Source organism: Littorina saxatilis, linkage group LG16 (assembly GCF_037325665.1).
Source record: "Littorina saxatilis isolate snail1 linkage group LG16, US_GU_Lsax_2.0, whole genome shotgun sequence".
In the NCBI taxonomy this organism is placed as follows: Eukaryota; Metazoa; Mollusca; class Gastropoda; order Littorinimorpha; family Littorinidae; genus Littorina; species Littorina saxatilis.
The window spans coordinates 31,871,133-31,943,221 of NC_090260.1; the positions used below are offsets into that span (position 1 = coordinate 31,871,133).

Genomic DNA, 72,089 nt, shown 5'->3' on the forward strand with positions numbered 1-72,089 from the left:
GGTTAATCCTTTTTATTACACGTGGGCATGCATTATAGGTGTTCATCTGTTTTGATGGGGCTTCCCGAATGAGCCAGCCAGAGCTTATAGCCTTGTGCATATATTTGTTCCTCCATTCTCTCCAGAGAAGAGAGTCTGTAAGGCTACTGATCTCAGAAGCAGACAATGGCAGGTCTACCTCGGAGGCGCCCATGCCTTGGGCAGCTTCTTTAGCGGCTTTGTCCGCTTTCTCGTTGCCAGGCACGTTCACGTGTGCTGGACACCAGACCAGGTTAATCTCGCTTCCTTTTTTTATAATTTTATTTGCCAGCTCCTTTATGGCAATGACAAGATCATGTCTTTTTGATCTTTTGTTAGATCTCAATGCTTCAATGGCTGCTTTGGAGTCAGAGAATATAGCTATCTTTTGAGGAGGAGTGTTCTTGAGATTGAGATGAACAAGCGACATGCAGATGGCAAGGAGCTCAGCTGAGAAGATCGAGTTTCTGTTGCACAGTTTAAATTTCCCAGTCATGTCATCGCTGGGGATTACAAAAGCTGCGCCAGCCTTCTTGTCATCCAACACTGACCCGTCTGTGTAAACATGAACATGGCCTTTGTATACAGTATCAATGTGCTCAAGGGCTTGTATCCTGAGTAATAACTGATCATCCTTTGTAGCTGTGTCAAAATTCATTTCTTTCATTGTCCATGAGGGATCACGAGATATGGGGTTTTGGGCCACATCATTTGGGTCGACACTGATTTCACTAAAGAGTGAAGCATTGAATTGAGCCAGTGAGGAGAAAGTAGTGCCAAAGTGGGCCTTTTTGTTTTGGACATGATTGTAATGCGGTTGTAGCTCCTCTTTTGTTGAGTTTTGCACTGTGTTGGCTCGAACATTGTAATCTGCGCAGCACTTACGCCGCCACATGTCAAGAGGGAGGAATCCTGCTTGGTGGTATACAATGGCCTGCTTTGAATGCCTTGGGTGTCCGAGGGCAAGCCGAAGGGCACGACATTCCGCTGACTGTAGCTTATCAAGCCATTTTCGAGCCGACGAGAAGTAGGCCTCCTGTCCATATGATAGTCTTGATCTTATAAGAGCTCTGGTGATGTTTGTTAGAATAACTGGGCACTTTGCCCATGTTTGGGCAGCCAGTATTTTAAGAAGGTTGATGGTCTTATTTGCTTTGCTTAAAAGATACTTTAAGTGAGCAGTCCATAGTCCATTTGAGGTGAAAACTACGCCCAGATATTTCACCTGCTGACGGGGTGAGACAACAGATTTATCTAGTGAGAACTGTATCTTTTCTCGATCTTCCAGTTTTCGGTTTGTAAAGACAACGAATACAGTTTTCTCGGCAGAGAGAGTGAAGCCATTCTCCCGCATATAGTTCGCAATGTTATCTATAGCTGTTTGCCACTCTTTAGAGAATTTGTGTTCTGTTTTATAGGTTTTGTTTTGATACTCTTTGCATAGAGCAATATCATCCGCATAAAGCGTCAGTTCGGCTCCATGTGTTTTAATTGTCGATATGTCATGCAGCATAATGCTAAAAAGCAGTGGTGCTATTACTGAGCCCTGTGGCACTCCCATGTCAACTTTGCGAGTGGATGATTTGGCACCTTTATGTGTTATTTAGTATAAATATAATTTAAACTCTCTTTTTACTGTGCCTGTGACTGGTGGGTACCACCAGTCGCAACCCCTCGGTCTGCATGCTTTTATGGTGCATTTGTGTCTTAAATTGTGAGCTGATGTCAGGTATGTTTGACTGACCAGCAGTGGGCCGCTCACTTGGCTTTTTACCTGCGCCCGCGTCGCAGCAGCGCTCTTCACTTGCTCTTACAAGAATGGAATCCAGCGGAGATCCTTTTCGCTTCGACAAATGGTCTGCTCAGCTCCCCAGCACGGTGGCGGAGGAACTTTCTCAAGAGGGCTTTGACAGCAAACTAGCCCTCCTTCACGCCACCAAGGAAGACATTAATTCGCTCAAACTCAAACGCGGCCACCTTGTCGCTACCTGGGCCGCCATACTCGCCCTCCAAAAGGAAAATGGCGGAGCTGTACTGGCAGGGGCAGACGATACGGCGACAGGGGGCACAGTGGCTCAGCAGTCGCTGCATGAACTTTTACGCGGACCCTCGCAATCTGCTTCAATTGACATCGACAACGGGCGATTTCGAACAGGTGAGGGTGCCTTACGCATAATCGAATTTGTGGGGACTTGTGAAATGCAGGAGGAGGTGCACCTCAGCGGGGGCATCTCACTTCGCCTTCCCTCCCAAAAACCCAAACCAGAAAAGGTAACGCCGGCCCAGTGGATTGCGGCTAACAGCCGGATTATGACGAGACTCCTCGAATCGGGCCAACTGACAGGAAGAGGGGCGCTAGAGTACCTAACATATACCGCGAAAGTGGGGGAAATGGCCGCCCGCTACACGTGGTCATCAGTTATGATGTATGACGACCAGTATCGCCAGAACCAGGCAGCAGAAGGATACAAGTGGGGTAGCGACTCCCAGCACCTCGCTCTCGTGGCCTTGCGGGAGCGGGGACCAACACCACCGCAGAGAGGGCAGCCTCCCGCCCCTACGGACACCTCTGGCCATCACCTAGGACCCAGGAGGGTGATGGCCCCCTCAGGCAGGGAGGTGTGTCACCAATGGAACAAGGGGCATTGCAGGTATGCCCCCCGCTGCCAGTTCGAACACGTGTGTTCGGTGTGCCTCCAGCCTGACCACCCTGCAGTCAGCCACAGCTTCACACAACCGCCTGCTCCTGTCGGTGATCAGAACCCAGTCTCCAGATAGGACAAGGCGCAGCCAACAAAAGCTAACAAGGTGGGAGATAGCAAGTTAGAAAGCCCCTTTTTGCCACAAAACCCTTTTAGTTGTGATTGGCTAGGCAACAAGGAAAATATATCATCCATTTCTAGAAAGGTCGAAAAATGGGAGGACGAGTTAAAATGTGATTTTGATAGAAAGTTCCTATTAGAAGGCATAAGGCAGGGGTTCAGAATTACAGATGAACATTGTGTAATACGTACAGCAGAGGGTGATAATCACAGATCAGCCATTCAGCATAACGATGCAGTAGAAAAAGAACTTTTGAAGCAAATTGCGGCAGGGAATTATGTTTTGGCCTCAGAAAAACCTACCATTGTTAGTCCTTTAGCAGCCATTGAAAAAGACGACGGTGACATTCGTCTCATTCACGACGGTAGTCGTCCTATGGGTTGTGCTATGAATGACTATGCCTCAGTGCAACATGAGCATTTTCAGACAATTGAGGACGCATGCTCTTTGGCAAAACCGGGGTACTGGATGGCGAAGTTGGACCTTAAATCTGCCTACAGATCTGTACCAGTGCATAGAGATGATTACAGAGTTACAGGACTGAAGTGGCGCTTTAAAGGAGAAAGAGCACCGACCTATTTATTTGATACAAGGCTCCCCTTTGGGGCCTCAAAAGCACCAAGTCATTTTCATAGACTCTCTCAAGCAATAGGCAGATGTTTACGACGCCGTGGCATAAAGGGTGTGGTTGTTTACATTGATGATTTTCTGCTGATTGCACCGACTCGAGAAGAGTGCAATAACGCTTTGCATTGCCTGATAAATCTCGTTCGGAGATTTGGTTTTCATATCAGCTGGAACAAGGTTGTTGGACCCACTCAGCGCATTACATTCCTAGGTATAGAGATAGACACACGTGATTGCACTCTGTCATTGGGAGAGCAAAAGTTGGCAAAGGTTCATCAGCAGCTCGATGAATTTTCAAAGAAGAGACGTGCAAGTAAGCAGCAATTGCAGCGCTTGGCTGGACTCTTAAACTGGGCTTGCCATGGAATCCGCGGAGGCAAATTTTTCTTGCGGCGCATCCTGGACGCTATAAAGCCCCTGCGGCAGCAGAATCACAAAACAAAACTCAGCAGCGAGTTTCATAAAGATGTGCAGTGGTGGTTGGCTTACCTGTGCACATTTAATGGTGTAATTTATTACAACAGAGGCGAAACTCATCATGTGCATGTCGATGCGTGTGGAAAAGCGTGTGGGGTGTTTTGCAGAGGGGACTGGCAATACTCTGTGTTTCACGTGGACACACCGGCCGCCAGCGAGCTTCACATCAACTATAAAGAGCTATGCGCCGCAATACAAGGCATTGAAAGATGGGCGCAGACTTGGACAAACAGCGTTGTGATAGTGCACACAGACAACAGTGTAACCAAAGCAATCATTAACAAAGGGAGAAGTAGAAACCCATACATGAACTGTTTATTGAGGAAACTGTTCTGGCTCAGTACGAAGCATAACTTTTCAGTCAGAGCCATACATGTACCGGGTTTGGTGAACACTCTTCCAGACACTATCTCCAGGCTTCATGAGGCAGGAAACTGGGAGAAATTGTGTGTGTTGCTAAGAAACTGGTCGCATAGGGCTGAATGTGTTAGTTCCGACTTAAGCAAACATATGTCAAAAGATTCATTTGTGTTTCTTGTGCAGGAGAGGCAAAGACGTTTGAAGAAGAACTAAACGGGGAACTCGCCGGGTTTAGAAGCAGTACTTTTGCTGACAATACTGTGAAGACAATTAAAACCCACTTAAAATCCTATATGGATTTTTGCAATAGGATGAGCATCCCCCCTGTGCCGGTGACTAAGAGAATTGTAGCTCTCTATGCCACGTATTTAACCCGAAGGCTCAAGCCTTCCTCTGTGAAACAGCATATTAACATTATTCGAATAATACACCTTACTTACCTAGACCAGATCCCTCAACTCACCTTAGTTTTTTTACAGAGTAACTTTTTGTAGGGCCTTGCCCAAGTAAACTCCCGTCCACGTTCTTTTGGGTTGGTAGGAGCTCAAAGTTCGCCCCTTTCTATTGGGTGCTAGTTTTAAATTTGTTAAACCCCAAGTGTTCTTAAATAATATGTGATTTTTGTCCCTATGAAATTAAAAAACTTGCCTTCGGTTTTTGACACCCAAAAGGAACTTCTTGTCACATGAATTTTATGGTTGTGGTTGTGATGGTGTGTGTGTGTGTGTGTGTGTGTGTGTGTGGGGGGGTCTGTATGTGTGTATGTGTGTGTGTGTGTGTGTGAGTGTGTGCGTGTGTGTGTGTGGGTGTGAGTTAATGTGTTGTATCCTTCTATGAGTGCGTGTGTGTGAGCGTGCTTGGTTGCGTAAAAGTACTAGTTTAAGTGTTATTTAGTATAAATATAATTTAAACTCTCTTTTTACTGTGCCTGTGACTGGTGGGTACCACCAGTCGCAACCCCTCGGTCTGCATGCTTTTATGGTGCATTTGTGTCTTAAATTGTGAGCTGATGTCAGGTATGTTTGACTGACCAGCAGTGGGCCGCTCACTTGGCTTTTTACCTGCGCCCGCGTCGCAGCAGCGCTCTTCACTTGCTCTGTTTGAAAGGATCTGTTCAGTAGAAAGCTTTTTATGTATTGAAACATATTACCACTGATGCCTAATTGCTTCAATTTGAACAACAATCGTTGGTGCCATACTGTATCGTAGGCTTTTTTGATGTCAAAAAAGACAGCAAAGAGAGACTTCTTGCGTGAGAGAGCTTTCTTAATTTTAGAGGACAGTTTTACAATGTGATCCGAGACACCCCTGCCTCGACGGAAACCAGCTTGGCACAGGGGTATTACCTTTTTTCTTTCCATTTCATCTTCTAGTCTGGATTTTAGTATTCTTTCATAGATTTTGCTCAGATGGGAGGTCAGAGATATAGGGCGCCAGTTGGAAGGGTTAGCTCTTGGTTTTCCAGGCTTTAAAATGGGGATCACAACAGCCTCTTTCCAAGCTGTGGGAATCAGGCCAGACTTCCAGCATGTTGAATAAAAATCCAGTAAAAGATTTAATCCTTGGTTTGGTAAATGTTGTATGACCTGATAGTTTATTGGATCAGAACCACAGGCGGATCGGACTTTTGTCACCGATGCTATAGCCGTTTTCAGTTCTTGAATGGATAAGGGAGCATTTATTTTTAAGGAAGGGTTGAGTTCTGGGTCGTTTAAGTCCTGTTTATCCTCCCAGTTCTTACGGAAGAGTTCCTGCTCACATAACAGTTTATCTGTTTGGCTTGCAATTTGCTTCAAAAGTTCTTTTTCTACTGCATCGTTATGCTGAATGGCTGATCTGTGATTATCACCCTCTGCTGTACGTATTACACAATGTTCATCTGTAATTCTGAACCCCTGCCTTATGCCTTCTAATAGGAACTTTCTATCAAAATCACATTTTAACTCGTCCTCCCATTTTTCGACCTTTCTAGAAATGGATGATATATTTTCCTTGTTGCCTAGCCAATCACAACTAAAAGGGTTTTGTGGCAAAAAGGGGCTTTCTAACTTGCTATCTCCCACCTTGTTAGCTTTTGTTGGCTGCGCCTTGTCCTATCTGGAGACTGGGTTCTGATCACCGACAGGAGCAGGCGGTTGTGTGAAGCTGTGGCTGACTGCAGGGTGGTCAGGCTGGAGGCACACCGAACACACGTGTTCGAACTGGCAGCGGGGGGCATACCTGCAATGCCCCTTGTTCCATTGGTGACACACCTCCCTGCCTGAGGGGGCCATCACCCTCCTGGGTCCTAGGTGATGGCCAGAGGTGTCCGTAGGGGCGGGAGGCTGCCCTCTCTGCGGTGGTGTTGGTCCCCGCTCCCGCAAGGCCACGAGAGCGAGGTGCTGGGAGTCGCTACCCCACTTGTATCCTTCTGCTGCCTGGTTCTGGCGATACTGGTCGTCATACATCATAACTGATGACCACGTGTAGCGGGCGGCCATTTCCCCCACTTTCGCGGTATATGTTAGGTACTCTAGCGCCCCTCTTCCTGTCAGTTGGCCCGATTCGAGGAGTCTCGTCATAATCCGGCTGTTAGCCGCAATCCACTGGGCCGGCGTTACCTTTTCTGGTTTGGGTTTTTGGGAGGGAAGGCGAAGTGAGATGCCCCCGCTGAGGTGCACCTCCTCCTGCATTTCACAAGTCCCCACAAATTCGATTATGCGTAAGGCACCCTCACCTGTTCGAAATCGCCCGTTGTCGATGTCAATTGAAGCAGATTGCGAGGGTCCGCGTAAAAGTTCATGCAGCGACTGCTGAGCCACTGTGCCCCCTGTCGCCGTATCGTCTGCCCCTGCCAGTACAGCTCCGCCATTTTCCTTTTGGAGGGCGAGTATGGCGGCCCAGGTAGCGACAAGGTGGCCGCGTTTGAGTTTGAGCGAATTAATGTCTTCCTTGGTGGCGTGAAGGAGGGCTAGTTTGCTGTCAAAGCCCTCTTGAGAAAGTTCCTCCGCCACCGTGCTGGGGAGCTGAGCAGACCATTTGTCGAAGCGAAAAGGATCTCCGCTGGATTCCATTCTTGTAAGAGCAAGTGAAGAGCGCTGCTGCGACGCGGGCGCAGGTAAAAAGCCAAGTGAGCGGCCCACTGCTGGTCAGTCAAACATACCTGACATCAGCTCACAATTTAAGACACAAATGCACCATAAAAGCATGCAGACCGAGGGGTTGCGACTGGTGGTACCCACCAGTCACAGGCACAGTAAAAAGAGAGTTTAAATTATATTTATACTAAATAACACATAAAGGTGCCAAATCATCCACTCGCAAAGTTGACATGGGAGTGCCACAGGGCTCAGTAATAGCACCACTGCTTTTTAGCATTATGCTGCATGACATATCGACAATTAAAACACATGGAGCCGAACTGACGCTTTATGCGGATGATATTGCTCTATGCAAAGAGTATCAAAACAAAACCTATAAAACAGAACACAAATTCTCTAAAGAGTGGCAAACAGCTATAGATAACATTGCGAACTATATGCGGGAGAATGGCTTCACTCTCTCTGCCGAGAAAACTGTATTCGTTGTCTTTACAAACCGAAAACTGGAAGATCGAGAAAAGATACAGTTCTCACTAGATAAATCTGTTGTCTCACCCCGTCAGCAGGTGAAATATCTGGGCGTAGTTTTCACCTCAAATGGACTATGGACTGCTCACTTAAAGTATCTTTTAAGCAAAGCAAATAAGACCATCAACCTTCTTAAAATACTGGCTGCCCAAACATGGGCAAAGTGCCCAGTTATTCTAACAAACATCACCAGAGCTCTTATAAGATCAAGACTATCATATGGACAGGAGGCCTACTTCTCGTCGGCTCGAAAATGGCTTGATAAGCTACAGTCAGCGGAATGTCGTGCCCTTCGGCTTGCCCTCGGACACCCAAGGCATTCAAAGCAGGCCATTGTATACCACCAAGCAGGATTCCTCCCTCTTGACATGTGGCGGCGTAAGTGCTGCGCAGATTACAATGTTCGAGCCAACACAGTGCAAAACTCAACAAAAGAGGAGCTACAACCGCATTACAATCATGTCCAAAACAAAAAGGCCCACTTTGGCACTACTTTCTCCTCACTGGCTCAATTCAATGCTTCACTCTTTAGTGAAATCAGTGTCGACCCAAATGATGTGGCCCAAAACCCCATATCTCGTGATCCCTCATGGACAATGAAAGAAATGAATTTTGACACAGCTACAAAGGATGATCAGTTATTACTCAGGATACAAGCCCTTGAGCACATTGATACTGTATACAAAGGCCATGTTCATGTTTACACAGACGGGTCAGTGTTGGATGACAAGAAGGCTGGCGCAGCTTTTGTAATCCCCAGCGATGACATGACTGGGAAATTTAAACTGTGCAACAGAAACTCGATCTTCTCAGCTGAGCTCCTTGCCATCTGCATGTCGCTTGTTCATCTCAATCTCAAGAACACTCCTCCTCAAAAGATAGCTATATTCTCTGACTCCAAAGCAGCCATTGAAGCATTGAGATCTAACAAAAGATCAAAAAGACATGATCTTGTCATTGCCATAAAGGAGCTGGCAAATAAAATTATAAAAAAAGGAAGCGAGATTAACCTGGTCTGGTGTCCAGCACACGTGAACGTGCCTGGCAACGAGAAAGCGGACAAAGCCGCTAAAGAAGCTGCCCAAGGCATGGGCGCCTCCGAGGTAGACCTGCCATTGTCTGCTTCTGAGATCAGTAGCCTTACAGACTCTCTTCTCTGGAGAGAATGGAGGAACAAATATATGCACAAGGCTATAAGCTCTGGCTGGCTCATTCGGGAAGCCCCATCAAAACAGATGAACACCTATAATGCATGCCCACGTGTAATAAAAAGGATTAACCGCCTAAGGGCAGAAGCTGGGAGTTACCAATTTCTAGAGCTTAAATGCACCTGTCAATCCGACCTCACCATTGCTCATTTGACTTTGGAGTGTGATTTGAACTCATGCCACTTTCAACCCCTGACTCAGTTTATAAACTCAAATAGAAATATTCTGCCAAATACCTCAAAGGAAAAATTAAGCTATCTTTTAAGTTTTAATAAAGACCTTGGGTGGCAAGGTCCCAAACTTATCGCTGGACTTATGCACACGCACCCACTTGGTCCCTGGATATGAAGAGACATTGCTGCGGCTGACGCCATTGCTTCTCATACAGCTACTATATATTTTTATCAGATCTTTTAAAAATACCATTTTATTTCCAAGTATCTCTTAACACCATTTTTAATTAGATGAGCGAGAGTGTGCGGGGGGCGGGAGGGTGGTGAACCACTGTACATAAAGGGAAAGTTTGTGTGCGTGCCTGTGTGTGTTCTTAATCTAAGACAAATGTCGCCAATGTTTTTACAGAGTGACGTTAAATAAACGATTTTATCATTATCTGTCTGTATGTTCTGGCATGTGAGAAGCCACAGCAGATAATATAGGGCTAAGAAATAAGCTCTAAAATTCTCAATCCCGTTTGACAGGACTTCGCCTTCAAAGGTGATTGTTGTGAACCGCCACGCTGTCTGTCTCTGTCTCGCGCCGTTCACCTCAAATTCCCGTTTCTGAGTAACTATTTTTAGAATGTCACTGCGCTGTCCAGAACGCTTCCCTTGCACCCGTAAGTTGTTCTTACTGTCAAAGGGAAAAGGTCGAATCAATTTATAGCCACGCGAAAAATACACTCTCACCTATCTCTATATATTTATAGATATAGATATACATATATATATATACGGCTTCTCTGTGTGTGTGTTTGTGTGTGTGTGTGTGGGCAAAAACCTGTGGATTGTAGAGTTCTGTTTGTGATGGGGTCTTGCGGCTTTTGTCTGTCTGTATGTTCAGGCATTTGAGAAGCCACAACAGATAATAATTATAGGGCTAAGAAATAAGCTCTAAAATTCTCAATCCCGTTTGACAGGACGTCGCCTGCAGAGGTGATTGTGATGAACCGCCACGCTCTCTGTCTCTGTCTCGCGATTCACCCCGGCGAAGCCGGGTATTCCTCTAGTGATTCATATATCAGTGTAGCTTGAACGTCATTCAACAATCTTGCTCACTCGGTGCACATTGTATACAATGTGCAACTTTATGGTCTTGCTCATTGTATACAATGGGCAACAGTTTTGCTCATTGTATACAATGTGCAAGATATGCTGCTCATTGTACATAATGCGCAAATTGTACAGAATGGATACGACATATATATATGTTTTACTCCACCTTTAGCTATTTGTTTCCATACAACATCATCACCAATATGAAAAACATTGTTTAAAACTGCATCCAACTTTAATCTTGTATGATAATTCTTAACTGAGCGCATAACGCCCTCGAAAAAAACAAAATTGTAAATTTGGATGTTTCAATTTCAAATCGTTATATGACAAAAACCCATCGGCTCTCATCAAGTGACCGACTGTAGTAATGCCGTTTTCCATCCAATTCCTGTTAGAATTAACCTTTTTATCTATGCAAATATGTACATTATAATGCAGACGCTTTGAAGCAAAATCACTCAAGGAGATGGGGACACATTTGCCTGCAAAATGCTTATAATGTTTGAAAACATCTCTCCAGAAAGGATTCTGAACTCTTTGCATATTATCTTATTGTCAGAGTACCAGTTTTTCCATTCTTTCAATGGACTGAATGTGTGTGTGTGTGTGTGTGTGTGTGTGTGTGTGTGTGTGTGTGTGTGTGTGTGTGAGTGTATGTGTGTGTGTGTGTTTGTGTGTGTGTGTGTGTGTGTGTGTGTGTGTGTGTGTGTGTGTGTGTGTGTAGATTGATTCTGAGGAAACTACTGGAAACTCATGAAACTTTACATACAAATTATTCCAAATAATATCCCGTAATATTTTTTATTTATTTCGATAACTGTATTTGCAAAACTGGCTCCGTCCATACAAACCTTCGTCGTGTAAACTGCTAGTTTCACGAACGCATCTCCGTCTTCGCGTTGTGATTTAGGCAAAGAGGTGTGTGCGTATTAACAATTGAAAACGTCTTAAAAACTGCTGAAAGGTTGCTGAAATTGTTATTTCCTTTTTGGTTCCAGGGAGGACACTTGAAAAGCTGAATCGACGCAACAGAGATTCGGGACGTGAGTATAAGAGTAAATACACAGACAGACAAACATGCAAACAAAACAAACAGAGTAAAACCTGATACAACCCCGGAATATACATGTCAACAAAGGAGTAGGATACTTCGATCGACCGGCGCTTTGATACACTTGAAGTTCACAGCCTGCCTGAGGAGGTGAATACGCTGCATAATCCATAGTTACCAGAGAATAATCAATGGTTATCGTAGCATTTTCCCAGTTTGTTTGCAAGAATAATATATATTCATCAACAAACAAGATTAGTTGCCTTTCTAAAAAGTATTTATTAGAAACACCGTCGCGTCATTGGTTTTTTTTAAATAGAAGTGACGAAATGCCATTCAAACGATACATGTACACTTGCTAAACTAGGACAACAATGTAACAATATGTTTTACCAAGCAATTACAAATTAATCTCAAAAACAGATTATTTTTGAGAAAAAAGGAACACAAATATCAAGGAGGAACAGTCTGTTTGTCGAAGCCCATCGCGAACGTTTACATGTCATTCGGCTCATGACAATCTCGTTAGTTTAAGTACTGCTGACAAGTTTCGGTATTTATTATCTATCCAAACTGTGCCGTTGAAGCACCACAATTACACGTAGCGGTTAATATTCAATCTGAAAGCGTCTCCCGCACTCAGCCTCGGGTCAAAGGTCACTGTGTAGTGTTCAATGCGAGTAACTCTCAAACAAACTAATCGTGGATCAATTTTAGCAGCAAAGTCATTACCTGACGTAGTTTTTTTTACAAGCAAGAACTATTAATGAAAATATAGGCATTCTGTTTGATCATTTTAATACTGTTCAAATTCAGTAATTCATGCGGGGAAGAGAACTAGCTTCGCGCATGAATATTGTGATGTAAAAGATCTCGGCGAGAGGAAAAGATACCAGAGCAAATTTGTTTTGAAAAAGTTAGTGTTTTTGATGAAAACGTCGTGGTCAAGGGATAAATAGCCTACACACCTCGTCCTGAACAGCTTGCATATTTTCCCTCGGATAGATTTTCATGTATTCTCGAGCCAAATCAACCCTCGGGAAAATATGCATGATATTCAGAGCTCGGGGTGTGTAACGTATATGTATTCAATGGTGCAATGTGACGTATTCTATTGTGCAATATGACGTATCGTGTGTCCGCAGACACGCTGTCCAAGATGAAGAGGGCCAAGATGTACAACGATGTCTATAAAGAGTTGATCCTGGAGGAGAAGTAAGTGCTTTGTCGAGTATTCTTGGCTCACAGGGGTCTGGGTAGTGTGAGGTCTCATTTCAGAGAAAATAAATCCGATTTTCATATAGAAGTATACTTTACACATATATATATATATACGTTCACTGTGACATTCTAACGCAAAACAGCTCAAAATACAAATGACGAATCCAAATACTTATCAAGCAGGTGTTGTAGTTGTTTTTATTTGAAATATCACTCCCCCCAAAAATGTGTATCCTGTTACGACTATATCGCTTGGCTGCTTTAAACTCAAAGTTAGCCCTCCAAAACCTACCAACCAACCCGTTACAGTAAAACTGATGAGATCATGGTCTGTTTGTTCACTCATTCGCTGCTATGGTGCCTGCCAGTCAAGACTCAAGACTTTACTGTCCTCATAAAAACAAGACAAATTGCCTCGCAGTGTGAGCCCAACACAGACATAAAATATATTACAAGTTATTAAGAATTAAGGATTGCCCAAAAAACACGAATATATAGCACGTTTACTAAGAAAGCATCCAAGATTCCCAAGCAGCCACTAGCGTGACACACACAAACACACACAAACACACACTGACACACACACACACACACACTGACACACACACAAACACACACAAACACACACTGACACACACACACACACACACTGACACACACACAAACACACACACACACTCACACACACACACACACACACACACACACACACACACACACACAAACGAACAAAAAAACTGACACACACACCAACCGACATGAAAGCACGCACACATACAGGGATGTGTGCCTAGCAGGAGATTAGAGGCGGCATGTAATTCAGATTTCTATCACTTTAGGAAGGCGTGGTGCAGACAGCATGAAGCAGTCCAGGAACAGGCCAAAACAACAACTTGATATAAATGAGTACCCAAGGACATCACGGAAACCACATAAAGCGTTTTAAAGAGCGAAACAGCGAGTTTTTTGTTCGTGCGTGTGTGTGTGTGTGTGTTTGTTTGTTTGTGTGTGTGTCGGGGGGGGGGAGTGGTACCTCTGTGTGTGAATATGTGCGCGTGTACCTGTGTGTGGTGTGTGCGTGGGGGGTCTACCTCTGTGTGTGTGTGTATGTGCGCGTGTACGTCTGTACCTGTGTGTGTGTGTGTGTGTGTGTGTGTGTGTGTGTGTGTGTGTTTTAAGATAATCAATCATACCTGCATCGACAGATGTAACAACAACAACAACAACAACAACAGCAACAACAAACTTTCTCACATAATTAGAAATAGTGATGAACAGACACCGAAACAGCCAGACAGACAGTCAGTCAGACACATACGTTGTGTTACAAGCTGTCAATTTATTATTTAGATTTTAAAAGTTAGTTCTTGCACCAAAACGAAGCGTCCGATTTGTCTATTGGTAAATCCGGCTGGCCACACAAAAATAAATCTTTTGAAAAATGCTCACTCTTCACGGAGGGCACCTAGGACTTTCTCAAGCGGTGAGTGTTTAAACGAAATGATGTTTGTACTGTGTGTAAAAGCCTGACAGTGTCTAGGACCAGAAACTGAAGGTTTACATGAAGCTGATTGTTCCTTTAACACATTCTCATCATTGCGCCAAAAGTAGTTGCACCAAATAGGCAAATCTTGATCAGAGCATGCTTCGGCACTGATCCTTCAAATCTTGTTACTAAAGTTTAACTACACACATAAGAACAATACGATCAAACACTCCTTTTTATATTTAGTCAAGTTTTGACTAAATATTTTAACATCGAGGGGGAATCGAAACGAGGGTCGTGGTGTATGTGCGTGTGTGCGTGTGTGTGTGTGTGTAGAGCGATTCAGACTAAACTACTGGACCGATCTTTATGAAATTTGACATGAGAGTTCCTGGGTATGAAATCCCCGAACGTTTTTTTCATTTTTTTGATAAATGTCTTTGATGACGTCATATCCGGCTTTTCGTGAAAGTTGAGGCGGCACTGTCACGCCCTCATTTTTCAACCAAATTGGTTCAAATTTTGGTCAAGTAATCTTCGACGAAGCCCGGACTTCGGTATTGCATTTCAGCGTGGTGGCTTAAAAATTAATTAATGACTTTGGTCATTAAAAATCGGAAAATTGTAAAAAAAATTAAAAATTTATAAAACGATCCAAATTTACGTTTATCTTATTCTCCATCATTTGCTGATTCCAAAAACATATAAATATGTTATATTCGGATTAAAAACAAGCTCTGAAAATTAAATATATAAAAATTATTATGAAAATTAAATTGTCCAAATCAATTTTAAAAAACACTTTCATCTTATTCCTTGTCGGTTCCTGATTCCAAAAACATATAGATATGATATGTATGGATTGAAAACACGCTCAGAAAGTTAAAACAAAGAGAGGTACAGAAAAGCGTGCTATCCTTCTTAGCGCAACTACTACCCCGCTCTTCTTGTCAATTTCACTGCCTTTGCCATGAGCGGTGGCCTGACGATGCTACGAGTAAAATGGCATTGCGTTCAGTTTCATTCTGTGAGTTCGACAGCTACTTGACTAAATATTGTATTTTCGCCTTACGCGACTTGTATTTTTGTAATATCAACTTTTCATTGTGTGGTCTTTGTAATCCGATGTGTGTGTGTAAACTGTTCAGTGTGTGTGTGTGTGTGTGTGGGAGTGAGTGTGTGTGTGTGTGTGTGTGTGTGTGTGTGTGTGTGTGTGTGTGTGTGTGTGAAAACCGACCTGTCTGTCAAAGAACATGTTCCTGCGAACAATCACACGTGCAACAAGGCAACTGCTTTGGGTTCTGTTGGGTTAAACAATGTTTTATTAAATCAAACATGATACAACAATACAACGATAAACAATAGGGACACGAACTCAAGCGAACGCTTATATTACGCGCCCTACGTAGTAGGAAAATAACACAAATATGATGTCGGACAAGCATTGCTTATAAATTGTGGAACTATCTAGATGAACAGCATAGTTAAAGCAAATCAGAAAGAATAAGAAAAAGCTAGCAGGAGGAAGAGGGGGGAGGGTGGAGGTGGGAGGAAAGAACGGTAGGTACATATGAAAGATGAAGGTGATTAGCGCATACAAAAGAGAATATACATAGTTCATTACAAACCATAGTCCTGTGGCAAATAAGCAGTAGCTCGCTAAATATATATTTGAAAAATGCATATAAAATAAAGGCTGTTTGCATGAATATGAGTACTGAGTCAAATCAACAAAAATGACCAGATTCACGGATAAACGATTGGACACTTTCAAAAATAAGTTTGTTGGTGCAAAGAGAAAGGTTTTCGCTACCATTTAACAATATTTCAACATGTCTGTAATTTACAGGAAGTGCGTTTATTGTAGACAGGCGAGCATCTACGTACAAAGGACAATGTGTCAAATAATGGTCAGCTGTTTCGTTCAGGTATCCGCAAGCGCACTGTGGGTTTCCCTGTAAGTGGCGTTTACACAGGTCAGAATTCAAATTACTCATGTTTAGGCGCATTCTGCAGTGGTGAATCTCTTCCAGTCTTTTTCCACAGTAATAATAGGCAGGTACGTTATAATCAGGAGAAGATAAATAGCGTTTGAAATCGCTGATTAAGTTAGTTGTTTTGATGTTGTCTGGCAAGGTGTTCCACAGGACAGTAGTAGATAGTATACAAGATCGACGGTATAATTCAGTTTTGCACATGGGGACTCTTCTTTCTAATGGTCTTCTATGATGATAGGGGTTAACATGTTTCTTTCTTTCTTTCTTTATTTGGTGTTTAACGTCGTTTTCAACCACTAAGGTTATATCGCGACGGGGGAAGGGGGGAGATGGGATAGGGCCACTTGTCAATTGTTTCTTGTTTACAAAAGCACTAATCAAAAATGTGCTCCAGGGGCTTGCAACGTCGTACAATATATTACCTTACTGGGAGAATGCAAGTTCCAGTAAAAAGGACTTAACATTTCTTACATACTGCTTGACTAAAATCTTTACAAAAATGGACTATATTCTATACAAGAAACACTTAACAAGGGTAAAAGGAGAAACAAAATCCGTTAGTCGCCTCTTACGACATGCTGGGGAGCATCGGGTAAATTATTTATCGTCCCAACCAATATGGGACTCCCCCTAACCCTCGGGGAGTGGGGGTTAACATCAGAAGTTAAAGGTGGCAAGAGATGTGATAAGTAATGAGGACATTTGCCATATACCATCTTGTAATATAAAATCAGTTTGTGTCTGCTCCGTCTTTCTTTTAGGTTACAAAATCCGCTTTCTTTATACAGTTTTTTTGTGGCTTGTGCCGCGCACACCACCGATTATAGTCCGAATGGCTTCCAAATGTAATTTTTGCAGTGCAGTTGACCAGTACTCGGTGCAGTTGTCCCATAGGATGTCTGCGTAGTCAAAATGTGGAAGAACGAAAGATTTATACATAATTTCCAGACTTTTACGATTTAATCTATATTTGTAATATCAAGTTAAACAATTAATTAATAAGGTGACCGTTTTTACGATGCTTCTCACTTGGAAGTCCCACTTACAATTATTCTGCAAGATTCGGCCAAGAAGTTTATGTTGGTTCACGTTTTCCAAAACTGACAATATTATTAAAAATGATTGGTTCGGTTGGTATATTATCACGTTTCATGTCTAACAGTTCTGTTTTTGCTTCGTTAAATTTAACTTTCCACTGTTTTGCACAGGTATTAATTTTATTTAGGTCTGCGTTCAAAATCTGCGCTCGTCTAATTGGATCTTCTAAGGACATGGACATGCTCGTGTCATCAGCAAACAACTTTATAACAGATTCAGTATCATTTACAATGTCGTTGATATATATCAGGAATAACAAAGGGCCTAGAACAGAACCTTGTGGAACACCTGCCGGGATACATTTCAACGCAGACTTAGCACCCTTAATAACAACCGCCTGGTGGCGATTTTTTAAATAATCGTGAAACCATTTCAACAATTGTCCTCTGATTCCTACTAGTTCCAGTTTATATAATAACCCTTTGTGCAAGACTTTTTCAAATGCCTTTGACACATCACAAAAAAACAGCTTGAGTGGTAATTCCCATATCGTAATTTAAACAGAACTCGGCATAAGTAGAAGCCAGTTGACAAATGGTAGAGTCACCAGGAATAAATCCTGACTGTGCCGGTGTTAATATATCATTTCGCTGTAAAAAAGGCGTAAACATGGCTGTGGACACAGCGCTCCATTACCTTCCCAACACAACTTAATAATGAAATTGGTCGATAATTGTTACAACAATCTGCTGGGCAGGCTTTGTAAATAGGAGTGACATGAGCCGTCTTCCACAAATTAGGATATATACTTTCTCTAAGGCTTCTATTAAACAAATATGTCAGGGGTTCTGCTATGGCGTCAACAGCAGCAACTAGAAGTATGTTGTGAATAAGATCCGGACCAGTGGCTTTACCTTTATCAAGGCCTTTAATAACCTCTTTAACCTCGTCGACTGTAAGATAAATCTCATTAAGTTCGCTGTCGAAAAAATCAGCTTGAGGCAAATTGTCGTCTGGCGTTTTAAGAACGGAATTTTGTATGCAAAAAATTGTTCAGAACGTTAGCTTTTTCCTGGTTTGACTGGTTAATCTTCCCTTCAAAATTAATCGGAGGAATTTCATCAACACCAAGTCCTTTCTTGTCCATGAATGACTTTACCAACTGCCACCACTTTTTAGTACCAAAGGAACCTTGGTCGGAAATGCGTTCGTCTAACTCAATATAAAATTGCTGGACTCTGTCTCGCTTAGCTGCTGTAACACGATTACGCGTCTGACGATAACTCAGCCAATCTTCTAAAGAGTTACTCGTTTTTGCTCTCAGGTGAGTTTGATCGCTCTCGTCGATTAACTTTAAGATTTCTAGGGAAATCCAGAGTGCGTCTTTAGGGCGTACAATAACTTCTTTAACAGGCATGAACTGCTTTGCAACATTCATAAAAGTTCTACTAAAAACATCAATACTATCATTAAACATTTCATTCGTCACCATACCTGTTCAATCAACTTGTGAAAGAGCGTTACAAAACCCTTCTATATTCAATTTATCGTAATTGAAAATAGTTCGTTTAAAGGAGTTACTCACATTTACAGTACTTTTTAATATCGCCCGTGGTACGCTGTGATCGCTGCAAACTTATGGCAAAACATCTACAGATTTAATTATTTGTGGTGTCTGTGTAATTATAAGGTCTATGCAGGTACTGCTTGTTTCAGTTATACGTGTCGGAACATTGACAAGTTGACAGAGCTGATATGAATGCAACATATTGAAAAAATTGTGAGAGCCTGGAGAACTTATGAAATCAACGTTAAAATCAGCACAGATCACAAAATTCAACACTTGACTATTTACTTTTCTTAAACTTTCGTCTACTAATTCCCAATATTGAACATTTCCATTCGGTGGACGGTAAAATGAACCTATCAAAATACTTTCTTTGTTCAATTTGATCTCGACCCACACGGCTTCTAGGCCGACGACGTTAAACTCAGGACGGGGTTTATAATACAAATAATTTTTGTTTTACATAGATTGCTACTCCGCCATAAGGATGGTCTGGACAGTCAAGTCGAACAGGGGGACTGAAATTTGGAATCAATAATGAGGAGTTATCATCAGAATGCGCTAGCCATGTCTCCGAAAGTGTTAAGACATCGTGCCGTTGAACTTTGGGCTGCAATAAATTAATTTTATTCCTAAGGCTTCTGACATTAATGTGTACGACACTGATTCCATGCTCGTGTTCAGGACCTGGGTTCTTTTCTACATCACCTGATAAATACAACGTCCACTGTGCAAACGGGGTTACAGAAGGACTTGACTGCGGGTCATTAAAATTTGTTTTTGACAACTTGGTGTTGGTTGATAAAGCCGACCAGTTTTTAAAGCTGAAGGTAACACAACAAAAAACGAACAATGATAACGGAACACGGGCTGGTGATTTAAGGGAAGTTAAAATCACAAATGGTAACACAGAAGATTCACATAAGAAAGCAAGTTTGCGACAGAGAACTACTGCTTTTCCATAGAAACACCCAATTCTGGCCCTGTCCATGCTTAAATTAACTGACATATCCTATCAGGATCAGGAACAAGAAAATGGCCAGGGGGAGGGTGTATCTGCGGGCTGGTCTGGGACGAATTGCGCTACAAAAAGACAACAGAAAAAACAAGGGTAAAGTTTGTAAAGAGGGTTCAAAAACAAGATTAAGTAAAGAATGTATATACAGAGTTCCCAATGGGTAACGGTTTTCCATTAGAAAACAACAACAACAACAAACAAGAGGCGAAGCCTTCAAGGCTCACGTAAGAAATCGACAAACAGTAACACAAACTCAATCACTCCGTCACACATACACACACACACACACACACACACACACACACACACACACACACACACACACACACACACACACACACACAGTAAGCATAGGTGAAACTATGCAAGAAAGCGAGACCCTGGATCTGCCAAGAAGTCTCGGCCCGCTCACAATAACAATGACCGAGACTTTCAGTAATTCCTTTGCGTGACGTCTAACCCTCTTACGTCATAATGTGACGTCTTCAAATAGTTTCTATCACACACGTCGAACACTTTTGACCGAGACTGACGTAATCCATAGACTCGGAAATGTTAAAGTTTCTACCACAGACATACACACATACATACATACGCACGCACGCACGCACGCACGCACGCACAGACAGACAAAGTTTATCATCGCATAGGCTACACTTACGTGAGCCAAAAACACTTCTGTAGCTCTCAGCTCGTGGTTCAAAAATATACACATGCACATGCATGCAGACAAACACACACACACACACACACACACACACACACACACACACACATACACACACACACACATATGTATACAGTACTCCCCGGTTAACGTCACTACCGTTTAAGGTCACACCTCTGATAACATCAACCAGGGTGTTGGTCCCGACCTAAAGCCTTCTTTGTATGACTAAGAAAACCTCGCTTAGCGTGACCTCGGATACGGGAACACCTCTTTTTATGTGACCCCCGTTCTGGGCTCGTATTCTTGAAAAAGCTGCAAAATTGTGTCCTTTAAAGTCAAACTGTCGTTTAACTACCGCCCGGTATTTATTTTTACTGCCCAGTAATTATTTATTTTCCCCCGGTATTAATGTGTGTCTGGCGGAAGGTCGGCAGCTACCAGAATTGGTTATTTTTAGAATTGGAGATTCCTCATGCTTGCTCCTCTCTACAAACAATATTTGAACAAGATTTATTCTTGAAAAAGCTGCAACTCATATACTGGCCTGTAAAACTCAATAAGTCCGCCAACTGCTAAGTGTTATTTATGAAACACCGGTAAGTCCTTACCGGGTTGTCTCCGAGCTGTAAAGTTAGAGGACCCCTCCCCCTCCTGTAAAGTCGCTACCTGTCAGTAACTTCACCAACACTGTCCATTAAAACCGTCAAGTTCGAATAAATCTTGTTCAAATATTGTTCGTAGATTTATGTCCCTCATGGACACACATTGGTGTCATTTAAGCACCGATGCATTGCGGTCAAATACGAGCTTCTGCTCGCGAAAGATTTCAACCGATGCTCGATCATAACGGCGTGTTGCAAAAGCGTGCTTGCGTCTTGTTTAATGCATTACAGTGGCGAGCATTTGGTGTCTGATTCCGTAGCCGAACGGTTATCGAATTCGCCTGATGCGCAATTAAGTCGAGTACAAATCGCCATCAGGCCTTACTTTTTTTTTTTTTTTTTACTCTTTGTCATTAATTTTGTTTGTTTTTACATTTAGTCAAGTTTTGACTAAATGTTTTAACGTAGAGGGGGGAATCGAGACGAGGGTCGTGGTGTATGTGCGTGTGTGTGTGTGTCTGTGTGTGTGTGTGTGTGTGTGTGTAGAGCGATTCAGACTAAACTACTGGACCGATCTTTATGAAATTTGACATGAGAGTTTCTGGGTATGATATCCCCAGACGTTTTTTTCATTTTTTTTATTAATGTCTTTGATGACGTCATATCCGGCTTTTCGTGAAAGTTGAGGCGACACTGTCACGCCCTCATTTTTCAACCAAATTGGTTCAAATTTTGGTCAAGTAATCTTCGACGAAGCCCGGACTTTGGTATTGCATTTCAGCGTGGTGGCTTAAAAATTAATTAATGACTTTGGTCATTAAAAATCTGAAAATTGCAAAAAAAATATTTTTTTTATAAAACGATCCAAATTTACGTTCATCTTATTTTCCATCATTTGCTGATTCCAAAAACATATAAATATGTTATATTTGGATTAAAAACAAGCTCTGAAAATTAAATATATAAAAATTATTATCAAAATTAATTTGTCGAAATCAATTTAAAAACACTTTCGCCTTATTCCTTGTCGGTTCCTGATTCCAAAAACATATAGATATGATATGTTTGGATTAAAAACACGCTCAGAAAGTTAAAACGAAGAGAGGTACAGAAAAGCGTGCTATCATTCTCAGCGCAACTACTACCCCGCTCTTCTTGTCAATTTCACTGCCTTTGCCGTGAGCGGTGGACTGACGATGCTACGAGTATACGGTCTTGCTGCGTTGCATTGCGTTCAGTTTCATTCTGTGAGTTCGACAGCTACTTGACTAAATGTTGTATTTTCGCCTTACGCGACTTGTTGTTTATTTTCTTCGTGTGCAAAAGAGTACGTTGTAATATCAAAATTGATTTAAAAAATTAATTTTAGGCGAGAATGAGTTTTTTTAAAAATTGATGGTTAACATGATATTACCGTTAACTACCTTGTATACGCCCACCCACCCTATGTACCAGTTTTGCCCCAAAGTGGGGGGTGGGCGTTTACTAGGTACTATACCCTTGGCAGGAGCGGGTCCTTAGCTAGAACAAGAGGCGAAGCCATCAAGGCTCACGTAAGAAATCGACAAACAGTAACACAAACTCAATCACTCCGTCACACACACACACACACACACACACACACACACACACACACATAAAGAGCATAGGTGAAACTGTGCAAGAAAGCGAGACACTAGATCTAGATCTGTCTGTCTGCATGTAGCCAAACACTGTACAAAAGGAAGACGTGGAACTTGCGAAGAAAATGCGAAAAAGTGTTTGTGGGTTATCGTCCCTAGTCACATGCTGGCGGCGAAAACAAAATGGCGGATCGCGTAGGTACCGATCGTGTGCGAGGTGGTGGTAAATAATTGTGCTCGGCTTTTTGTTGCAAGAACGCCCGTTACAAACAGAGCTGCTTCGGGAAAACTTTCCACAAGTTCCCTACAGAAGAAAAAAGGTGGGTTGTGCAGTGATTATTTCATCAGGTTTACCTTCTTCAGAATGAGAATGCAATGGCTCGAGTCAACTCGCTCAGTAGACTACAGCGTCAGCGAGTACTTACGACTGTGAGTGTGAGTCAGCAGTCAGTACAAAACAACAGTTTACACTTGATGACAAACCCGTGGGCATATTTGCCGAAACCTTTATCAAACCTTGCTTACGGGAAAACTACAGTACAAAGGTACATCACTCATCCGTTTTGCGTTCAGGCAGAGCGTTAGATTTAGACTGAAGATCTGATTTAGCTTTCTTTGTCTTTCCTTTTTGCTTAGTTTAACAATAACATTGTTGTTTTTATTGTCAAACTAGGTGCAGAATATGGATGCAATTCACAAGGCGAGAGGACTTTGTTCAAGGTCTCAAGCTTTGTATTGATCACTTTGAGGCCAACCAGTAAAACAATCCTGCAGAGAGGATCACTTGTGTGGAATGCTGTCCCGACATTGTTTGCAGTGCCCAATCCACCACCGAAGGTTATTTATTTATTGGTTTTAGGTTTTTGCAAACCAAAGAAGCACACTATTAAATGCAGGTTGAGTAATGACAAGTTTGAGGCTGATGTAAGAATTGAAAACAACAGCATTGTTCCCATCAAATAATGCCTGTTTGCATTTAGCGCAAAAAAATGATAAGGCCAACAAAAAAAAGTTACGTATTTTGGATCGACGTCCTGATTATGATGATATGATGAACTTATTTTGCAAAAAAACAGCCCCAAATGGCAAAAAAGGTATAGGGTCGGCGTCAACAACAAAAAAGTTGTATGTTTCTGGTCACCTGACCCTACCTATGTTTTCCCGACGACCCTAGACATTTTTTTTTTTTTTGCATTTTCAAAAATAAAAGGGGTATTCGAAAATCAATTGTTTTCCTGTTTTTCAACAAAATAGTTTAAAAGATGGTTTTAAAAAAAAAGGTTAGAAAAAAAATCTCCACCTTTAGTCATGTTAGGTCACAAAAAAGTCTGTTTAAGGTAACATAGGCCCCCCAAAAATAGCGTCGGTAGGTCGGCTTTTTAGTTTTGTATTTTAGCCATCTGAATATTTTAATTTTATTTTTTAATGCCCCCAAAAAGTCTAGGGCCGGTGGGAAAAAAATAGGGTCGGTCCGGATACCGTAAACAGATTATTTTTTGTTTTGCCTTACCAGAAACATACACTTTTTGTGTGTGGCCTAAGACCAATGCCATGAAATTGGGAGAAATGTTTCATTGTGACTGGGTGTTGGTTGTGAGTTTGTCAGTTAAAGAGCTGTGCAATTTGCAGGTTGCTAGTGGGAGGAAGCCACCATCGCAAAGGGTAGCTACAAATGAAGCCAGCACCGACCTGTCGCCTGATACACAAATTGTTCAACCAGGTAAGAGATTTTTAACCATGAAGAACACCCTGACATCAAAAAATGTTTAAACCCATCCATTACATAGTTGATAATCGCTGTATAGGGTGACGGGCGCTGGGGCGGGGTGGTAAGACGTCGGTCTATTAACTCGGAAGGTCGAGGGTTCGAATCCCGGTCGCGGCCGCCTGGTGGGTTAAGTGTGGAGATGTTTCCGATCTCCCAGGTCAACTTATGGGCAGACCTGCTAGTGACTTATCCCCCTTCATGTGTACACGCAAGCACAAGACCAAATACGCACGAAAAAGATCCTGTAATCCATGTCAGAGTTCGGTGGGTTTTAGAAACACAAAAATACCCCGCATGCTTCCTCCGAAAGCGGCGTATGGCTGCCTAAATGGCGGGGTAAAAACGGTCATACACATAAAATTCCACTTGTGCAAATAAATGAGTGCACGTGGGAGTTTCAGCCCACGAACGCAGAAGAAGAAGAAGCTGTATAGGGCGGATGCATGGATGGATGAAATTGTACCTGTAGTTCCCACACGTAAAGATGGGAAACATATCCTGTTAGAGGCATGGTTTGACAAGAAACAATTAAGTGGCTCTATTCCCATCTCCCCCCCCCCCCCCCTTTCCCCGTCGCGATATAAGCTTCATGGTTGAAAACGACGTTAAACACCAAATAAAGAAAGAAAGAAAGAGGCATGGTGTGTGAGGAGTTTACCTGGTACTGTTGTCCTAATCAATCAATCAATCAATCAATATAAAGCTTATATAGCGCGTATTCCGTGGGTACAGTTCTAATGGCCTCAGCCATTCAGTACCAAACAAGGTCAATTCCATCATTGTTCCACATCGAATCCATAGTTGCTAATACACTTCATTTCTGGCCTGCCTTCCTACGCTATTGTTTATTTTCATTTTGTGATTGAATTACACATGTTTTAATTTCTTCCAGGTTGTAACTTGTTATGGTTATGTTATTTTATGTGTGTTTTGTGTGTGTGTTTTCTTTTTTAGATGACATTCAGGCGATCCTGGAGGACATAGGATGTAAAGCATCAAAGTCGTCATCCTCTTCATCCCCTCGTGAAGCGGAACTTCGGCAGAAGGTCAACAAACTGAGGAGCAAGGTTTTCCGATTAGAAAAGAAAACGATGGAACCCCGTGTAAAACGAGCGAGTAAATTAGCCAAGCCTCCCAAGAAAGACTTTGTAATAGAACAGTTGTCTCATATATTATCAGGCGAGGCGAGCTATTTTGCCATTTATGCCTGTTACATATTTACCGGTTATCTGCTGCTGTGTCCATTCCTGGCAGAGACGGAACGCATGTTACCAAGGAGCCGAAGGAGAGTCGATGAGATGAGAGAATGTGATTAACAATTGCCAACTCTCTCCGTACAAAGAGGGTCCAAAATTGTATCAAAATATAGATCGTAGGGAATTCAAAATAAAAAAAAAGAGACAAAACATGTACTTCGGCTCATAGAGCCTTCTTTAATTTTTGACTCAAAAGTCCATGCTCCGAGAGTCCTTTTTTTAATTTTGAATTGCCTACCATCTATATTTTTATACATTTTCAAAAAGATTCAACAGTCACCTTCCGTTATTCTTGAACTTGGCTATCCCAGCCTTACCTCAACATTCGATATTCCTGTGATACTTTTGACGTAAAATCAATTTTTACTGTAAAACACTTCGGCAAGAGGATTGGTCCAAGCAAACAAATAATAAACTTGTAAGATTTTTCCTGATATTTCCGATCAATTGCCTATGGTTTTATTTAGCTAAAAGATTCAAACGTCACACCTTTGACCCATGGCTATTTTTAAGGGGAGAGTAGCATCCCTGGTGTGTTGTTTTTGATGTACCTTTTGGTCTGTTTACAGTAACATAGGCACACAAAAAGAGGGTCGGTAGGTCGGCTTTTCTTAATTTTTTTTTTATAACCATCTTTTTAAATTATTTGGCAAAAAAACAGGAACAAAATTGATTTTTTTTCTTTTTCTTTTTCTCCAAATGCCAAAAAAAAGGTCTAGGGTTGGCGGGGAAAAAATAATAGGGTTGGTCGGGATACCGTAAACAGACTATTTTGCTTTGTTTTGCCTAAGCAATGACTAACAAACTTTCTTTAGGGTCTGACATTGTATATACTATACAACTTTTTGGGGTATTAACTAAATACATGTATACAGTTTTTGATTCCTTTTATACTTTTTCACAAATTACCCCCCCCCCCCCCTTTTTTTTGTAGTCTGCCCTGGGGGCGGGAGGTCTCCTAATTTCGGTTTCTAGGGTCATCTTATGCTTCCCCATGAGCTGAGAACTTAATTTAAAATGGGCCACGATTTTTTTATTTGTATTTTGTAATTGTGCCTTTGTCCAGTCACATGATTTCACTTTGTACTTAAAAACTTGGCACTGTCATCATTTTATTGCTATTTATTGTTCAGTTGTTCAGTATTTATTGCTATTGGGCATCAGTTGTTCAGTTGCCCTCTTTCGAATGAGCCATGCATGCATTATGGATGTGTTTAGCGAATGGGGATACCTCAAGCAATGTAAAAAAAAGAAACAATGTGAAGCAAACATATAGCACCAAATAAAATAACCGAATCAGAATGGAAACTTCTTCAGTGTATGTGTGTGTGTGTGTGTGTGTGTGTGTGTGTGTTTGCTGTTTTAAATACCGAAAATGTGAAAATAAAGCAAGTCACAACATGAGAAAGATCGACTGTACTAGTCATAACAAAGCAGGAGACAGTCTGGTCAGCATGCAGCAAAGGGGAATAACTCATATTTAGCCATTCTCATTTCTAAGCATGCCCAATGAGGAAGTTATCCTTCTTCCCATTGTAGTTTCTTTGATGTAGCCTACTTACAAGGACACGACTGCCAACTAGTCTCGGCGTGCTCAAAATAATAATGACCGAGACTGTCAGTACTTCCTTCGCGTGACGTCTAACCCTCTTACGTCATAATGTGACGTCAATGTAATGTGACGTCTTCAAATGTTAGAGTTTCTACCACAGACATACACACGCACAGACGCACGCACGCACGCACGCACAGACAGACAAAGTTACGATCGCATAGGCTACACTTCAGTGTATGTGTGTGTGTGTGTGTGTGTGTGTGTGTGTGTGACGGAGTGATTGAGTTTGTGTTACTGTTTGTCGATTTCTTACGTGAGCCTTGATGGCTTCGGCTCTTGTTCTAGCTAAGGACCCGCTCCTGCCAAGGGTATAGTACCTAGTAAACGCCCACCCCCCACTTTGGGGCAAAACTGGTACATAGGGTGGGTGGGCGTATACAAGGTAGTTAACGGTAATATCATGTTAACCATCAATTTTTAAAAAAACTCATTCTCGCCTAAAATTAATTTTTTAAATCAATTTTGATATTACAACGTACTCTTTTGCACACGAAGAAAATAAACAACAAGTCGCGTAAGGCGAAAATACAACATTTAGTCAAGTAGCTGTCGAACTCACAGAATGAAACTGAACGCAATGCAACGCAGCAAGACCGTATACTCGTAGCATCGTCAGTCCACCGCTCACGGCAAAGGCAGTGAAATTGACAAGAAGAGCGGGGTAGTAGTTGCGCTGAGAATGATAGCACGCTTTTCTGTACCTCTCTTCGTTTTAACTTTCTGAGCGTGTTTTTAATCCAAACATATCATATCTATATGTTTTTGGAATCAGGAACCGACAAGGAATAAGGCGAAAGTGTTTTTAAATTGATTTCGACAAATTAATTTTGATAATAATTTTTATATATTTAATTTTCAGAGCTTGTTTTTAATCCAAATATAACATATTTATATGTTTTTGGAATCAGCAAATGATGGAAAATAAGATGAACGTAAATTTGGATCGTTTTATAAAAAAAATATTTTTTTTGCAATTTTCAGATTTTTAATGACCAAAGTCATTAATTAATTTTTAAGCCACCACGCTGAAATGCAATACCAAAGTCCGGGCTTCGTCGAAGATTACTTGACCAAAATTTGAACCAATTTGGTTGAAAAATGAGGGCGTGACAGTGTCGCCTCAACTTTCACGAAAAGCCGGATATGACGTCATCAAAGACATTAATAAAAAAAATGAAAAAAACGTCTGGGGATATCATACCCAGAAACTCTCATGTCAAATTTCATAAAGATCGGTCCAGTAGTTTAGTCTGAATCGCTCTACACACACACACACACACACACAGACACACACACGCACGCACATACACCACGACCCTCGTCTCGATTCCCCCCTCTACGTTAAAACATTTAGTCAAAACTTGACTAAATGTAAAAACAAACAAAATTAATGACAAAAAGTAAAAAAAAAAAAAAAAAAAGTAAGGCCTGATGGCGATTTGTACTCGACTTAATTGCGCATCAGGCGAATTCGATAACCGTTCGGCTACGGAATCAGACACCAAATGCTCGCCACTGTAATGCATTAAACAAGACGCAAGCACGCTTTTGCAACACGCCGTTATGATCGAGCATCGGTTGAAATCTTTCGCGAGCAGAAGCTCGTATTTGACCGCAATGCATCGGTGCTTAAATGACACCAATGTGTGTCCATGAGGGACATAAATCTACGAACAATATTTGAACAAGATTTATTCGAACTTGACGGTTTTAATGGACAGTGTTGGTGAAGTTACTGACAGGTAGCGACTTTACAGGAGGGGGAGGGGTCCTCTAACTTTACAGCTCGGAGACAACCCGGTAAGGACTTACCGGTGTTTCATAAATAACACTTAGCAGTTGGCGGACTTATTGAGTTTTACAGGCCAGTATATGAGTTGCAGCTTTTTCAAGAATAAATCTTGTTCAAATATTGTTTGTAGAGAGGAGCAAGCATGAGGAATCTCCAATTCTAAAAATAACCAATTCTGGTAGCTGCCGACCTTCCGCCAGACACACATTAATACCGGGGGAAAATAAATAATTACTGGGCAGTAAAAATAAATACCGGGCGGTAGTTAAACGACAGTTTGACTTTAAAGGACACAATTTTGCAGCTTTTTCAAGAATACGAGCCCAGAACGGGGGTCACATAAAAAGAGGTGTTCCCGTATCCGAGGTCACGCTAAGCGAGGTTTTCTTAGTCATACAAAGAAGGCTTTAGGTCGGGACCAACACCCTGGTTGATGTTATCAGAGGTGTGACCTTAAACGGTAGTGACGTTAACCGGGGAGTACTGTATACATATGTGTGTGTGTGTGTATGTGTGTGTGTGTGTGTGTGTGTGTGTGTGTGTGTGTGTGTGTTTGTCTGCATGCATGTGCATGTGTATATTTTTGAACCACGAGCTGAGAGCTACAGAAGTGTTTTTGGCTCACGTAAGTGTAGCCTATGCGATGATAAACTTTGTCTGTCTGTGCGTGCGTGCGTGCGTGCGTGCGTGCGTATGTATGTATGTGTGTATGTCTGTGGTAGAAACTTTAACAATTCCGAGTCTATGGATTACGTCAGTCTCGGTCAAAAGTGTTCGACGTGTGTGATAGAAACTATTTGAAGACGTCACATTATGACGTAAGAGGGTTAGACGTCACGCAAAGGAATTACTGAAAGTCTCGGTCATTGTTATTGTGAGCGGGCCGAGACTTCTTGGCAGATCCAGGGTCTCGCTTTCTTGCATAGTTTCACCTATGCTTACTGTGTGTGTGTGTGTGTGTGTGTGTGTGTGTGTGTGTGTGTGTGTGTGTGTGTGTGTGTGTGTGTGTATGTGTGACGGAGTGATTGAGTTTGTGTTACTGTTTGTCGATTTCTTACGTGAGCCTTGAAGGCTTCGCCTCTTGTTTGTTGTTGTTGTTGTTTTCTAATGGAAAACCGTTACCCATTGGGAACTCTGTATATACATTCTTTACTTAATCTTGTTTTTGAACCCTCTTTACAAACTTTACCCTTGTTTTTTCTGTTGTCTTTTTGTAGCGCAATTCGTCCCAGACCAGCCCGCAGATACACCCTCCCCCTGGCCATTTTCTTGTTCCTGATCCTGATAGGATATGTCAGTTAATTTAAGCATGGACAGGGCCAGAATTGGGTGTTTCTATGGAAAAGCAGTAGTTCTCTGTCGCAAACTTGCTTTCTTATGTGAATCTTCTGTGTTACCATTTGTGATTTTAACTTCCCTTAAATCACCAGCCCGTGTTCCGTTATCATTGTTCGTTTTTTGTTGTGTTACCTTCAGCTTTAAAAACTGGTCGGCTTTATCAACCAACACCAAGTTGTCAAAAACAAATTTTAATGACCCGCAGTCAAGTCCTTCTGTAACCCCGTTTGCACAGTGGACGTTGTATTTATCAGGTGATGTAGAAAAGAACCCAGGTCCTGAACACGAGCATGGAATCAGTGTCGTACACATTAATGTCAGAAGCCTTAGGAATAAAATTAATTTATTGCAGCCCAAAGTTCAACGGCACGATGTCTTAACACTTTCGGAGACATGGCTAGCGCATTCTGATGATAACTCCTCATTATTGATTCCAAATTTCAGTCCCCCTGTTCGACTTGACTGTCCAGACCATCCTTATGGCGGAGTAGCAATCTATGTAAAACAAAAATTATTTGTATTATAAACCCCGTCCTGAGTTTAACGTCGTCGGCCTAGAAGCCGTGTGGGTCGAGATCAAATTGAACAAAGAAAGTATTTTGATAGGTTCATTTTACCGTCCACCGAATGGAAATGTTCAATATTGGGAATTAGTAGACGAAAGTTTAAGAAAAGTAAATAGTCAAGTGTTGAATTTTGTGATCTGTGCTGATTTTAACGTTGATTTCATAAGTTCTCCAGGCTCTCACAATTTTTTCAATATGTTGCATTCATATCAGCTCTGTCAACTTGTCAATGTTCCGACACGTATAACTGAAACAAGCAGTACCTGCATAGACCTTATAATTACACAGACACCACAAATAATTAAATCTGTAGATGTTTTGCCATAAGTTTGCAGCGATCACAGCGTACCACGGGCGATATTAAAAAGTACTGTAAATGTGAGTAACTCCTTTAAACGAACTATTTTCAATTACGATAAATTGAATATAGAAGGGTTTTGTAACGCTCTTTCACAAGTTGATTGAACAGGTATGGTGACGAATGAAATGTTTAATGATAGTATTGATGTTTTTAGTAGAACTTTTATGAATGTTGCAAAGCAGTTCATGCCTGTTAAAGAAGTTATTGTACGCCCTAAAGACGCACTCTGGATTTCCCTAGAAATCTTAAAGTTAATCGACGAGAGCGATCAAACTCACCTGAGAGCAAAAACGAGTAACTCTTTAGAAGATTGGCTGAGTTATCGTCAGACGCGTAATCGTGTTACAGCAGCTAAGCGAGACAGAGTCCAGCAATTTTATATTGAGTTAGACGAACGCATTTCCGACCAAGGTTCCTTTGGTACTAAAAAGTGGTGGCAGTTGGTAAAGTCATTCATGGACAAGAAAGGACTTGGTGTTGATGAAATTCCTCCGATTAATTTTGAAGGGAAGATTAACCAGTCAAACCAGGAAAAAGCTAACGTTCTGAACAATTTTTTGCATACAAAATTCCGTTCTTAAAACGCCAGACGACAATTTGCCTCAAGCTGATTTTTTCGACAGCGAACTTAATGAGATTTATCTTACAGTCGACGAGGTTAAAGAGGTTATTAAAGGCCTTGATAAAGGTAAAGCCACTGGTCCGGATCTTATTCACAACATACTTCTAGTTGCTGCTGTTGACGCCATAGCAGAACCCCTGACATATTTGTTTAATAGAAGCCTTAGAGAAAGTATATATCCTAATTTGTGGAAGACGGCTCATGTCACTCCTATTTACAAAGCCTGCCCAGCAGATTGTTGTAACAATTATCGACCAATTTCATTATTAAGTTGTGTTGGGAAGGTAATGGAGCGCTGTGTCCACAGCCATGTTTACGCCTTTTTTACAGCGAAATGATATATTAACACCGGCACAGTCAGGATTTATTCCTGGTGACTCTACCATTTGTCAACTGGCTTCTACTTATGCCGAGTTCTGTTTAAATTACGATATGGGAATTACCACTCAAGCTGTTTTTTTGTGATGTGTCAAAGGCATTTGAAAAAGTCTTGCACAAAGGGTTATTATATAAACTGGAACTAGTAGGAATCAGAGGACAATTGTTGAAATGGTTTCACGATTATTTAAAAAATCGCCACCAGGCGGTTGTTATTAAGGGTGCTAAGTCTGCGTTGAAATGTATCCCGGCAGGTGTTCCACAAGGTTCTGTTCTAGGCCCTTTGTTATTCCTGATATATATCAACGACATTGTAAATGATACTGAATCTGTTATAAAGTTGTTTGCTGATGACACGAGCATGTCCATGTCCTTAGAAGATCCAATTAGACGAGCGCAGATTTTGAACGCAGACCTAAATAAAATTAATACCTGTGCAAAACAGTGGAAAGTTAAATTTAACGAAGCAAAAACAGAACTGTTAGACATGAAACGTGATAATATACCAACCGAACCAATCATTTTTAATAATATTGTCAGTTTTGGAAAACGTGAACCAACATAAACTTCTTGGCCGAATCTTGCAGAATAATTGTAAGTGGGACTTCCAAGTGAGAAGCATCGTAAAAACGGTCACCTTATTAATTAATTGTTTAACTTGATATTACAAATATAGATTAAATCGTAAAAGTCTGGAAATTATGTATAAATCTTTCGTTCTTCCACATTTTGACTACGCAGACATCCTATGGGACAACTGCACCGAGTACTGGTCAACTGCACTGCAAAAATTACATTTGGAAGCCATTCGGACTATAATCGGTGGTGTGCGCGGCACAAGCCACAAAAAAACTGTATAAAGAAAGCGGATTTTGTAACCTAAAAGAAAGACGGAGCAGACACAAACTGATTTTATATTACAAGATGGTATATGGCAAATGTCCTCATTACTTATCACATCTCTTGCCACCTTTAACTTCTGATGTTAACCCCCACTCCCCGAGGGTTAGGGGGAGTCCCATATTGGTTGGGACGATAAATAATTTACCCGATGCTCCCCAGCATGTCGTAAGAGGCGACTAACGGATTTTGTTTCTCCTTTTACCCTTGTTAAGTGTTTCTTGTATAGAATATAGTCCATTTTTGTAAAGATTTTAGTCAAGCAGTATGTAAGAAATGTTAAGTCCTTTTTACTGGAACTTGCATTCTCCCAGTAAGGTAATATATTGTACGACGTTGCAAGCCCCTGGAGCACATTTTTGATTAGTGCTTTTGTAAACAAGAAACAATTGACAAGTGGCCCTATCCCATCTCCCCCCTTCCCCCGTCGCGATATAACCTTAGTGGTTGAAAACGACGTTAAACACCAAATAAAGAAAGAAAGAAAGAAACATGTTAACCCCTATCATCATAGAAGACCATTAGAAAGAAGAGTCCCCATGTGCAAAACTGAATTATACCGTCGATCTTGTATACTATCTACTACTGTCCTGTGGAACACCTTGCCAGACAACATCAAAACAACTAACTTAATCAGCGATTTCAAACGCTATTTATCTTCTCCTGATTATAACGTACCTGCCTATTATTACTGTGGAAAAAGACTGGAAGAGATTCACCACTGCAGAATGCGCCTAAACATGAGTAATTTGAATTCTGACCTGTGTAAACGCCACTTACAGGGAAACCCACAGTGCGCTTGCGGATACCTGAACGAAACAGCTGACCATTATTTGACACATTGTCCTTTGTACGTAGATGCTCGCCTGTCTACAATAAACGCACTTCCTGTAAATTACAGACATGTTGAAATATTGTTAAATGGTAGCGAAAACCTTTCTCTTTGCACCAACAAACTTATTTTTGAAAGTGTCCAATCGTTTATCCGTGAATCTGGTCATTTTTGTTGATTTGACTCAGTACTCATATTCATGCAAACAGCCTTTATTTTATATGCATTTTTCAAATATATATTTAGCGAGCTACTGCTTATTTGCCACAGGACTATGGTTTGTAATGAACTATGTATATTCTCTTTTGTATGCGCTAATCACCTTCATCTTTCATATGTACCTACCGTTCTTTCCTCCCACCTCCACCCTCCCCCCTCTTCCTCCTGCTAGCTTTTTCTTATTCTTTCTGATTTGCTTTAACTATGCTGTTCATCTAGATAGTTCCACAATTTATAAGCAATGCTTGTCCGACATCATATTTGTGTTATTTTCCTACTACGTAGGGCGCGTAATATAAGCGTTCGCTTGAGTTCGTGTCCCTATTGTTTATCGTTGTATTGTTGTATCATGTTTGATTTAATAAAACATTGTTTAACCCAACAGAACCCAAAGCAGTTGCCTTGTTGCACGTGTGATTGTTCGCAGGAACATGTTCTTTGACAGACAGATCGGTTTTCACACACACACACACACACACACACACACACACACACACACACACACACACACACTCACTCCCACACACACACACACACACACACTGAACAGTTTACACACACACATCGGATTACAAAGACCACACAATGAAAAGTTGATATTACAAAAATACAAGTCGCGTAAGGCGAAAATACAATATTTAGTCAAGTAGCTGTCGAACTCACAGAATGAAACTGAACGCAATGCCATTTTACTCGTAGCATCGTCAGGCCACCGCTCATGGCAAAGGCAGTGAAATTGACAAGAAGAGCGGGGTAGTAGTTGCGCTAAGAAGGATAGCACGCTTTTCTGTACCTCTCTTTGTTTTAACTTTCTGAGCGTGTTTTCAATCCATACATATCATATCTATATGTTTTTGGAATCAGGAACCGACAAGGAATAAGATGAAAGTGTTTTTTAAAATTGATTTGGACAATTTAATTTTCATAATAATTTTTATATATTTAATTTTCAGAGCTTGTTTTTAATCCGAATATAACATATTTATATGTTTTTGGAATCAGCAAATGATGGAGAATAAGATAAACGTAAATTTGGATCGTTTTATAAATTTTTAATTTTTTTTACAATTTTCCGATTTTTAATGACCAAAGTCATTAATTAATTTTTAAGCCACCACGCTGAAATGCAATACCGAAGTCCGGGCTTCGTCGAAGATTACTTGACCAAAATTTGAACCAATTTGGTTGAAAAATGAGGGCGTGACAGTGCCGCCTCAACTTTCACGAAAAGCCGGATATGACGTCATCAAAGACATTTATCAAAAAAATGAAAAAAACGTTCGGGGATTTCATACCCAGGAACTCTCATGTCAAATTTCATAAAGATCGGTCCAGTAGTTTAGTCTGAATCGCTCTACACACACACACACACGCACACACGCACATACACCACGACCCTCGTTTCGATTCCCCCTCGATGTTAAAATATTTAGTCAAAACTTGACTAAATATAAAAAGGAGTGTTTGATCGTATTGTTCTTATGTGTGTAGTTAAACTTTAGTAACAAGATTTGAAGGATCAGTGCCGAAGCATGCTCTGATCAAGATTTGCCTATTTGGTGCAACTACTTTTGGCGCAATGATGAGAATGTGTTAAAGGAACAATCAGCTTCATGTAAACCTTCAGTTTCTGGTCCTAGACACTGTCAGGCTTTTACACACAGTACAAACATCATTTCGTTTAAACACTCACCGCTTGAGAAAGTCCTAGGTGCCCTCCGTGAAGAGTGAGCATTTTTCAAAAGATTTATTTTTGTGTGGCCAGCCGGATTTACCAATAGACAAATCGGACGCTTCGTTTTGGTGCAAGAACTAACTTTTAAAATCTAAATAATAAATTGACAGCTTGTAACACAACGTATGTGTCTGACTGACTGTCTGTCTGGCTGTTTCGGTGTCTGTTCATCACTATTTCTAATTATGTGAGAAAGTTTGTTGTTGCTGTTGTTGTTGTTGTTGTTGTTGTTACATCTGTCGATGCAGGTATGATTGATTATCTTAAAACACACACACACACACACACACACACACACACACACACACAGGTACAGACGTACACGCGCACATACACACACACACAGAGGTAGACCCCCCACGCACACACCACACACAGGTACACGCGCACATATTCACACACAGAGGTACCACTCCCCCCCCCCGACACACACACAAACAAACACACACACACACACACGCACGAACAAAAAACTCGCTGTTTCGCTCTTTAAAACGCTTTATGTGGTTTCCGTGATGTCCTTGGGTACTCATTTATATCAAGTTGTTGTTTTGGCCTGTTCCTGGACTGCTTCATGCTGTCTGCACCACGCCTTCCTAAAGTGATAGAAATCTGAATTACATGCCGCCTCTAATCTCCTGCTAGGCACACATCCCTGTATGTGTGCGTGCTTTCATGTCGGTTGGTGTGTGTGTCAGTTTTTTTGTTCGTTTGTGTGTGTGTGTGTGTGTGTGTGTGTGTGTGTGTGTGTGTGAGTGTGTGTGTGTGTTTGTGTGTGTGTCAGTGTGTGTGTGTGTGTGTGTCAGTGTGTGTTTGTGTGTGTTTGTGTGTGTGTCAGTGTGTGTGTGTGTGTGTGTGTCAGTGTGTGTTTGTGTGTGTTTGTGTGTGTCACGCTAGTGGCTGCTTGGGAATCTTGGATGCTTTCTTAGTAAACGTGCTATATATTCGTGTTTTTTGGGCAATCCTTAATTCTTAATAACTTGTAATATATTTTATGTCTGTGTTGGGCTCACACTGCGAGGCAATTTGTCTTGTTTTTATGAGGACAGTAAAGTCTTGAGTCTTGACTGGCAGGCACCATAGCAGCGAATGAGTGAACAAACAGACCATGATCTCATCAGTTTTACTGTAACGGGTTGGTTGGTAGGTTTTGGAGGGCTAACTTTGAGTTTAAAGCAGCCAAGCGATATAGTCGTAACAGGATACACATTTTTGGGGGGAGTGATATTTCAAATAAAAACAACTACAACACCTGCTTGATAAGTATTTGGATTCGTCATTTGTATTTTGAGCTGTTTTGCGTTAGAATGTCACAGTGAACGTATATATATATATATGTGTAAAGTATACTTCTATATGAAAATCGGATTTATTTTCTCTGAAATGAGACCTCACACTACCCAGACCCCTGTGAGCCAAGAATACTCGACAAAGCACTTACTTCTCCTCCAGGATCAACTCTTTATAGACATCGTTGTACATCTTGGCCCTCTTCATCTTGGACAGCGTGTCTGCGGACACACGATACGTCATATTGCACAATAGAATACGTCACATTGCACCATTGAATACATATACGTTACACACCCCGAGCTCTGAATATCATGCATATTTTCCCGAGGGTTGATTTGGCTCGAGAATACATGAAAATCTATCCGAGGGAAAATATGCAAGCTGTTCAGGACGAGGTGTGTAGGCTATTTATCCCTTGACCACGACGTTTTCATCAAAAACACTAACTTTTTCAAAACAAATTTGCTCTGGTATCTTTTCCTCTCGCCGAGATCTTTTACATCACAATATTCATGCGCGAAGCTAGTTCTCTTCCCCGCATGAATTACTGAATTTGAACAGTATTAAAATGATCAAACAGAATGCCTATATTTTCATTAATAGTTCTTGCTTGTAAAAAAAACTACGTCAGGTAATGACTTTGCTGCTAAAATTGATCCACGATTAGTTTGTTTGAGAGTTACTCGCATTGAACACTACACAGTGACCTTTGACCCGAGGCTGAGTGCGGGAGACGCTTTCAGATTGAATATTAACCGCTACGTGTAATTGTGGTGCTTCAACGGCACAGTTTGGATAGATAATAAATACCGAAACTTGTCAGCAGTACTTAAACTAACGAGATTGTCATGAGCCGAATGACATGTAAACGTTCGCGATGGGCTTCGACAAACAGACTGTTCCTCCTTGATATTTGTGTTCCTTTTTTCTCAAAAATAATCTGTTTTTGAGATTAATTTGTAATTGCTTGGTAAAACATATTGTTACATTGTTGTCCTAGTTTAGCAAGTGTACATGTATCGTTTGAATGGCATTTCGTCACTTCTATTTAAAAAAAACCAATGACGCGACGGTGTTTCTAATAAATACTTTTTAGAAAGGCAACTAATCTTGTTTGTTGATGAATATATATTATTCTTGCAAACAAACTGGGAAAATGCTACGATAACCATTGATTATTCTCTGGTAACTATGGATTATGCAGCGTATTCACCTCCTCAGGCAGGCTGTGAACTTCAAGTGTATCAAAGCGCCGGTCGATCGAAGTATCCTACTCCTTTGTTGACATGTATATTCCGGGGTTGTATCAGGTTTTACTCTGTTTGTTTTGTTTGCATGTTTGTCTGTCTGTGTATTTACTCTTATACTCACGTCCCGAATCTCTGTTGCGTCGATTCAGCTTTTCAAGTGTCCTCCCTGGAACCAAAAAGGAAATAACAATTTCAGCAACCTTTCAGCAGTTTTTAAGACGTTTTCAATTGTTAATACGCACACACCTCTTTGCCTAAATCACAACGCGAAGACGGAGATGCGTTCGTGAAACTAGCAGTTTACACGACGAAGGTTTGTATGGACGGAGCCAGTTTTGCAAATACAGTTATCGAAATAAATAAAAAATATTACGGGATATTATTTGGAATAATTTGTATGTAAAGTTTCATGAGTTTCCAGTAGTTTCCTCAGAATCAATCTACACACACACACACACACACACACACACACACACACACACACACACACACACACAAACACAAACACACACATACACTCACACACACACACACACACACACACACACACACACACACACACACACACACACACACACACATTCAGTCCATTGAAAGAATGGAAAAACTGGTACTCTGACAATAAGATAATATGCAAAGAGTTCAGAATCCTTTCTGGAGAGATGTTTTCAAACATTATAAGCATTTTGCAGGCAAATGTGTCCCCATCTCCTTGAGTGATTTTGCTTCAAAGCGTCTGCATTATAATGTACATATTTGCATAGATAAAAAGGTTAATTCTAACAGGAATTGGATGGAAAACGGCATTACTACAGTCGGTCACTTGATGAGAGCCGATGGGTTTTTGTCATATAACGATTTGAAATTGAAACATCCAAATTTACAATTTTGTTTTTTTCGAGGGCGTTATGCGCTCAGTTAAGAATTATCATACAAGATTAAAGTTGGATGCAGTTTTAAACAATGTTTTTCATATTGGTGATGATGTTGTATGGAAACAAATAGCTAAAGGTGGAGTAAAACATATATATATGTCGTATCCATTCTGTACAATTTGCGCATTATGTACAATGAGCAGCATATCTTGCACATTGTATACAATGAGCAAAACTGTTGCCCATTGTATACAATGAGCAAGACCATAAAGTTGCACATTGTATACAATGTGCACCGAGTGAGCAAGATTGTTGAATGACGTTCAAGCTACACTGATATATGAATCACTAGAGGAATACCCGGCTTCGCCGGGGTGAATCGCGAGACAGAGACAGAGAGCGTGGCGGTTCATCACAATCACCTCTGCAGGCGACGTCCTGTCAAACGGGATTGAGAATTTTAGAGCTTATTTCTTAGCCCTATAATTATTATCTGTTGTGGCTTCTCAAATGCCTGAACATACAGACAGACAAAAGCCGCAAGACCCCATCACAAACAGAACTCTACAATCCACAGGTTTTTGCCCACACACACACACACAAACACACACACAGAGAAGCCGTATATATATATATGTATATCTATATCTATAAATATATAGAGATAGGTGAGAGTGTATTTTTCGCGTGGCTATAAATTGATTCGACCTTTTCCCTTTGACAGTAAGAACAACTTACGGGTGCAAGGGAAGCGTTCTGGACAGCGCAGTGACATTCTAAAAATAGTTACTCAGAAACGGGAATTTGAGGTGAACGGCGCGAGACAGAGACAGACAGCGTGGCGGTTCACAACAATCACCTTTGAAGGCGAAGTCCTGTCAAACGGGATTGAGAATTTTAGAGCTTATTTCTTAGCCCTATATTATCTGCTGTGGCTTCTCACATGCCAGAACATACAGACAGATAATGATAAAATCGTTTATTTAACGTCACTCTGTAAAAACATTGGCGACATTTGTCTTAGATTAAGAACACACACAGGCACGCACACAAACTTTCCCTTTATGTACAGTGGTTCACCACCCTCCCGCCCCCCGCACACTCTCGCTCATCTAATTAAAAATGGTGTTAAGAGATACTTGGAAATAAAATGGTATTTTTAAAAGATCTGATAAAAATATATAGTAGCTGTATGAGAAGCAATGGCGTCAGCCGCAGCAATGTCTCTTCATATCCAGGGACCAAGTGGGTGCGTGTGCATAAGTCCAGCGATAAGTTTGGGACCTTGCCACCCAAGGTCTTTATTAAAACTTAAAAGATAGCTTAATTTTTCCTTTGAGGTATTTGGCAGAATATTTCTATTTGAGTTTATAAACTGAGTCAGGGGTTGAAAGTGGCATGAGTTCAAATCACACTCCAAAGTCAAATGAGCAATGGTGAGGTCGGATTGACAGGTGCATTTAAGCTCTAGAAATTGGTAACTCCCAGCTTCTGCCCTTAGGCGGTTAATCCTTTTTATTACACGTGGGCATGCATTATAGGTGTTCATCTGTTTTGATGGGGCTTCCCGAATGAGCCAGCCAGAGCTTATAGCCTTGTGCATATATTTGTTCCTCCATTCTCTCCAGAGAAGAGAGTCTGTAAGGCTACTGATCTCAGAAGCAGACAATGGCAGGTCTACCTCGGAGGCGCCCATGCCTTGGGCAGCTTCTTTAGCGGCTTTGTCCGCTTTCTCGTTGCCAGGCACGTTCACGTGTGCTGGACACCAGACCAGGTTAATCTCGCTTCCTTTTTTTATAATTTTATTTGCCAGCTCCTTTATGGCAATGACAAGATCATGTCTTTTTGATCTTTTGTTAGATCTCAATGCTTCAATGGCTGCTTTGGAGTCAGAGAATATAGCTATCTTTTGAGGAGGAGTGTTCTTGAGATTGAGATGAACAAGCGACATGCAGATGGCAAGGAGCTCAGCTGAGAAGATCGAGTTTCTGTTGCACAGTTTAAATTTCCCAGTCATGTCATCGCTGGGGATTACAAAAGCTGCGCCAGCCTTCTTGTCATCCAACACTGACCCGTCTGTGTAAACATGAACATGGCCTTTGTATACAGTATCAATGTGCTCAAGGGCTTGTATCCTGAGTAATAACTGATCATCCTTTGTAGCTGTGTCAAAATTCATTTCTTTCATTGTCCATGAGGGATCACGAGATATGGGGTTTTGGGCCACATCATTTGGGTCGACACTGATTTCACTAAAGAGTGAAGCATTGAATTGAGCCAGTGAGGAGAAAGTAGTGCCAAAGTGGGCCTTTTTGTTTTGGACATGATTGTAATGCGGTTGTAGCTCCTCTTTTGTTGAGTTTTGCACTGTGTTGGCTCGAACATTGTAATCTGCGCAGCACTTACGCCGCCACATGTCAAGAGGGAGGAATCCTGCTTGGTGGTATACAATGGCCTGCTTTGAATGCCTTGGGTGTCCGAGGGCAAGCCGAAGGGCACGACATTCCGCTGACTGTAGCTTATCAAGCCATTTTCGAGCCGACGAGAAGTAGGCCTCCTGTCCATATGATAGTCTTGATCTTATAAGAGCTCTGGTGATGTTTGTTAGAATAACTGGGCACTTTGCCCATGTTTGGGCAGCCAGTATTTTAAGAAGGTTGATGGTCTTATTTGCTTTGCTTAAAAGATACTTTAAGTGAGCAGTCCATAGTCCATTTGAGGTGAAAACTACGCCCAGATATTTCACCTGCTGACGGGGTGAGACAACAGATTTATCTAGTGAGAACTGTATCTTTTCTCGATCTTCCAGTTTTCGGTTTGTAAAGACAACGAATACAGTTTTCTCGGCAGAGAGAGTGAAGCCATTCTCCCGCATATAGTTCGCAATGTTATCTATAGCTGTTTGCCACTCTTTAGAGAATTTGTGTTCTGTTTTATAGGTTTTGTTTTGATACTCTTTGCATAGAGCAATATCATCCGCATAAAGCGTCAGTTCGGCTCCATGTGTTTTAATTGTCGATATGTCATGCAGCATAATGCTAAAAAGCAGTGGTGCTATTACTGAGCCCTGTGGCACTCCCATGTCAACTTTGCGAGTGGATGATTTGGCACCTTTATGTGTTATTTAGTATAAATATAATTTAAACTCTCTTTTTACTGTGCCTGTGACTGGTGGGTACCACCAGTCGCAACCCCTCGGTCTGCATGCTTTTATGGTGCATTTGTGTCTTAAATTGTGAGCTGATGTCAGGTATGTTTGACTGACCAGCAGTGGGCCGCTCACTTGGCTTTTTACCTGCGCCCGCGTCGCAGCAGCGCTCTTCACTTGCTCTTACAAGAATGGAATCCAGCGGAGATCCTTTTCGCTTCGACAAATGGTCTGCTCAGCTCCCCAGCACGGTGGCGGAGGAACTTTCTCAAGAGGGCTTTGACAGCAAACTAGCCCTCCTTCACGCCACCAAGGAAGACATTAATTCGCTCAAACTCAAACGCGGCCACCTTGTCGCTACCTGGGCCGCCATACTCGCCCTCCAAAAGGAAAATGGCGGAGCTGTACTGGCAGGGGCAGACGATACGGCGACAGGGGGCACAGTGGCTCAGCAGTCGCTGCATGAACTTTTACGCGGACCCTCGCAATCTGCTTCAATTGACATCGACAACGGGCGATTTCGAACAGGTGAGGGTGCCTTACGCATAATCGAATTTGTGGGGACTTGTGAAATGCAGGAGGAGGTGCACCTCAGCGGGGGCATCTCACTTCGCCTTCCCTCCCAAAAACCCAAACCAGAAAAGGTAACGCCGGCCCAGTGGATTGCGGCTAACAGCCGGATTATGACGAGACTCCTCGAATCGGGCCAACTGACAGGAAGAGGGGCGCTAGAGTACCTAACATATACCGCGAAAGTGGGGGAAATGGCCGCCCGCTACACGTGGTCATCAGTTATGATGTATGACGACCAGTATCGCCAGAACCAGGCAGCAGAAGGATACAAGTGGGGTAGCGACTCCCAGCACCTCGCTCTCGTGGCCTTGCGGGAGCGGGGACCAACACCACCGCAGAGAGGGCAGCCTCCCGCCCCTACGGACACCTCTGGCCATCACCTAGGACCCAGGAGGGTGATGGCCCCCTCAGGCAGGGAGGTGTGTCACCAATGGAACAAGGGGCATTGCAGGTATGCCCCCCGCTGCCAGTTCGAACACGTGTGTTCGGTGTGCCTCCAGCCTGACCACCCTGCAGTCAGCCACAGCTTCACACAACCGCCTGCTCCTGTCGGTGATCAGAACCCAGTCTCCAGATAGGACAAGGCGCAGCCAACAAAAGCTAACAAGGTGGGAGATAGCAAGTTAGAAAGCCCCTTTTTGCCACAAAACCCTTTTAGTTGTGATTGGCTAGGCAACAAGGAAAATATATCATCCATTTCTAGAAAGGTCGAAAAATGGGAGGACGAGTTAAAATGTGATTTTGATAGAAAGTTCCTATTAGAAGGCATAAGGCAGGGGTTCAGAATTACAGATGAACATTGTGTAATACGTACAGCAGAGGGTGATAATCACAGATCAGCCATTCAGCATAACGATGCAGTAGAAAAAGAACTTTTGAAGCAAATTGCGGCAGGGAATTATGTTTTGGCCTCAGAAAAACCTACCATTGTTAGTCCTTTAGCAGCCATTGAAAAAGACGACGGTGACATTCGTCTCATTCACGACGGTAGTCGTCCTATGGGTTGTGCTATGAATGACTATGCCTCAGTGCAACATGAGCATTTTCAGACAATTGAGGACGCATGCTCTTTGGCAAAACCGGGGTACTGGATGGCGAAGTTGGACCTTAAATCTGCCTACAGATCTGTACCAGTGCATAGAGATGATTACAGAGTTACAGGACTGAAGTGGCGCTTTAAAGGAGAAAGAGCACCGACCTATTTATTTGATACAAGGCTCCCCTTTGGGGCCTCAAAAGCACCAAGTCATTTTCATAGACTCTCTCAAGCAATAGGCAGATGTTTACGACGCCGTGGCATAAAGGGTGTGGTTGTTTACATTGATGATTTTCTGCTGATTGCACCGACTCGAGAAGAGTGCAATAACGCTTTGCATTGCCTGATAAATCTCGTTCGGAGATTTGGTTTTCATATCAGCTGGAACAAGGTTGTTGGACCCACTCAGCGCATTACATTCCTAGGTATAGAGATAGACACACGTGATTGCACTCTGTCATTGGGAGAGCAAAAGTTGGCAAAGGTTCATCAGCAGCTCGATGAATTTTCAAAGAAGAGACGTGCAAGTAAGCAGCAATTGCAGCGCTTGGCTGGACTCTTAAACTGGGCTTGCCATGGAATCCGCGGAGGCAAATTTTTCTTGCGGCGCATCCTGGACGCTATAAAGCCCCTGCGGCAGCAGAATCACAAAACAAAACTCAGCAGCGAGTTTCATAAAGATGTGCAGTGGTGGTTGGCTTACCTGTGCACATTTAATGGTGTAATTTATTACAACAGAGGCGAAACTCATCATGTGCATGTCGATGCGTGTGGAAAAGCGTGTGGGGTGTTTTGCAGAGGGGACTGGCAATACTCTGTGTTTCACGTGGACACACCGGCCGCCAGCGAGCTTCACATCAACTATAAAGAGCTATGCGCCGCAATACAAGGCATTGAAAGATGGGCGCAGACTTGGACAAACAGCGTTGTGATAGTGCACACAGACAACAGTGTAACCAAAGCAATCATTAACAAAGGGAGAAGTAGAAACCCATACATGAACTGTTTATTGAGGAAACTGTTCTGGCTCAGTACGAAGCATAACTTTTCAGTCAGAGCCATACATGTACCGGGTTTGGTGAACACTCTTCCAGACACTATCTCCAGGCTTCATGAGGCAGGAAACTGGGAGAAATTGTGTGTGTTGCTAAGAAACTGGTCGCATAGGGCTGAATGTGTTAGTTCCGACTTAAGCAAACATATGTCAAAAGATTCATTTGTGTTTCTTGTGCAGGAGAGGCAAAGACGTTTGAAGAAGAACTAAACGGGGAACTCGCCGGGTTTAGAAGCAGTACTTTTGCTGACAATACTGTGAAGACAATTAAAACCCACTTAAAATCCTATATGGATTTTTGCAATAGGATGAGCATCCCCCCTGTGCCGGTGACTAAGAGAATTGTAGCTCTCTATGCCACGTATTTAACCCGAAGGCTCAAGCCTTCCTCTGTGAAACAGCATATTAACATTATTCGAATAATACACCTTACTTACCTAGACCAGATCCCTCAACTCACCTTAGTTTTTTTACAGAGTAACTTTTTGTAGGGCCTTGCCCAAGTAAACTCCCGTCCACGTTCTTTTGGGTTGGTAGGAGCTCAAAGTTCGCCCCTTTCTATTGGGTGCTAGTTTTAAATTTGTTAAACCCCAAGTGTTCTTAAATAATATGTGATTTTTGTCCCTATGAAATTAAAAAACTTGCCTTCGGTTTTTGACACCCAAAAGGAACTTCTTGTCACATGAATTTTATGGTTGTGGTTGTGATGGTGTGTGTGTGTGTGTGTGTGTGTGTGTGTGGGGGGGTCTGTATGTGTGTATGTGTGTGTGTGTGTGTGTGAGTGTGTGCGTGTGTGTGTGTGGGTGTGAGTTAATGTGTTGTATCCTTCTATGAGTGCGTGTGTGTGAGCGTGCTTGGTTGCGTAAAAGTACTAGTTTAAGTGTTATTTAGTATAAATATAATTTAAACTCTCTTTTTACTGTGCCTGTGACTGGTGGGTACCACCAGTCGCAACCCCTCGGTCTGCATGCTTTTATGGTGCATTTGTGTCTTAAATTGTGAGCTGATGTCAGGTATGTTTGACTGACCAGCAGTGGGCCGCTCACTTGGCTTTTTACCTGCGCCCGCGTCGCAGCAGCGCTCTTCACTTGCTCTGTTTGAAAGGATCTGTTCAGTAGAAAGCTTTTTATGTATTGAAACATATTACCACTGATGCCTAATTGCTTCAATTTGAACAACAATCGTTGGTGCCATACTGTATCGTAGGCTTTTTTGATGTCAAAAAAGACAGCAAAGAGAGACTTCTTGCGTGAGAGAGCTTTCTTAATTTTAGAGGACAGTTTTACAATGTGATCCGAGACACCCCTGCCTCGACGGAAACCAGCTTGGCACAGGGGTATTACCTTTTTTCTTTCCATTTCATCTTCTAGTCTGGATTTTAGTATTCTTTCATAGATTTTGCTCAGATGGGAGGTCAGAGATATAGGGCGCCAGTTGGAAGGGTTAGCTCTTGGTTTTCCAGGCTTTAAAATGGGGATCACAACAGCCTCTTTCCAAGCTGTGGGAATCAGGCCAGACTTCCAGCATGTTGAATAAAAATCCAGTAAAAGATTTAATCCTTGGTTTGGTAAATGTTGTATGACCTGATAGTTTATTGGATCAGAACCACAGGCGGATCGGACTTTTGTCACCGATGCTATAGCCGTTTTCAGTTCTTGAATGGATAAGGGAGCATTTATTTTTAAGGAAGGGTTGAGTTCTGGGTCGTTTAAGTCCTGTTTATCCTCCCAGTTCTTACGGAAGAGTTCCTGCTCACATAACAGTTTATCTGTTTGGCTTGCTGCTGCAAAAATATCTGCAAACAGTTCTGCTTTTTCAGGAAGGCTTTCATATTTTTTTCCTTCGTGCATAAGAGGACGTTCAGCCTGCTTGTGTCTGCATTTGAATTTCCTTATTTTGGTCCAAATTTTTCCAGCATCTCTGTAATCGCTCACTTTGCTGGACATGTTTTCAAAATATTCTTTTTTTGCTTTGTCTATAATTTTGTCACATTGTTCTTCAGTTGATTTCATATTGTTGTGGTTTTGTGCAGACCTGAAGCGATCATACTTCTCTTTTGCAGTTCTTTTTAACCTGATGGCTGTTCTGCATTCTTCTGTCCACCATGGGCTCTGATCAGTTCTACTGGGTCCGATAAAAGGTTTTGTTTTGGGGATTGACAATTCCATTGCATTCAGCAGGTTTGATCTTAGCTGTTTATATTTGTTGTCGATACTTTCTTGGGACTCTGGATTGCCATCCAAGAGGGTATGTGCATCGGCAGACTTAGTGACAGCGTCCTTGAAAACTGCCCAGTCCGCCTTTTTATAATTGTATCTTAAGGCTTTTGGGCCTGGCTCTGTGTGTGGTGATTTCCCAATAATGGATATCATGATTGGTAAGTGGTCGCTTTTTAATTTATCTGACACAACGCACCAGTCCGTTGTTAATCCGAGAGTGGGACTAACCAAGGTTATGTCAATGGCGGAGGGGTGTTGGTTTGAGATATCGGGTATTCTGGTTGCTGATCCGTCATTTAGTAAGTACATATTTGATTGCGTTATATAGGTGGCAAGGCTCTTTCCTACGGCACATGTCTGATCGGGGAAGTTGGCATCCCACAGGGGGTTTCGGCCATTAACATCTCCCCCGATCACCCAGGTGCGTCTTCCGTCGAGCTCTGGGAGCCAGCTGAAAATCGGGCCTTTGGTAATGTTTCTGTTATATATGTTTAATAAGAAGATGGATGGGCCATCATTCAGCAGAAGTTCAACTAGGTTTGAATGTATTTTTGTGTCGGCCGGAACAGGGGTTGGGTGAACATTGTACTTCAGATTGTCTCTGACATAGGTTACTGTGTACTTGATAGTTTGTGCTCCGCTCGTATCATCAACCTGATAATCTGTGACAGGTGGGTAAAAGAAACCAGATATGAAGGGGAGTTTTCCCGCATGACAGAGTGGGGACTGTATCAATAATACATTGAACATGTTGTTTTGGTTAAGATAATTAATAAGGTACGGTAGAGCAGTGTTAAGGGAACGACAGTTCCACTGCAGTATATTTATTCTTGAATCCATTTCAATCACAGAAGACCTAAAGTCTCACAACTACACACAGACACACTGCTCTCTGAGTACTCCTCACTGCATTTGAACACCAAAAGGCCCTCACAATGGCCACTGCCACCTGTGTCATAAGCGACAAACCACCTTTGGCTACCTCTACCCCTGCTGAATCTATGGACAGCACATTGTGTTGCACACCCCGAAAAAGGTTAAGAGATTCCGACAGCTTCTCTCCAACAAGCTCAAAAAAGACAAAAGAGGGCTCAAACAACCACTCTGACGCTGACGCTAGTGTCAATAACCACAACGCAGCAGTGCCCTCAGAAGACGGGAACATTTCACCTTCCCAAAGCACAGAAGGCGATGACATTTTTAAAACTCAACGCCGCCGTCAGCGGAAGAAAAAAGCACCCATTGCTAACAGTGATGCCGAACAGGCTCTGCCTCAGCCACAGTCAAAAGTCTCACAACCAGTCAAAACTGGGCCCCCTAGACACACAAAGTCAAAAAAAGTGACACCAAGTCTTCCTCCAACCTTTGCACAATACCCAGTCATTCTCACCAACGCGGCTACAGGTCCAGCTATGTTCTCGAAACTTGGGCCATCACTCCAGTGTCGTGTTTTGGTTGACGCGGTCGGTCAGATAGAAGGTGTACGACCTCTGCCCTCGGGCAAATTCCTGATTGCCTGCTGCAATGAAAAACAACAACATAAACTTGCCAATCTCACCAGTCTCGCTCAAGTGCAAATAAGATGCACTATACCAGAGGCAACAACGGAAGGTGTCATCAGACCCATCCCACTCTCTGAAGACCTTGATAAACTTCAACAATCTCTTGAGAAAGTAAAATCTCTTCAGCGGTTAAAACACCAGAAGGGGGAACTTACTCAAGCTGTCAAAATCACTTTTTTAAAGAAAACGCTACCATACAGTGAAGATAGTGAAAACCTTCTTTGCTGTCGAACCCTATGTGGCCCCAGTCAGAAGGTGTACAAAGTGCCAGAGATTGGGACATGGCTCCAAACAATGTAAAGCCAGACAAGACAAATGCCCAAGATGCGGTCAAAAGAAAGACCACCCAGTTGACAACTGTCCAAATGACAAACATTGCCTAAACTGTGGCGGTCCCCACTCGGCAGCTTACTTAGGCTGTCCTGAGCTAGTGCTCCGAAGAACAGCAAACAAAATCCGAGCAGCCAAATACATCCCATATGCAGAAGCAATAAGAAGAGCAAAGTTTGAAATAATGAAAAAACAAAAGAAAGACCCAGATACATCTAATGACTCTGACTCAGAAGTCGATGAGTGCTGGGTGCTGAAAATGGCAGGGGGGAAAAGTGCTCCTCGCGGTGCCAGCAAAGCAAAGAGAAACCTGGCTACCTCCCCAGCTTTCGTGGCTGAGATTGAAAAACAGGATTATAGCACTATCTGGCCAGAACCAACAACAAGCCGCATACGCACAGGAAATCAAGGCGGACCAAGCAACCCTCGTAGTGAAAACCCCATTTCAGAGCAAAATATCGCCCTCCAGAGACCTGGACAAAGAACTGCCATAAACCCTATTAATAATGAGTCTACTGTTGCCCAGAAACTAAAATCAACACACAATGTAAAAAAGGCCCCCACAAAAGCAGCAGACAAAACAAAGACAAACAAACAGCCAACAACAAACAATGAGAAAAAGGTTGCTGATGCAGAATCTCAAACTTCCCCCACACACGATTATGATGACTTGTTCATGGATGAACCAAAGTTGATGATTGTTGAGGAGGATGAAACACAAAACACACCAAAGCCACAGTCCGAAGACTGCCTCAGACAACATATTTTAAAAGAAAGCTATGCAAAGATGAAGATGATGAGCGCCGAGAACTGCGGTGAGGTGTTCAAATTCGTCACTGGCATCCTAGCTGCACTTATTGAAGCAAAAACGAATGAAAGCCCCGAAAATGTTCTGACACTTCTGACAGGGCTATATACTGAAATATTTAAGCCAAAGGAAAATCCAACTCCACCAGCCTTAAATAAGATACTTTCCACTCAATGCGCTCTTCTCGGCATTCAGGGAGGCAGATCTGTAACAGAGTCTCAACCCCTTGACAACACAATGACATAGAGAGTTGAGGGGCAGATCAAACGGTCACTACAGACAGACAATAGCCGCTAGACCACATCACAAAGAGAACTCTACAATACACAGGTTTTTGCCCACACACACACACAAACACACACACACACAGAGAAGCCGTATATATATGTCGTAACGAAATCTGGTAATTGCCGAATTCGTGAAATCGGCAACCTATTTGCCGAATTCGTGAAATCGGCAATCGCTTGCCGAGAACGCGAATTCGACAGGCTATTGCCGAAATCGTGAAAGGCCAGATTAAAGTTGTCGAATTCGTGAAATCGGCAACGGATTTCACGTAATCGTCAATCGATTTCACGAAATCGACGATTTTGTCGATTTCACGAATTCGGCAACGTTAAACATGTTTTGGTGCAACAGAATGTAGTGTAGCTGAGCTGTCACGCGTCTGATGGCAAACTGAACTGTTCTCTGTGCTCATCTTCTTCTTCTTCTTCTTCGTCCTGTGGTAACCCCGTCGACTTGGAGTTAACTCCACAATGTTCAGTCACTTTCACGTGCATATCGGTCTTTATGTAATTGAAATAAACGGTGAAAAATAGTCACCCTTTAAAAAGAAAAATGTGGAGCCCAAATTATATTCACAATTTCCTTCATAACAAGGAAGCTTTTAATGACGGAGGCGCTGTTTGCCGACAGGTTTGATGATGCCATCAGAAAAGAGAAATTTAGCGTGCACATTCTACAAATTAGAAAGGATTACAATACAATGATTTCAACACTTGCTGGTCTGCACTCCGCTCATGGCGGACAAGGGTTTTCCAAGTGCTCTTGCGGGTCAACCTGCTCATCAAAACGATGCACATGCAAGAAATCCGCCGTGAAGTGCAACAGCCACTGCCACCCAAGAAACGGGAAATGTACCAACAAATAAGACGTCGTGGAAAGTTGTGGTGTTACCTTACTTGTAACATTACACATGGATGATACATTATACTTACCTTAGACACGGATATTACATGTCGTCTTGAGCAATTACACTTTTCCTACTTTTTCGACTTCTCTTGTCCCTGACGTTTCGTGGGACTGACGTTGTGGCGTAACATCACTTGCGTTGCACATAAATGGTCTTGATCAATAATACTATTTTCAGTTGTTTCTTGTCCTTGTATTTTCCTGGAACGTTATGGTAGCTTATACTCACCTTAGACACGAATATTACATGTCGTCTTGAGCAATTGCTGTTTTCCTACTTTTTCGACTTCTCTTGTCCCCGACGTTTCGTGCGACTGACGTTGTGGCGTAACATCACTTACCTTGCACATACATGGTCTTGAGCAATTACCGTACTACTATTTTCAGTTGTTTCTTGTCCCTGTATTTTGTTGCTTAACTTACCTTAGACACGGATACTACATGTCGTCTTGAGCAATTTCTGTTTATCTACTTTTCCAACTTGTCTTTTCCCTGAAATTTCCCCTTTTCCCTGAAATTTGCACATGCATGGTCTTCAGCAATGATAATTATTAAACAAACAAAAATGCCGTGCTTGTTCATGCCATTGTCATTCTACGCACATACACACCACCACCACCACCACCACCACCACCACACAAGACACACACACACACCACTACCACACAAGACACACACACACCACCACCACCACCACAACCACACAAGACACGCACACACACACACACACACCACCACACAAGACACGCAAGACCACACCACGCACACACACACACCACCACCAAAACCATCATCACACAAGACACACACACACACCACAACCACACAAGACACGCACACACACACACACACACCACCACCACCGCACAAGACACACACACGTACACACACACACACACACACACATATACACACGCAGTCACACACAAGGCCATATTCACCGATTTACCTTCCTCTATCTCATTTATTCAGTCAACTCGTGACAAATCGGCTACAGAAAATTCTGTTGTACCAAAACCTGTTTAAAGTTGCCGAATTCGTGAAATCGACAAAATCGTCGATTTCGTGAAATCGATTGCCGATTTCGTGAAATCAGTTGCCGATTTCACGAATTCGACAACTTTAATCAGGCCTTTCACAATTTCGGCAATAGCCTGCCGAATTCGCGTTCTCGGCAAGCGATTGCCGATTTCACGAATTCGGCAAATAGGTTGCCGATTTCACGAATTCGGCAATTACCAGATTTCGTTACGACATATATATGCATATCTGTATCTATAAATATATAGAGATAGGTGAGAGTGTATTTTTCGCGTGGCTATAAATTGATTCGACCTTTTCACTTTGACAGTAAGAACAACTTACGGGTGCAAGGGAAGCGTTGTGGACAGCGCAGTGGACAGCGCAGTGACATTCTAAAAATAGTAATAGTAAGTTACAAACGGGAAAGCCACACGAAGGAAGGGAGATAAACGCCAAACACTGGAGAAGATAAGGAAGAGTTACTTATAATGGTGAAATGAACACAAAAACCCAAATCAGTTCAGCGCTGCGCGCTGAGAGCACGTGTTGAAATATCTCATCGATGATATTGTGTCCGGGGTGTAGCTGAATACGGTGTCCAAATTTGAAAAAGATCCACCGAGAACTTTGGCGTTGTGATGTGGTGTAGCGGCTATGGTGTGTCAGTATGGGGGCCCGGGTAGCTGAGGTGGAACCAAAATAGCTGAGGTGGAACCAAAATCGGTTCAGCGCTGCGCGCTGAGAGCACGTGTTGAAATATCTCATCGATGAGGTTGTGTCCGGGGTCTCTCTGAATAAGCCCACCAAATTTGAAGCAGATCCATCGAGAACTTTGGCCGTGCATCGCGCACAGACAGACACACAGACACACAGACACACAGACACTAGTCGTATATATATATAGATAGTGAATGGTAAAGTGTTCAAATAACGATGTTTGTTATGTTTAAGCATTGTTTTAATTCTCATTTCGCTAAAACTAAACAGTGTATTAAGAATTTAATTATTGTAAATTAAAGGGGCAGAAAACAGCTAAAAACGTTCAAGCTACACTGATATATGAATCATAGTGAATGGTAAAGTGTTCAAATAACAATGTTTGTTATGTTTAAGCATTGTTTTAATTCTCATTTCGCTAAAACTAAACAGTGTATTAAGAATTTAATTATTGTAAATTAAAGGGGCAGAAAACAGCTAAAAACAACTTTGTTTTAAAAAATTCTTTGATGCATAGGAACCACTTTAGTTTGTTTGTTTGTTTATTTGTTGCTTAACGTCCAGCCGACTACGCAGAGCCATATCAGGACGAGGAAGGGGGGGATGAAGGGGGCCACTTGTCAAGCGATTCCTGTTTACAAATGCACTAACCCATTACTTGTGTCCCAGCAGGCTTTAGTAAAACTAAATTAATACCTACTGGAAGATTACCAGTTTCCAGTATGTTAAAATAGGCTTAACCTATCTACTGCTGGACTTACATCAGAACACTAACAGATTAAACTATACATGAATCGCGAGACAAGCGGCAAGAGAAGAGATTTTTGGAAAAAATACAGGTGAATGAGCAAGAAGGCGGAAAAAAGAAAAGAATTCATGAAGAAAAAGAGAGCATGACAGGAAAGAGGAACCAAAAATCTACCTAACAGCAAACTAGAAAGCTCCTGCGGTTCCAAAAACAGGAGGGGCTTTTAATTTCATAACCGCAGTGCCCCACTGCGGGAAACCACTTTAGTGAAACCGCACATCGATAGCGCTGTTTTGACTAAATATTTTAACATCGAGGGGGAATCGAAACGAGGGTCGTGGTGTATGTGCGTGTGTGCGTGTGTGTGTGCGTGTGTGTGTGTGTGTCTGTGTGTGTGTGTGTGTGTAGAGCGATTCAGACTAAACTACTGGACCGATCTTTATGAAATTTGACATGAGAGTTCCTGGGTATGAAATCCCCAAACGTTTTTTTCATTTTTTTGATAAATGTCTTTGATGACGTCATATCCGGCTTTTCGTGAAAGTTGAGGCGGCACTGTCACGTCCTCATTTTTCAACCAAATTGGTTGAAATTTTGGTCAAGTAATCTTCGACGAAGCCCGGACTTCGGTATTGCATTTCAGCTTGGTAGCTTAAAAATTAATTAATGACTTTGGTCATTACAAATCTGAAAATTGTAAAAAAAAAATAAAAATTATAAAACGATCCAAATTTACGTTTATCTTATTCTCCATCATTTGCTGATTCCAAAAACATATAAATATGTTATATTCGGATTAAAAACAAGCTCTGAAAATTAAATATATAAAAACTGTTATCAAAATTAAATTGTCCAAATCAATTTAAAAACACTTTCATCTTATTCCTTGTCGGTTCCTGATTCCAAAAACATATAGATATGATATGTTTGGATTAAAAACACGCTCAGAAAGTTAAAACAAAGAGAGGTACAGAAAAGCGTGCTAATAATAATAATAATAATAATTGTCAGTAAGTACTGGTGTCACATGACTGATGTGAACCAGTTGATTGGCTAATGGCGATGCGCTTAAATCTGTTAGCGCACTCCTGGAGTGCGCTAACTTTTCCACAGAGCGTATTCTTACACCCTTTGCCAAAGCGAGACTGTACTCTCATCCTCAGAATTAATTAATGACATGTAGCTTATATATTCTCCACAATACCAATGATTATGACCATAAATGTCCTGCTTTTCAATTAAAGCAGAAGTGGTTTTTTTCTGACAGATTGCATGCGCCTGTGCCGCCCACAGTTGCACTGATCTAAAAATAGAACCCGCTGTGTCTAATTTTTCAGTTTCAACTTGCGAAGATTCCTCTCATAATTATGCCATGTTGGTGGCATGTACCTTATTATCCACATTACCAAATGATGAGTTAGTATACAATTCCCAGCAGCTAACAGAAAACACAAGTGTTATTCCGATAACGTCGCAGCTAGATCAGCACGTAGCAGACTACACTGAAATACGACTGCATCTGTTCAGTAAATGAATGCTTTCCGTTTATTTTAAGGCAAGAACAATCGGAATCGAAAACGTGTAGGGTTTAGAACGTTCTTACCACATATAAGACTTATTACCAGCCTGCTTTATGTGTGCAGACTCAGTGCAACGGGACGAGCAATTTTTGTTTTTGAAATGAGACTCAGTGCAATAGCCTAGCAGACGACATAAATCCCGCTCAGCAAATTAACATGTTAGGCAAATGTGAACGATAAAACGATGGGGATATAATACGTGTAGGGTTCAGAGCATTCTTACCGTTCATATTTAGTACCAGACTCCCCGATGAGGGAAGATACCACACGAAAAACATGCCACGTTTATTTTGAAAATGGGCTTTCCGTCGACCTTGGCAAGGGGCACAACTCTGCACAGTCAATCTGTCGAAGCTCGATGAAGGTTTCGAACCGCAAATAACTGAAAGCACAGTCCTTTCTCCGAGTTCAAATGAGAGAAAGATCATCACTCTTTAGCTTAACGCTACACTGGAATTTACCAACAGAAATTAAAACAAGAGTTTGCGTGTGATGAAAGCACAACACACGAGACAGCCCACACAAAAGTAGATCTTCTATACGACCTGACCACACAGTTATGCCTATTCAAATGCGCGTAGCAAAATGTGCGTGTTGTATCTTCTTTTTTCTCTGGCGGTACCGACAATATCGTTATTGAAACAATCCCAGTGCACTAAGGGATTTATAGAGCAAATCTCGAAAATAATTATTGAACTCGTTCAATAATGAATTTTCTCGATTTGCTCTATAAATCCCTTAGTGCACTGGGATGTCTCAATAACTTAAATAATAATAATAATGGACATTTATTAATCGCCCTTTCTCACAAGAGCTCACGGCGATTTACATATTACTTTCTGCCGTGTGAGATGGAATTTTTTACACAATACATCACGCATTCACATCGACCAGTAAATCTCAAGCCATTACGGCGAATATTTACTTTTTACGGCCTGTTATTCCAAGTCACACGGGTATTTGGTGGACATTTTTATCTATGCCTATACAATTTTGCCAGGAAAGACCCTTTTGTCAATCGTGGGATCTTTAACGTGCACACTCCAATGTAGAGTACACGAAGCGTGTAGCGTGCTATCCTTCTTAGCGCAACTACTACCCCGCTCTTCTTGTCAGTTTCACTGCCTTTGCCATGAGCGCTGGACTGACGATGCTACGAGTATACGGTCTTGCTGAAAAATGGCATTGCGTTCAGTTTCATTCTGTGAGTTCGACAGCTACTTGACTAAATATTGTATTTTCGCCGTACGCGACTTGTTTATTTTAAAACGGCCGTAACTCGCTTCAAATTTGACCAATATGCATGCGTTTTTTTTTTGTTGCTTTCGGCGTTTTGAACTGGCGTGCATGTGATAAGAAAAAGAATGGAACGAAAAATCCAAAACAATTTTTTTTTCAAAAAAATATTAAAAATCTTTTCTTTTTTAAAAATATAGTTTTTGTTACATTTACCTGGAGTAAAGAGTAAAGAGTAAGCAATCTCTTTTTGGCCCGAAAACATGAAACGACAGCAACCTGTTGACTGCCCCTTTAATTAAACAATAAAAACAAATACAACAATTAATGTTGTTTCAACACACGCACACACACATAACATTCGTTCATAATAACGCTCACATTGTCATGTCATGCTAAAAGTAAGAGATAGAAACAACAACGTCAGCTAAAAAGGTAAAGGTAAAGGTATTCCCACAACCATCTGGTCGTAGGGGAGAGAGATGTTAGAGATCTCCACTTTTCTGGGGGCCAGCTTTTTATGAGGGCGGTGCCCATCTCCTCTCCCTCGCTGCCTTTGCCTTCCCCGGCCCTGAATAGGGTCAGGTATTGAATTGAATTGAATTGAATTGAACTTTATTTTACAAGGATTTAGATTTAAGGCTACGCCTTTTCTTACAATCTGTCCTTGGGACAGGTACCCATTTCCAGCTGGGTGGACTGGAGAGCGCTCGGAAAAATCGGGTATTTGTATTTGTCCCCGAGTGGGGGACGAACCACGACCTCCAGCGTGAGAGGCAAGCGCTCTAACCACTGCGCCACTCCGCTCTCCAACGTCAGCTAATGAGAGCTAATTAAATTCCTAATGCACTGTATAGTTTTAGCGAAATGAGAATTAAAACAATGCTTAAACATAACAAACATCGTTATTTGAACACTTTACTCACATATTCCATTCAACCATTCACTATGATTCATATATCAGTGTAGCTTGAACGCCATTCAACAATCTTGCTCACTCGGTGCACATTGTATACAATGTGCAACTTTATGGTCTTGCTCATTGTATACAATGGGCAACAGTTTTGCTCATTGTATACAATGAGCAAAACTTGTTGCTCATTGTATACAATGAGCACGATATGCTGCTCATTGTACATAATGCGCAAATTGTACAGAATGGATACGACATATATATACCCATCTTGTGAAAAATGATGGCAATCTACAGTGCATGGAAAAATGGTCTAATTTATTGAATTTTGATGTAAATGTTAGAAAGGTGTTTTTGACAATAAGGCGAACTACACAAGACACATACCTGAGGTGGTTCCAATATAGAATACTACATAGGATTTTCCCCACTCAACGCCTGTTATTTTTGATGAACATTTCTGACACATCACTATGTAGCTTTTGTACACAGGAAGAGGAAACATTAGAACATTTGTTTTGGGAGTGCACAAGTGTTAAGCTTTTTTGGTCTGATTTCACAGAATGGTTATGCCTAAATTTCACACATTGCAGTAATTTGAATTTGTCAAAAGAACTTGTCATTTTAGGGTATTTAGACAACTTTCATACGGATGCTGTATTTGATTTGTTTATTCTCCTTGCCAAACAAAGTATATTGGGAGCCAAATTAAATAAGACAGTCCCAACACTAAATGTTTTCGTGAAAATTGTTAAACAAAGGTTTTTGATCGAAAAGTATTATGCTAGTGTAAATAATTATTATGGTAAATTTGCAAAGGATTGGTGTTTATATAGACACTTTTTTCGTTGATGCCATAGGATAATTGTATTGATTGATTTCGTATGAACATTTTTAAATGTGATACCCCCTGACCTATTTATTCATAACATGTTATACAGTACTTTTATGCCGATAATTAAACCCCATGTATACTTGGAGGCTAAAATGTGACCACCGTCCCCACCTACCCCCCCCCCCCCTCCCCAAACCTCAGTTACCCCCCCCCCTCCCCTCCCCCAACCTCCGTTACCCCCCCTCCCCCCTCCATGTCCCATGTCTTTTCAACAACCCACCCTACTGTCTATGTATGTGTCTTGTCTAGGTATGTGCGTGTGTATGCGCTAAGACAGCCATACCTTATGTTGATAAACTCTCTGTATGCTGTATGTTATGTTGTGTTTATGTGTATATAAAAGAAATAACATTTATTAAAAAAAAAAAAAAAGTATTAAAAGTTCCAATGAGTCTCAATCCATGTAAAAACAAACGTTCATCGTATCTGACGGCAAATTTTGTACAATCACATTGATTAAAGACTTCGTTATAAAAATCTTCCTAGATTAACTTTTTTCATTATGGTTAAAAAAAATAATCAAGATTTTACAATGCTGTGTTTAATTGGACGTATGTTTTGGAACTTTCTCACAAGTGTCTATAAATAAAGTTTAATAGTTGTGTACAGTCGTCCTTGCGTAAGTATTCCCGCAAGTACAATTACTCAAAGATGTGCATGTGAATTTAAAGGTATTTGTTTGATTTAAAGTAGTCCCTCTACGAGCGAGGACTGTGTGATAAAAACACACATCTTGTTTGTAAGATCACGCCATAACCATCGTACATAAAGATTGTTCTTATATTTAAAAAAAAAAAAAAGATTAGAATTTGTTTATGTCCATTTTCATTATACATGTACAGTACTCGGCAAAAGAAACGCAACTCATACGCGCCCACTGTTGCAAGTGATTTTTCGTCATTTTCAAAATGTAAAATATGAATCAGATAAGGTGCATAAAAAAAGGAAGACAGATTCGTGGAGGATTGTTTTCTGGCTGTACGATTAGTGCATATTATTTAATCGTTTTCTTTTTTTTTTCCTTTTCATAAACTGTGTTATACAGGGTTGGGGTCAAGCGAGTCGCGATTTCAGGCGAACGTGTCACTTGGACACGCTACAAAATTCGTACAAATGCATATTTTTCAACCAGGTAAAGACAGTTGTGGAGGAAATTTATCTCTCTACATGATCATTTAATTTGAAATATTTGCCAAAGCGTAGCATAATTACAAAAATAAACATAAATCACTTCGACGGCGTTAAAATGGGTTGTTTGGAAAAAATCTCCTTCGCACGGAATCGACGTTATGATTTGTTTTAAAATAAGATGTTTTTTGTGACCAAGTTTCTGTTCTACACGAACATGCTATAATTAGAAGAAAACATTCCTGCACTTTTTTGTTAATGGTTTTTTTTAACCAATGACCTGTATATTTGACTGAGAAAAGAAAAGACCTATGAAGAAGGTTTGCTCCAAGCCACACACACACAAAAATAAAAACAAATAAGGCAAAAAATAATTGTAGTAGCAAACCTGCATGCAACTGAGGTTAAAAAAAAAACAAAAAAAAAAAACAACCAATGACCTGTTAGTGGTGTGATTCGTGAGAAAGTACTATGAAGCCAAACGCATACGTCGCTCCTCCCTTAACACATAGATACACACTCATAAACACAAATACACACACACTGACACATCGATACACACTCACACATCAATAAACAAACAGACGAACAAACAAAGTCCCTAAGATGTGCAGCTTCGTACAGCTTCGAAGTGCTGAAATAGACGTCCTCTGTCACTTTGAAGATCGTTTTCCCAAACTGCGATAATGTAACGATATTACAAATAATTCTGATGGAATGGTCATGTTGAGAAATGATTTTCCTCCAAATGTGTATTTACCCAGTTGAAAAATATGCATTTTTACGAATGTTGTAGCGTGCCGAAGTGACATGTTCGCCTGAAGGAGCTTTTCCCAAACAACCCATTTTTAACACCGTCTAAGTGATTTATGTTCATTTTCGTAATTATGTTACGCTTTGGCGAATAATTCAATTTAAATGATCATGTTAAGAGATGAATTTCCTCCACAACTGTCTTTACCTGGTTGACAAAAACAACAAAAACAACACATTTTGTAGCGTGTCGAAATGACACGTTCGCCTGCAATCGCGACTCGCTTTTACCCCTACCCTGTATAACACAGTTTATGAAAAGGTAAACAAATAAAACGATTAAATAATATGTAATATGTACTAATCGTACAGCCAGTACAATATCCTCCACGAATGTGTCTTCCTTTTTTATGTACCTTATCTGGTTCATATTGTACGACATTTGGAAAATGACGAAAAATCACTTGCAACAGTAGGCGCGAATGAGTTGCGTTTCTTTCGCCGGGTACTGTACGTTAATATTAAAATTTGTCTTTTGGCATCACATTGCATTTTTCTTAACACAAAGACAACTATGAAAAGTATAATCGTACAATCACAAGTTTCAATTCCCTGGAAATGGAGACAGAAAGACAGAGCGAATCAAGTCTAGCAAATGTTCCTTACCTGCGATCGAAAGCAGGAGGAGACAGAGAAAGAGATAGCGTGCATGCATCCTGCAATTTCAACTTTTTATTCTCGGGTTAAAATCTGGAAAACAACAGAAACATTAGCTTACATAAATCTATGTCAAAACATTTAGTTCACGTGACAGTAAATATATCGACATTTTATATGTTGTTTGAATGCATATATCATTCCACTTCAACTTAAAAGCTGGAAAGCACTAATGCACGTCAAGGCGGTATTTACTGTAAATAACCCATAGGTTTGCACGAATTTCATGACAAAACAGTACAATAAAAACAACAAAATAGACATGTAACAATATGGTACAACACTTTGTAAATAGTAACCAGAAATATGTCAAACAGGATTAATATTTAATTAATCATAATCACAAATGTGTTAACAGGACGAGTTTTATTGTTTTTATATTTTTTCATATAAAAAGACCTAAACAAATCATAATATTTCTTTTATAATACAACTAATACAATACATCAAGTTCAATAAGTTTCGGTTTTTTGTTCATTAAAAAAATTGACTGATATCAACGTTTTCCTCAAATTTAAAAAAAATATCACACCGAAACATAGCGAAATGCATTTGCGAGTTCTCCAGACTTGCATTTAACACATAATCTTTGGTTATGTGGTTTATTTGATATTCTGCCTTTCTGATTTGGCAATGTTATGATTTAATATTCTCGAGCGTAATAGAGCCAATGCTAGGTTATGGAGTAAAATGTTCAATAATGTTTAAATGTAAATGTATTTTCAAACAATCTATAATTCAAAAGGTTTCTTTTACACTTAATTCCGACAACCCCGACTGTATATATATACTGATTTTTTTGGCATTTTAACTTTTTTAATTAACCTTTTTTTGCGGAACATCGTAAATTAAACTGGTCATGCCAAAAACAACAAAGAGAAAGAGAATTACACTTATTTTAACACTTTTTTTTAAAATAAGATACTTTTTATATAATTATATTATTTACATAAACGCGATGCAAAAAAAATCCCAACCTGGTACAATACATTTGCAAACTTATTACTATTATAATAGTCCACTAACTTAAACCCAAAACTGGATATTTTATCTATAACTTGGATATCTCACAGAAATTTGCCTTATTCACCCAAAACCAAACACATTTGGATCGATATTTTCAATGTTAAAATAATCTCATGAAAATTAAGCTGTAATTTTGTTGCTAAATTAACTAAATTTGTGCCTATTACTTCTCAACCATATAACAAAATTGGTGCAACTATTCTATCAAACAATTCAACTTAAGTATATATGGACTGCGACAATTTGCTACAGATCTAAACATTACTCGAAAGGTAGTATTATATAAACTTTTGATTATAATTAAACAATAAACCTCAATATTGAAAACCAAACACGAAACCAGTTGTTTCATCTTGATATTTAAATAATGACAATTATCGTATTTTACCTTTTGAAAAAACAACCATTTCGTGTTTGGGGCGTTTACACGCAAGCTCGGACACTGATCACAATATTCGGACAACACATTAACCAAACATTTTGTAGTGCTCTTCTAAAATGTTTGTTTCATTTGCATATAACAAAAGAAACATGTTAAGCATAAACTCTGCAACATATGGTTGTAAATCCAACATAACAATTCCTCGCTCAATAGAAGTCACGTGTTCAGTTTTATCAAACAAATAAAACAAATAACTCACGTAAATCTATGTAAAAATTAACATGTATATAGTTCATGTGACAGTAAATATAATGAAATTGTATTTGGTTTCAGTGCATACATCATCCCAGTTCAACTTTTTGTCTCGAGTTAAAAACTGAAAAGCAACAGAAAAAAACACCTCACGAAAATCGATGTCAAAACATTTAGTTCATGGGATTTGGACCACATAAAAAAGACTAGTCTTACAATTGTAATACCTACCAAACAGTGAGGATGCTTTCTTTCGTTGGCTGTAGTGGTTGACTTCTCGTTGGCTGTAGTGGTTGACTTCTCGTTGGCGGTAGCGGCTAACTTCTTTTCTGAAGACTTTACTGGGGGAGCTCTCTCTTATATATCTGCCACAAAGGCTCATGAAAACCCATTAAAGGGGATATACTTTTATCCTTAAAGACTGTGAAAGTCTGACGACTACCATTTAAAGGTGATATTCTTCCATTGTTTCTTTTTTTTTCTTTCTTTTTCTTCTTTCTTTTGTATACACATAAACATAACATACAGCCTATACAGAGTTAACCAGCATAATATATGATTGTGTGAGCGCATACACACGCACATACCTAGACCAGACACATACATAGACAATACGGTGTGTGGGTTGAAAGGACATGGGGGGAGTGGATAACTGATGTGTGACCACTACCATTTAAAGGTGATATCCTTCTATTGTTAAAGACTGTACAAGTCTGACCACTACCATTTAAAGGTGATATCCTTCTATTGTTAAAGACTGTACACGTTTGACGACTACCATTTAAAGGTGATATCCTTCTATTGTTAAAAACTGTACAAGTCTGACGACTACTATTTAAAGGTAATATCCTTAATTCAATTGTTAAAGACTGTACATACACGTTTGACGACTACCATTTAAAGGTGATATCCTTCCATTATTAAAGATTGTAAACGTGTGACGACTACCACTTAAAGCATAAAAAACATGCTCAGAAAGTTAATAATTATAGAGAAAAGCGCACTTTCCTTTGAAACGCTTTACTCTATACTATACTGGCTTGTCACTTCAAGCGATTGGAGGGGGGGGGGGGGGATAATAGTTGTACATAAATGTTAATCCCTAAAGACATGAGGTTCGTGAACTGATGAAAGTATAGGTCCACATCATGCTACTTTTGCATGTCTAATAGTATCACGTGGATGCTCTTTTAAACAGAGATACACATTTTGGGATATAATTGAAATTGAGCCGTAGCCAAACTCACGCGATTTAAAGCTCCCAGGCTTTCACCTGTTGGGCTGCCTGAAAGGACTAGAATACAATCAGCATCAGTAGAAATCCGTGACTTGAATACAGCAATTACAGGCAGAATGAGGTATTTCCTGCGAAGGAACGCGTTTAGTTTGCACGCCATTTGTAAGTGTGACTTTAAAACGGAAGGGGTCCTTTTTCTTGTCCATTTCCTTTCGTGAATTTCTGAGTGGTTGTTGTGCATGAACTTCAGTTTGTGCATGACCATTCCAGAATGATTTAGTCGTAGCTTTGAGAAATAGAACTTGCTCTATTCTTTGCGAGTCAATCGTAGGTAAGGACCAATCAAAACGCGCCGTTGCGGCTTTCACGTAGCAGCGACCAGCATCTCTTCGTCGATTCAAGCCTTTTCCATCTGTATGTGAAATAGGCCGACTTTTACCTTCCCTCCAAAAGATGTCAAAAATACAATTGTCAATTCCACGAACACTTTTCTGTAAAGGGATTGGCCTGATCCTAGCTGTAACCGCTGTCTTCGGGTCTCCAATAATAGGGGGAGAGGCGGTGTGCCTTTGCATTCTCAGTCATTCAGACACTCCAAAGGTAAAATGTCCGAAGGGTTGTAAATCGGGTGAGTGTGGCTTTTCTGCTTAATGCCAAACCTCGGTAGCGGCGCTCGCTTCGAAACCAGTTGGTACTATCGGCGTGGGATCGATCCCCACGCTCGGCAAGGAGTTTATTTCCCAGAGTCAACTTTGTGAAGACTCCCGTCGGTGGCCGAACATCCCCGTGTGCACGCTTAATAACCTACGTTCACAGCAAAAGTCTCAGCGCTTGGAAACATGAATACACGCATGCAGGATAAAAGGGGAAACAATAGGTTGCGCCGTATTGTATGGCAGCTCGCTTCCCCCAGTGAGAAAGCAGACCGAATTCCCATGAGGCTAACATCACAGTACTTATTATAAAATCGTATCCCTATATTAGCATATGTGTGGGTTGCATGTTTTGGGTCACCCTGTACCATCTAGTGAAAAAACGTGATAGCTATAGGTATTTGGATAAGTATAGTCTTGAGGTGGCAGAGCAGATGGCTGTGTCAACTAATTAACTGACCAACTAACTAACTAACTAACTAACTAACTAACTAGCCAGGTAGCTAGCTATCAAGGGATATCTACCGTTATCAAAGTGGGAGGATTTTATTTTAATCCTGATGACTGGTGCATGTGTGGTTGTTTACATGCTTCCAACATGGAGGAGATCATATGTAACAACAATTTTAGTGAAGGGATGAACACACCATCATCAATAAGCGTATGGAATGGATTAATGCACTTTCATTCAAAAGTGTATGCCCTCCACCACGTGCGGTCGGTTTAGCATTGATGTTAAGATTTGCACGAACTAGATTCATTCGTGCTTTTTTTAATCCTTTTAACTTGATGTTGAACCGGCTTGGATGAGACACACGTGTTGGTTTTAACGTGATGCGTCATTTTTGACAAATTATTGTTGTGAAAGCCAACTCATCACAGCAAGCAGTCATGTTACTGATTGTTGGTATGTGTCCATGTGGAGGGGTGGTCTTCCCTTGTGTGAAAGATCGGCCAGATCCGAAATGGAAGACCATCCCTCCTCTTGGACACAAACCAGAAATCAGAAACCTGACTGCTTGCTGGGATGAGTTGGCTTTCACAACTTTAATTCGTCAAAAATGAATGTTTAAATGAACAAACATTTGTGTTTAATCCAAACCGGTTCAACATCAAGTTAAAAGGATTAAAGACAGCACGAATTAATCTATTTCGTTCAAATCTTAATATCAATGCTAAACCGACAGCACGTGGTGGAAGGCAAACACTTTTCAATGAGAGTGTGTTCATCCCTTCCATAAGCTTATAGATGACGGTGTGTTCATCCCTTCCATAAGCTTATAGATGAAAGTGTGTTAATCCCTTCCATAAGCTTATAGATGAAGGTGTGCTAATCCCTCCCATAAGCTTATAGATGATGGTCTGTTCATCCCTTCACTAAAATTGTCGTTAAATATGATCTCCTCCCTGTTGGAAGCGTGTAAACAACCACACGTGCACCAATCATTATGATTAAAATTAAAAAACACACTTGGATAACGGTAGCTACCCATAGATACCTAGCTAGTTAGTTATTTTGTTAGGTAGTTAGTTAGTTAGTTAGTTAGCTTACACAGCCATCTGCTCTAGCTAGCTAGCTGTCACTTCAAGACTATACTTATGTAAATACCTATACCTATCACGTTGGTGTTTGTTTCACTAGATAATACAGAGTGACTGAACAATAGCAACCCACACATAATTATGCTATTATAAGAATAATATTTCATATATCACTGTGAGTTTATTCTCTTGGAAATTCGGTCTGCTTTCTCGCTGGGGAAAGCGAGCTGCCATGTGCAATACGGCGCAACCTATTTTTTCCCCTTTTTCCTGCATGCGTGTATTCAGGTTTCCAAGCCCTGAGACTTTCGCTGTGAACGTAGGTTATTAAGCGTGCACCCGGGGGTGTTCGGCCACCGAGGGGAGTCTGCACAAAGTTGACTCTGGGAAAGAAACCCCGTGCCGAGGGTGGGGCTCGAACCCACGCCGATAGTGCCAACTGGTTTCGAAGTGAGCGCTGCTACCGAGGTTTGGCATTCAGTAGTATAGCCACACTCACCCGATTTACAACCCTTCAGACATTTTACCTGTAGATTGTCTGAATGGCCAAGAATGCAAGAGCACACCGCCTCTCCCCTGATCATCGCTGACCCGAAGACAGCAGTTACAGCGAGGTTAAGGAAAGCGTTCGTGCAATTGACAATTTTATTTATAACATCTTTTGGAGAGAAGGTAAAAGTCGGACTATTTCACATACAGATCGAAAAGGCTTGAATCGACGAAGAGATGCTGGTCGCTGCTGCGTGAAAGCCGCAACGGCGCGTTCTGATTGGTCTTTACCTACGATTGACTTGCAGATAATAGAGCAAGTTCTATTTCCCAAAGCTCCGACTTAATCATTCTGGAATGATCATGCACAAACTGAAGTTCATGCACAACAACAACACAGAAATTCACTAAAGGAAATTGACAAGAAAAATGACCCCTTCCGTTTTAAAGTCACACTTACTTGTAAATGGCGTGCAAAATAAACGCGTTCCTTCACAGTAAATGCCCTGATTCTGCCTGTAATTGCTGTATTCAAGTCACGGATTTCTACTGATGCTGTTTGTATTCTAGTCCCTTCAGGCACCCCAAGAGGTGAAAGTCTGGAAGATTTAAATCGGGTGAGTTGGGATACGGCTCAATTTCAAATATCCCAAAATTGTTTGTTTGTTTGAAAGAGCAAAAACGTGATACCATTAGACATGTAAAAGTGGAATTTTGTGGACCAATCACGCACCAACTGAAGTCAATGCTCACCAAATATAAAGTAATTCAGTTGACTAACTTGGGGTGGGTATCACGTACTTTTGAATGTTTGTTTTTTTATTTTTTTTTATCCTGTGGGTCTTAAGGAACAGAAGCTACAATCTGACTCCATTTACCTATATGATAGAAGCAATAGTCTTTATGCAGCATAGTCTTTGCGTGTGTGTGTTGGCGTTATTCCATTCGGTCCCGTTAAGCCTAATGGGTTAAGGGGACAAAGCAAACCAGCAACCTGTACCTTTGTAAGTTCACGAACCTCATGTCTTAGGGGTTTAACTTTTATGTATAGCCTAATACGTTGAGAGCACATTAGGCACCAACAACCTATACTTTTATAAGATCATGAACCTCATGCATTAGGGGTTTAACTTTTATGCATAGCCTAATACGTTGAGAGGACATTAGGCACCAACAACCTATACTTTCATAAGTTCACGAACCTGACGTTTTTCTCGGTGAATTTGGCATCACAAGCAGTGGAAAAGCAGGTTCCTGCCAGACTAGTTTGACACGACCTCATTTACCAGATAATTGGTAGACACATGTGGTTTGAACGATATTGTTATCTCATGAGTGGTCTCTCTCACATATGTAAAATAAACATACATACACATACACTTGTGTATCTCATCTAAAGTCGGGGTAAAACCCGGGAACATGCCCCTAATGGCTTTGCGGGAAGGACGTAAAACTTGACTCTCTTTCAAATTTGTGATTGGCTGACGCTGCTCTTAGCGTGAATTGTGCATGATCTCTCACACTTTTAAATGGCAGACGTCAAACTGTTACAGTCTTTAACAATGGAAGGATATCATATTTCAATGGTAGTCGTCACAATTTTACAGTCTTTAACAATAAATCTAAACAACGAAGTGAATGTGGTAAGATGAACAAAGTTTAAAAAAGCAAAGGATTACTGTACTCACCGATACAAAGACGACACAAGACGATAACGAATTTTCGCTTCTGGAAGCTTCATCAGGAAAAACAAGAACACAAAAGACAACAAAAAGCAGACGCAACACGGAACGAACAAGGTTTGAAAGAAAATGGAGGGGAAACACTCAAAAAGGGGAAGAAACTCTAGGAACGGAAGTGGTTGGATGATGTCAAGGGCACAGGCATACAGACTAAAAGTAATACACATTCATAAAGGGGGAGGGGGGGGGGAGAAAGGGAAAACAAACCAATGAAAGGATATGATATCATCTTTAAATGTTAGTCGTCAGACTTTCCCAGTCTTTAAGGATAAAAAGTATATCCCCTTTAATGGGTTGTCATGAGCCTTTGTGGCAGATAGATAAGAGAGAGCTCCCCCAGTAAAGTCTTCAGAAAAGAAATAAACCGCTACAGCCAACGAGAAGTCAACCGCTACCACCAACGAGAAATCAACCACTACAGCCAACGAGAAATCAACTGCTACAGCCAACGAGAAATCAACCACTACAGCCAACGAGAAATCAATCACTACAGCCAACGAGAAATCAACCACTACAGCCAACGAGAAATCAACTGCTACAGCCAACGAGAAATCAACCACTACAGCCAACGAGAAATCAACCACTACAGCCAACGAGAAATCAACCACTACAGCCAACGAGAAATCAATCACTACAGCCAACGAGAAATCAACCACTACAGCCAACGAGAAATCAACCACTACAGCCAACGAGAAATCAACCACTACAGCCAACGAGAAATCAATCACTACAGCCAACGAGAAATCAACCACTACAGCCAACGAGAAATCAACCACTACAGCCAACGAGAAATCAATCACTACAGCCAACGAGAAATCAACCACTACAGCCAACGAGAAATCAACCACTACAGCCAACGAGAAATCAATCACTACAGCCAACGAGAAATCAACCACTACAGCCAACGAGAAATCAACTGCTACAGCCAACAAAAGAAGGTTTCCTCACTGTTTGGTAGATATTGGTTTTCAGTTTTTAACTCCAGACAAAAAGTTGAATTGGAATGATGTATGCATAGAAACAAAATACAATTTTAATATGTTTACTGTCACATTAACTAAATGTTAATTATTACATAGATTTACGTGAGTTCTTTGTTCTATTTGTTGGATAAAACTGAACACCTAACTACTTTTGAGCGAGAAGTTGTTATGTTGGATTTACAACCATATATTCAACATGTTTATTTTGTTATATGCAAATGATACACATATTTTAGAAGTATCCCCAAAAGCACCCAAAAAAAACTCGCTTGTTGTGTTGTCAGAATATTTTGATAAGTGGAGCTTTGCGTGTAAACGCAAAACAAACGCAATAGTTTTTTTTTACAATAGGTAAAATACAAGGCCAAAAAAAAAAATAGGTCTGTTTACGGTAACCCGACCGACCCTAGTTTTTTCGCGCGACCCTAGACTTTTTTTTGGCATTTGGGGGAGAAAAAAAAAATCTTGTTTTTTTGGCAAAATAACGTAAAAATATGGTTTTTTGGAAAAAAAAAAAAAAAAAAAAAACATCCCGACCTACCGACCCTATTTTTTTGGCCTATGTTTATACCGTAAACAGACCTTTTTTTTTTTTTGGCCCAAACATTGTAATTATTTGAATACGTCCCGTTTTTGACTGCTCGTGCGATCGACACCTGCATCAGTAGAAATAGCATAGCACGCGAAATACGCAAGGTAGCAAAACAAACCAATCTGTTCAGGGTACATCATTGGTTTGACTTTCTTTCTGTATGTCAAAGCTGCAAAGTTTTGCCCATTGTGATTTTTTGCTGAATTTACAATCGGCCCTTCCGTTTTTGTCTGGTCAATTTTGAGGGTACCCTTACTTGAGCGGTCACGTGATCCCTGTAAAATAAATATTTATTCCAAAACGTGACCATGAAGGTTAAGTGAACGGCCTTAACTGGCATATCAATTTGTAATGTAATGACACGGTAAATAATGTTTTAATTTGGGTTTGAAATGTGTTGCAATAATGTTTTGGCCAAGTTTATAATTAAGTGTAAAAGAAACCTTTTGAATTCCAAAGATACTTCTTCTTCTTCTTCTGCGTTCCCAGCCATGCCTGAAGATACATTTACATTTAAACATTATTTGAACATTTTACACCCTAAAATAGCACTCTCTTTGTTACGCTGGAGAACATTAAATCATATTTTTCAGTGTAATATTTTTGAATATTTGAGGAAAACGTTGTTACCAGTCGAAATGTAAACGCAGTAAAATTCAGTGAAATTTAAACATTCTTTTTAATTAACAAAAAAGCGAAACTTATTGAACTTGATGTGTTGTATTTGTTATATTATGAAAGAAATATGATTGTTTGTTTAGGTCCATTTATCAAACAACAACAAACACAAAAACTCTCCCTGTTAACACATTTGTGATTATGATTAATTCATTATTAATCCTGTTTGACATATTTCTGGTTATTATTTACGAAGTGTTGTACCCCATTATTATTACATGTCTATTTTGTTGTTTTTATTGTAGTTCTGTTGTTATGAAATTCATGCAACCCTAGCGGTTCTTTAAATTAAATACTGCCTGTTTCCAGCTTTTAAGTTAAAGTGGAATGATGTATGCATTCAATCCACATACAATGTCGATATATTTACTGTCACATGAACTAAATGTTGTGACATGGATTTACGTGAGCTCAATTTTCTGTTGTTTTCCAGCTTTTAACCCGAGACAAAAAGTTGAAGTAGGAGGATGTATGTACCTTGTCTTTTTCTCTTTCTACTCCTGATTGTGATCGCAGGTAAAGAACATTTGCTAGACTTGTTTCGCTCTGTCTTTCTGTCTCTCCATTTCCATAGCAACAGGGAAACTTGTGATTGTACGATTATACTTTTCGTAGTTGTCTTTATGTTAATTAAAATGAGATGCGGTGCCAAAAGACACATTTCAATATTAATGTACATGTACATAGAGGTTACAACACGAGTGGGTTTTTATATAGCTTGTATTTCAGCCAAGACCCAGCGGTTGAATATCGAGTCCCTTTGATATTCCCGCTGAGTCTTGACTGAAATACAAGCCATATAAAAAATCACGAGTGTTGTAACCTGTATATCCCATGAAGATCTAAAAGACGAAGTGGGACGGAAAAGTCAAGCTTCAGTCGTCTGTTCAGATGAGGCACTGAGGACTTAACCTCTGCACATACATTATTCTATGGAAAGCCGTTTGGCTCATAACCATTACACGTGTAATAAATCAAAAATACACGTGTAATAAATGATTAATACACGTGTATTTATTTCTTATTGCACGTGTAATTTATCTTTTTTCTTATGCTATGGAATAGCATAATGATTAAATACACGTGTAATAAATATTTCATACACGTGTAAGAAATGATTAGATACACGTGTAAGAAATGTTTATTACGCGTGTATTTAATCATTTCGTACACGTGTATGACATTTTTATTACACGTGTATTAATCATTAATTACACGTGTATTAATTATTTATTACACGTGTACTAATCATTTTTTACACGTGTAATGGTTATGAGCCAAACGGCTTTCCATATTATTCTAAAGGCACGCCTGTTGATCTATGTCAAGTCGGTGCATAATGGTGGCTTGGCTGTCCCCGTCAGTTGAAAGCCTCTTACACGGGTTTGACTGACTACCTAGTGGTTACA

General features: G+C 40.9%; 4 long non-coding RNA genes across 6 annotated transcripts in view; 3 read left to right on the forward strand and 1 right to left on the reverse strand.

Moving 5' to 3' along the window:
• The first annotated feature begins 11,355 nt into the window (after positions 1-11,355).
• On the forward strand, positions 11,356-13,625 carry LOC138950088 (uncharacterized). The gene is made up of 3 exons (XR_011450485.1): positions 11,356-11,441; positions 12,595-12,664; positions 13,510-13,625. It is a non-coding gene; the product is annotated as an uncharacterized lncRNA (long non-coding RNA).
• An 8,954-nt stretch (positions 13,626-22,579) lies between these two features.
• LOC138950832 (uncharacterized) lies at positions 22,580-26,178 on the forward strand. 2 transcript variants are annotated; one of them, XR_011450822.1, is made up of 4 exons: positions 22,580-22,990; positions 23,344-23,507; positions 24,300-24,390; positions 25,393-26,178. It is a non-coding gene; the product is annotated as an uncharacterized lncRNA (long non-coding RNA). The 2 variants fall into 2 exon arrangements; XR_011450821.1 differs by lacking the exon at positions 22,580-22,990 and having other exon boundaries at positions 23,116-23,507.
• Positions 26,179-36,532: 10,354 nt separating this feature from the next.
• On the reverse strand, positions 36,533-63,152 carry LOC138950089 (uncharacterized). Its single transcript, XR_011450486.1, has 5 exons — positions 62,996-63,152; positions 61,054-61,137; positions 38,717-38,761; positions 37,494-37,563; positions 36,533-36,648 (listed from the first exon to the last, which is right to left on the reverse strand). It is a non-coding gene; the product is annotated as an uncharacterized lncRNA (long non-coding RNA).
• Positions 63,153-69,232: 6,080 nt separating this feature from the next.
• LOC138950857 (uncharacterized) overlaps positions 69,233-72,089 on the forward strand; it is a 45,533-nt gene continuing 42,676 nt past the window's right edge. Inside the window, exons 1-2 of one of the 2 annotated variants that reach the window (XR_011450833.1) lie at positions 69,233-69,381; positions 71,114-71,196. This is a non-coding gene — a long non-coding RNA (uncharacterized lncRNA). The remainder of the gene's footprint in view (positions 69,382-71,113; positions 71,197-72,089) is intronic. The other variant, XR_011450834.1, reaches the window with a different exon arrangement.